Raw genomic sequence first — 70,627 nt, 5'->3', positions numbered from 1 at the left:
TATCTGAGGGAACCTCTATTTTGGTTTTTTCGCTGTGTGTATTGAACTTGCCCTCTCCCTCTTTCAGCAAGCGGAGGCAGGGCTCAGCTGGTCTGGCCCCCACGAAGGCCCTTAAGACGAGGCCAGCCTCTGCAGCCGGTGCTGCGGCGCGCCACGCCGGTTGGCTGGCCTCCGCACAAGGCGCCCTCCGGCGGGGGGCCCAGGCGACACGGGCTGTCATGGGGCAAGCCTCCCAGGTTGACCCCCCTATTGGAGCGGCCATCACGCCGGGGGAGGCCGTTGACGCGGCCGAGGCCCCGAGCCTGCCCGTCTTGTTGCCAGCGCCGGCATCGATTCCTGTCGGGGCCGTCGCTGATCCGCCCGCGGAACCGCCCGTCGCCGCCGATGTCGGGATGGCTGAGGCGCCGCTGCCCTTGGTCATCCTCGACCTCCCCATTCTCGACCATGAGGAGAGGGCGGTCGTCGTTGTCGAGGTCGGTGAGCGGAGGCCTGTCACCCTGGCCGAGGAGAGGCCCGGTACGTCGACTATGGTGGTACCCGATGCATCGACTGCAGGGGGACCCGACACCTCGGTCGAGGGGTGCGCAGAACCGTGGCCCGTCTTGGGGAGCAACGGCCTCATCCCCACACAGCTCAATCCCAATGAGTGGTGTGGGCAGCCGCTCCTGTTTTGGAGCCGCGACACCTCGGAGCCCCTCCTCTCCCTCAACGATGAGTTGGAGGAGCAGTTTCGGAATAATTTCTGTGACTATACCGAGGCGGCGATGAGGTCGCTTCGGTCGACCATGGAAACTCTTTCTAGGGACGTTCCCAGGGTCTTCCAGGTAAGGATTTTGACGTACACCTCACGTGATCAGGTCATTCTTTGTGATATCCTACTTTCCTTCCTCAGGAGCTTGCGGACGTGAGCACCGCCAAGTCGTTGTTCATCCGCCGCGAGAGTGACGTTTGGGAGTCGCTGTGGTCCTAGTGGGTCGTGCTTATCGAGGCCAATGAGCGCCTCGCCCAACGGAGCGCCGAGGTGGCGGACCTTCGGCTGCTCTGTGAAGAGCTGAAGTCGGAGGCAGCAGCGGCGCGGACAGAGGCGGCGTCGGCACGAACGGAGGCTTCGTCGGCCTGGGAGGAGGTGGCTTCCCAGGCCGAGGAGATGCAGCAGCGGCAGCTGGAGCTTGGCCAGGTCACCAGCGAGCGGGACCAATCCCGGAGCCAAGCTACCGAGGCCATGAACCGGGCTGAGGCCCTTAGGGGACAGTTGACTGAGGCTACGGAGCGGCTAGCCGAGGTGACCGCTCGGGTCGGGACCCTTGCGGAGGGACTGGTCGTGGCCGTCGGGTCTGCCCAGTCCGCCCAAGCCATGGCCTCACAGCGGCGTGCCTGGGCCGAGGGTATATTTTGTCCGCTTTGTAACTTTGTTTTTGTCTTCATTCTTCTCTCCGTGTCTGAAGAATATTGTCCGGCTTTCTTCAGGGCTCGAGACGGCTCTTAACGAGTCCGTCGATAACTGCAAGGCGCTTGCCCAGGCGGCTGAGCAGAAGGAAGTTGACCGCACGGCCATGTCCGAGGCTATCTCAGCTTTTTGCCGGACCTTTGGTCTCGACGACGTCCCCTCAGGTAGCTCCCCCCAGAGTCACCTGCGGGCCTTGGGCGGCCACGTGCGCAGCAGACTCCGCGGGGTGTTGCACCATGGCGTTAGGCGGGCCTTCGCCGTCCTCGCTTCCCACTACGACGTGGATCTGGAGCGGGTCAGCGAGGGGTACTGCTTACCCGACGAAGAGGAGGCCGCCCTAGCCGAGGTCCAAAGGCTTGACACGGCTGTCGAAGGTCCAAGCGCGGCGTTGGCTTCCTCTTTTGAGGTGGAGATCCTTCCGCCCGTGTCACCGTCCGAGGCCAGGCCAGATTCCGCCGAGGGTGGGAACGACGCCGAGGGTGCTGCTCCTCCCCCTGCCAACACCTGAGCCTGTGGGGAACAGTTTATTTTGAGTATGCGTATGTTTCTTGCGGCCGCTGAGGCCTAAACATTTTTAGTGTCAGAGTATAAAGCTGTGTTTTCTTTCCTCTTGTTTCGTGCGTTAGGACTTGTTCGTCGGTAGCAGAATTACTTGTCCGAGCGTGAGTTATTTTTCGCGGAAGGTGATGAGTGAGGTATCCGTATCCCAGAGGCGTAGGAGTCCCTCGGCTCGGTCGGCCTTGCCGTTCAAAAGTCTCTCTTACTCGTTTGTAGGATTCCGTTATTGATATAGTCGAAAGCACGAAAGTCGTTTTGGTAGAAAACTTTTCCGAGGAAAATTTTGGCGCAGAGGGGTTCCCCCCTTCTAGCCCCCGAGGGAGGGTCTAGCTTTGCCGAGGCAAGGCTGATCCTTCTTTGATGGTTAGACTTTATTTATACATGTAAAGAAAGCGAGATACATGAACGACTTGAAACATTTTAAGTATAGAAGCGACGTAGATGTTCGATGTTCCAAGCGTTGCTGTAGACCTCACCTTGATCATTGGCCAGCTTGTATGTCCCGGGCTTCAAAATTTTGGCGATGATGATCGGCCCTTCCCAGGTAGGAGTGAGCTTGTGGTGCCCTCGGGTGTCTTGTCGTAGCCGAAGCACCAAATCTCCCACTTGGAAGCCTTGGGGCCGAATCCTTCGGGCGTGGTAGCGTCACAGAGACTGCTGATACCGCGCCGAGTGTAGTAAGGCTACGTCCCGAGCCTCTTCCAGCTGGTCCAATGAATCTTCTCGGCTAATTTGGTTGTTTTGGTAGTCGTATGCCTTTGTCCTCGGGGAACCGTATTCTAAGTCCGTGGGTAAGATGGCCTCGGCCCCATAGACTAGGAAAAACGGCGAGAAGCTCGTGGCCTGGTTCGGCGTCGTCCTCAGACTCCAAACCACCGAGGGTAGTTCTTTTATCCACCGCTTGCCAAACTTGTTGAGGTTGTTGTAGATCCTTGGTTTTAGTCCCTGCAAAATCATGCCATTGGCGCGCTCCACCTGCCCATTTGTCATCGGGTGAGCTACGACGGCCCAGTCCACACGGATGTGGTGGTCTTAGCAGAAGTCTAGGAACTTTTTCCTAGTGAACTGCGTGCCATTGTCGGTGATGATGGAGTTTGGGACCCTAAAGCGATGGATGATATTTGTAAAGAACGCCACCGCCTGCTCGGACCCGATGCTGGTTAAGGGTCGGACTTCGATCCACTTGGAGAATTTGTCGATGGCGACCAGCAGGTGCGTGAAGCCCCTGGGTGCCTTCTGCAAGGGACCGACGAGGTCCAGACCCCATACGACAAACGACCAAGTGATAGGTATTGTCTGCAGGGCCTGAGCGGGCAGGTGCGTCTATCTCGCGTAGAATTGACACCCTTGGCAGGAGCGCACAATCCTAGTGGCGTTGGCCACCGCGGTCGGCCAGTAGAACCCTTGTCGGAAAGCGTTACCTACGAGGGCTCGAGGTGCTGCATGGTGACCGCAAACCCCCGAGTGTATTTCCTGTAACAGCTCTTGTCCTTGGGCGACAGATATGCATCGTTGGAGAATGCCTGGGGGGCTGCGGTGGTACAACTCTTTTTCATCACCCAGTAAAACGAACGACTTGGCGCGCCGAGCTAGTCGCCGAGCTTCGGCCTTGTCGAGGGGCAGCTCTCCTCGGAGGAGATATTCCAGGTACGGGGTCTGCCAGTTTAGGTTTGGCGTAACCCCATTCTGGTCTCCCTCGATGTGCAGGGCCTCACCCTCGGCGGTCGAGGGTACCTCAAGCCAGGCCAAGGTCACCTCGGGTTCAGGCGTGTCGTCGAGTTTGACGGATGGTTGATATATGTCCCTAGAGAAGACGTCCGAGGGAACCGTCGTCCGTCCCGAGGGTATTTTAGCCAGCTCATCCGTAGCTGCGAGTCGCCATGAGCGTCGAGGCGCCGAACCCCTAGCTCGACGGCGATGCGCAACCCATTAACCAAAGCCTCGTACTCGGCCATGTTGTTTGACGCTGGAAAATGGAGGCGTATCACGTAGCGCACATGTTTCCTGAGGGGTGAAATGAAGAGCAAGCCAGCACTTGCTCCGGTTTTCATAAGCGACCCATCGAAGTACATGGTCCAAAGTTCGGCCTAGATTGGAGCTGTCGGCAATTGGGTGTCGACCCATTCAGCCAGGAAGTCTACCAAGACTTGGTACTTTATGGCCTTCCGAGGAGCGAATGAAAGTGTTTCCCCCATGAGTTCCACTTCCCATTTTGCTATCCTACCCGAGGCCTCTCGGCACTGGATGATCTCTCCCAGGGGGAAGGATGACACCACAGTCACCGGATGAGACTCGAAGTAGTGTCGCAGCTTTCGCCATGTCAGAATCACCGCGTACAGTAGCTTCTGGATTTGCGGGTAGCGGATTTTGGTCTCAGATAGCACCTCGCTGATGAAGTAGACCGACCTCTGGATGAGCAGTGCATGCCCCTCTTCTCGTCTGTCGACTACGACCGCGGCGCTGACCACCTGAGTGGTTGCGGCTATGTAAATCAAGAGGGCTTCTCCTGCAGCGGGGGGCACCAAGATGGGCGCATTAGTAAGAAGTGCCTTTAAGTTTCCGAGGGCTTCTTCGGCCTCGGGAGTCCAAGTAAAGCGCTCGGCCTTCCTTAAGAGGCGGTATAGGGGCAATCCTTTCTCGCCAAGGCGCGAGATGAAGCGGCTCAGAGCCGCGAGGCATCCCATGACCCTTTGTGCCCCTTTTAAATCTTTGATGGGTCCCATGTTGGTGATGGCCACGATTTTCTCCGGGTTGGCCTCGATGCCTCGTTCGGAGATGATGAACCCTAGGAGCATGCCTCAGGGGACTCCGAAGACACACTTCTCAGGATTGAGTTTTACGCCCTTCGCTCTTAGACACCTGAATGTTATCTCAAGGTGAGAGAGGAGGTCGGAGGCTTTCCTTGTTTTGACAACGATGTCATCGACGTAAGCCTCGACCGTTCTGCCGATGTGTTCTCCGAACACATGGTTCATGCACCTTTGGTACGTTGCACCTGCATTCCTCAAGCCAAATGGCATAGTAGTATAACAATACATGTCAAAAGGTGTGATAAAAGAAGTCGCGAGCTGGTCGAATTCTTTCATCTTAATTTGGTGATAGCCTGAATAGGCATCGAGGAAAGACAGGGTTTCACACCCAGCAGTGGAGTCCACAATTTGATCGATGCGAGGCAGAGGGTAGGGAACCTTTGGACATGCTTTATTTAACCTAGTGTAGTCTACGCACATCCTCCATTTCCCACCTTTTTTCTTTACAAGCACAGGGTTAGCTAACCATTCTGAATGGAATACCGCTTTGATGAACCCTGCAGCCATTAGCTTGTGGACCTCCTCGCCTATGGCCCTGCGCTTTTCTTCATCAAAACGTCGCAGGTACTATTTCACGGGTCGGGCACCGGCTCGGATGTCCAGTGAGTGCTCGGCGACATCCCTCGGTATGTCGGGCATGTCCGAGGGACTCCACGCAAAAAATTCGGCGTTTGCGTGGAGAAAGTCGACGAGCACTGCTTCCTATTTGGGGTCGAGCTCGGAGCTGATTCTGACTTTCTTGCCGGTGTCGTTGCTGGGGTCGAGAGAGATGGACTTAACCGCCTCAGCTAGTTCGCAGTTGCCGGCGTGCCGCTTCACGTCGGGCGCCTCTTTGGAGAGGCAATCCAGGTCGGCGATGAGGGCTTCGAACTCGGCGATGGCCTCGGCGTACTCCATGCATTCCACGTCGCACTCATAAGCGTGGCAGTATGTGGATCCGACGGTGATGGTTCCCTTGGGGCCTAGCATCTTGAGCTTGAGGTACGTGTAGTTGGGGACGGCCATGAACTTGGCGTAGCACAGTCTTCCCAACATCGCGTGATAGGTCCCTCGGAACCCAACTACCTCGAAAGTGAGGGTTTCCTTTCGGAAGTTTGAGGGAGTTCCGAAGCAGACGGGCAAATCAAGTTGCCCAAGGGGCAGGACGCGCTTACCGGGGACAATCCCGTGAAAAGGTGCTGCACCGGCTCGGATCGTGGACAGATCGACCCCCAAGAGCCCTAGGGTCTCGGCGTAGATGATGTTGAGGCTGCTGCCTCCGTCCATGAGGACCTTGGTGAGCCTAGCGTTGCCGATGACGGGGTCGACAACAAGCGGGTACCTTCCTGGGCTCGGTACGCAGTCGGGGTGGTCGCCTTGGTCGAAGGTAATGGGTTTGTCGGACCAGTCTAAATAGACTGGCGTTGCTACCTTCACCGAGCAGACCTCCTGGCGTTCTTGCTTGTGGTGCCGAGCCAAGGCATTCGCCACTTGTCCGTCGTAGATCATGAAGTAGTTGTGGACCTCCGGGGAACTCCTCTTCCTTGTCACCCCCTTCTTGTTGTTGCCTTGGTCCTTGCCACCTTCTGTCGAGGGTCCTGCCTTATTGAAGTAACGCCGGAGCATGTCACACTCTTCAAGGGTGTGCTTGATGGGACCCCTGTGATAGGGGCATGACTCCTTGAGCATCTTGTCGAACATGTTGGCCCCTCCGGGAGGCTTCCGAGGATTCCTGTGCTCGGCAGCAGCGACGAGATCCGCGTCAATAGCGTCGTGTTTTGCTTGCACCTTCTTCTTGGTCTTCTTCTTCGTGCCACGCTGGACGGACGCCTCAGGGGCGTCTTCCTTCTGTCTTCCCTGAGGCTGCTTGTCCTTTCGAAAGATGGCTTCGACCGCCTCCTGACCAGAGGCGAACTTGGTAGCTATGTCCATCAATTCGCTCGCCTTGGTGGGTGTCTTGCGTCCTAATTTGCTCACCAGGTCCCGGCAAGTGGTGTCGGCGAGGAATGCCCCGATGATGTCCAAGTCGGTGATGTTGGGAAACTCGATGCACTGCTTTGAAAATCGCCGGATGTACTCTCGCAGGGATTCCCCTGGCTGCTGGCGACAGCTCCAGAGATCCCATGAGTTCCCAGGGCGCACATACGTACCTTGGAAATTTCCAGCGAAGGCCTTGACTAGGTCGTCCCAGCCAAAGATCTGCGCAGGAGGCAGATGCTCCAGCCAGGCCCGGGCAGCGTCGGAGAGGAAAAGGGGGAGGTTGCGGATGATGAGGTTGTCGTCGTCCGTTCCTCCCAACTGGCACGCCAGCCGATAATCCGCGAGCCACAACTCCGGCCTTGTCTCCCCTGAGTACTTGGTAATGGTAGTCGGGGCTCGGAACCGGGCCGAGAACGGTGCCCGTCGTATGGCCCGGCTGAAGACTCGCGGACCTGGTGGTTCGGGCGAGGGGCTCCAATCCTCTTCACTGTCGTAGTGTCCCCCGTGCCTGGGGTGGTAGCCTCGGTGCACCTTCTCCTCGAGGCGGGCTCGACGGTCGCGGTGGTATTGCTCGTCGCCGAGGCGATCCCGGGCTGCAGACGTCCTGTCTCCTGTGTGCTCGGTGTGGACCGAGGCCTCGCACATGCGTCGAGAGGACGCTGCATGATGCTCTGAGGGGCCTCCTCGCCCTCGGGAGGCAGAGCTCTCGGCTCGTCGGACAGCGGCGTTTTCCAGGAGGTCCTTGAGTTCGCCATGGATACGTCGCCCCTCGGTGGTGGATAGCTCCGACATTGTTCGAAGTAGCATTGCCGCTGCAGCTAGGTTCTGGCCGGTCCCGCTGAAGGCCAGGGGCAGCCCTACCCTGGCATCGTCAATGATACGGCGCTGGACGTCCCGGGCCCGATGACGCGCTCCTCCGGCGAGTGCTCGGCCTGCCCACTCCTGCTCGATGTTTTGTCGGAGCTGCACAAGTTGCCCCGTTTCTTCATCGAGCTTGGCCTGCATCTCACGGAGTTGCTCGAGCTGTGTGTCCTGACCCCCCCACAGGGACTCGGACCACAGCTAGCTCCCGCGGGATCTCAACGCGAGACGCAGGCACAGGGGCGTCGTCATTTCCTGGCATACCGAGGTGGTTGTATTCGTCGTGATCCCCCTGATCGATGTGGAAACACTCGCGACTTGGGTCGTAACCCTCGTCGTCAAGGCTGTGGCCATCGTCAGAGTAGCCGGAGAGGCAGTAGTCACATGCAGACATGAAGTCTCGCATGGCACTGGGATCACGGAGTCCGGAGAAATCCCAACTGAAGTTGGGGTCGTCCTCTTCCTCGGAACTCGTGGGTCCGGAGGTTGAGATGGTCGTCAGTTGGTCCCAAGTTGACCACATATGGTACCCTGGAAGGTCAGGATATGCCCTTGCGAAAGCGCTCACCGAAGCGGGGTCGCTTGGTGGATCGAAGCTGAATCTAAAGGGAACAGGGTGAAAAACTGATGGTACCTCTTGGTTGATGGACGGTGGTGAAGTCGCATCGGGGACGGAGTGTGTCGTTATCTCTGGTGCGAGACTAATGTCCGACAAGTCCCTCGCAAGGGTGCCGGCGTCATCAGTCCGCCTGGGGTTGGCACGTTGCTGGGAAGCGACACCCGTCGTTGTCTCAGATGCGAGGACAACACCCGACATGTCCCCAGCAGGGGTGCCGGCGTCGTCGACTCGCTCTGGTCCGAAAGCCGACGAAGTGCTGCCTCTTGCCTGGCCACGGTTGCTCCGTCTTCTCCTCCTCCGGCGAGGAGGGTGGCGGGGCAAACCCGGATGTTCCTCTTCTGTCGCGGGGAGACGTCGTCGTCGAGTTCGCCGCCACCGGGCGAGCTGACGACCGTCGTTGTTGTCGTGCTGCGGGAGGAGTACCCTATCGTAGCTGCCGTCGTGGGACATGAACTCAAGACTCCCGAAGTAGAGCACCGTCCCGGGCCGAAGAGGCTGCTGAAGATTGTCCATATGGAACTCAACGGGAAAGTATTTGTCAACACGCAGCAGGACCCCTACCTGGCGCGCCAACTGTCGGTGTTTCGGACCCGCGAGGACCCTCAACCGACCAGTGAATTTGACGCTGCGTGTCCCTGCCCAGATGTGTTGATGCAAGATGAAACACAAGAGGGGGGATGAGGCTTATATTATCTTGCACCGGGGTGCTCGTAGTAGGGGTTACAAGTGAGAGCGAGAGAGAGAGGGAGAGTGCGCCCTTGAGGTGAGCCGTCTGAGTTAGCCTTCTCTGCGTTTTCCCTCCTTCTCCGCCCCCCTCCGGGAAGGCCCTAGACATCCCCTTTTATAGATGCAAGGAGATGGTCCAGCTGTACATGGGGGTGTAGCTATGTGCTAACGTGGCCGGCGGAGAAGTACTTGAGTCCTGTACAAGCGCAGCTGGCGTTGCGGCCCGGGGTCCTGCTGACGTTTCTTTGCCTTCGTAGAGAGCTGAGAACAATCGACGTCATGGACGCATGCAGGGAACCATCATTACCTGTTGCCGGAGTAATCTAGATGTGACACCGGTCTTGTTCCTTCGTAGCCTGAGTCGGCTAGCTAGAGGTAGGGTAATGATGTATCCCCTGTAGCGTAGTCGGTCCAAGGCTGAGGTCGGGTGAGGATGTGACTCCTCCTGAGGCCGAGGCTGAGGTCGGGCGAGGTTGGTCGAGGTCTGAGGTCGGGCGAGGCGGAGACCTTCTCCCGAGGCCGAGGCCTGGGGTGGGGCGAGGCGGAGACCTTCTCCCGAGGCCGAGGCTGAGGCCGAGGCCTGAGGTCGGACGAGGCGGAGCTCCCTGTTGCGCCCGAGGCTGAACTCGGGGGAGGTCGTGACTTACTGTCGTTAGTTTTACCCTGGTGGTTGGCACAGTAGTCGGAACGGGGTGAATAGTGTGGTTTTCCTGTCAGAACGAACAGAAAAGGGACGAAGTGACTGCGGTCATTTCGACCTTGCCGACTGAGGCGCGCGTGTCAGGATAAGGTGCCAGGCGATCCCCGCATTAAATGTGCATGCGATACGGTCGGTTGGTAAGGCGATTTGGCCGAGGTTGCTGTACGACAAAGTTTGCCCGAGCTTAGCCTTGGGCGAGCCGGGGGTGCGCCTGTTGCCTGAGGAGGCCTTCGGGCGAGTCGTGAATCCGTCTGGGACTACTTGTTCTTACCCGAGGCTGGGCTCGGGCGAGACGAGATCGCGTCTCTTGGCAGACGAGGCTTCAACTTTGAACCGCGCTTACCGGTCTTTACGGTCTGTTTTGAGGATGTTTTCCAGCCATGTTAAGGAGTATTGGGGGTACCCATAATTACGGTACCCGACACTTTGTCTAAGTACTATGTGAGTCTAACTGACATCTCCAAATAAGTCATTGGCAACAAACTCCACAAGCATCTTTGTCTGAGTCTATTAAATCTTCCTCAGGTGGTAGTCTTTGTTGTCGCTTAGTTCAAGCGGAACCATCTTGGAGAAACTAGCTTCAACCATACCGATGTCATTTGGGAAAATTTAAGGAGCAACATCTTTCATTGTAACATCATTTTGTAAGTCAGAATGGGTTTCATACTTCTACCCTTGATTTTGTTGATCATGGTTAGCGAACTTAAGTCAACCAACTGGCGCAGAGTGTGGCATTTCTTGGTGATGTGGCTGTAACAACCACACTCTTGACTAAGTTTGGATTTATCCAAATTCTTTTTGAAAATGACCATCTCCAAAAAATTCTTAAAACCCTGGTCTCAATCCTTATTTTAGGGGAAAAAGGAAAAAAAATGTCTCCAACAGTTATGTATATGGTGTCACAATATTCTCACATACGATACGAATAGCATCCCTTCTGTGGCGCAAAATTGCGCCACTCCCAAGCTTCCAATCAAACCCCAGTTTTTATTTTATGAATATTTATAAACTCAATGCTAAAAACGAGAATATGATTTTGCATCGTGGATTATGTATCCTATTTTCGAATAATTGCCGTTTTCAGCCCGTTTTCATCCATATTTAATATTAATACAAATCACTAATACTTAACTAATCCATATCATGGATCCTGTGCTTCTTCCACCTTGGCGATCTGGATGATGTGAAATCTGTTGAGAACTACGTTACCACGGATCACTAGATCCGCTCCCTTCCCTCCCGTCAGCAGTAGAGGCACAAGAAGATGTAGAGAACCTGTCTCCCTTCCCATAAGCACGACAGAGGAAACACACGAGACACTGGATATAGGGTTGGGCCTCTGGTCTCTTTCTGATCTCTGTTTCATATGAGGGGTACATGTTCTATATATAGAGACGCGATAGCCCTCAGGGCTATATTCGGTATTTGCCCACATAACCCTTCATTAGGGTTTCTCAACACTCCCCCTTGGGCGAATACCGCGACCAACACATGCCTCGTTAAAACTCCAAAAAACCCAATGGGAAAAATATGGAGAAAGAGTGCATGGTGATACAAATTGCATTTGCAGTTTGTTGCCTCGTTAAAAACCTCATGTGAGAAACTTCAAGAAAACTCACCAAGGGAGAAAGAGTACAACGGCTGTCATCGGGACAGATTTCGATCCTCTGGGATCTAGATTCTATTGAATCTTCTACAAAGACTAACTTTAGAAATGTGCTCCCCCTGATTCTTGCAAAACTGTATCAATATGGCAAAATATTTTCTTCTGGAAGTATATGCACATATAGATTTAGCAAACAGATTGCATATCCTTGCAAAGATTATTTCAGGAACTTCACCTCAACTCACTTCTAGGATACACGAGGTAAGTGCACGTATCAACATAAATAAGCCACTTCGACTAGTGGTGTTCGATCGACTAGATCTACATATTTGATAGAAACTTCCATAAAGGTTCACATATTGATCATCAAGCTGACGCCTTCAGACATAGAATATGACATTTATTGTCTCACGATTGTGATCAATATAAGCATTCGCTCCCCCTAACGATGACATCCGTCAAAGTCGTTATCCCTCATAACTCAAGCATATTCTTCAAGATATATGTCTCATTGTTCATCTGGAATAACGAGAATGGATGAGGTTGGGTGCTATCATTTTCTATCTTACACCACAATTTATACATAGTTGTGCAAAGCAAATAACATGTCCTTCAATAGGACTTAGGGGATAATATAGTTGCAATAGTACATATTCTAAATATGACACATCGCTCCAGGCGTTCATCCATCGCAACTTCTATGATGGTGTAACAAAAGTCCATCAAAGATCGTAATTCATCAGGGATTTTTCATCGATCAGATACATCGTTATAGTCTGTCATTCTGGCACAATGGGGATATTTTTGCCAGTAACACCTAAACCTTATAGGTTTCTGCCATCGGGGCTTTAGAGGATACCATAATTCCACATCAAGTGGAAAATACCATGAGTAAAACTCGTGGAATGCACATGTGCTTATTTGGTGAACTTCAAGTCCTTTGGTACCTCATCTTATTCCTTTTCGGGTCTGTATGGGTCTTTATCCCTTTATAGGGATTATCAAACTTTGGTGTTCAACACAGACTTTATTTCTTCTGGAAAGGTTCCATCAAGGAACTATAATCTCATCTAGGAGATATTCTCTCTACATAGAAGAGTGTTCATTCGTCAGGAATGTATTATTCGGTATGAGATTTATATGTTGCATATTTATAATTCAAAGATATGGATCCTCCTAGGATCTCATGACGGATCTTCAGAATCCTATTAGCTCCATAATTTAATTCATGCCATTTGCCAGATATATTATATAGCGGAACAGTGTTTATTCAAAACATATGTGGGATAGGTCTCTCACAAGACCACTTGAACCATCGCATTCACCACACATTATTTCAGCAGTGCCCATAAATGTCCGAACTTCAAGCTCGCGACTTTCATTTTGCGATTATTGGTTCAGCCTCGATTGCATTTATCAATGACCCGATAAGAGAGCTTCATGCACTCATGCCTAGGACTTTGTTTTGGATCCCTTTGCAATCTATAGAGGCAAGATAAGTGTCGACATATTTGTCTCCCACATTTAATAATGATCTCCGTCATTTCCCAAAACGAAAGATTCATTGTTCCGTATTCCCAGCACAATGATATTGCGCGCATTGCTAGGAATTTCATCGTCAAGATGAACCTCTTCGTGAGGCAGATCACGATCAAGGTGAATTAATCGGAGGAGAGTTATTACAGACCACGTGAATCTGTAATCAGAGCATATGCTTTGACTAAGGCTGATGGATCATATTCGCAGGCGTCCCCGAGAATAGATCAAATTCCAATAAGTCAAATGTGGATATGATATTAATCCCGGGTATATCCACATCTACATCAGGTAGAAGCATTCAGACCAATATGGTTACTCCTCAACGATTTCTGGCAAACTCCATATACACAGGAGTACACACCGAACGACAGGTTCAGTTTGGCTTTTGTGCGTTTAATAGAATATTGAGGCATTACATTATATGGGCATTCCTCCCCCTAATGCCGAGATGTTCTAAAAGCATACAGATAATATCCCCAACCACAATCATCCAGTTGTGGCCAATGTATGCTATTGTGGTGATTTATTTGGGAAATCTTACACACATTACAGATAGGGGTTTTATGCAGTGAGCATTGGACTTAGATTAATGTAGTGGCATGAATACTGAAAGGGAATTAGGGTTACACCTAGTCCCTAATTAATTTTGGTGGTTGAATTGCCCAACACAAATAATTGGACTAACTAGTTTGCTCAAGTGTATAGATTATACAGGTGTAAAAGGTTCACACTCAGCCAATAAAAAGATCAAGTTTTGGATTCAACAAAGGATCAAAGAGGCAACCGAAGGCACCTCTGGTCTAGGGGCACCGGACTGTCCGATGTACACCGGACAGTGTCCGGTGCACCAGAGGACTCCAACTCGAACTCGCTACCTTCGGGAATTTCTCAGGCCGGCGCGCTATAATTTACCGGACTGTCCGGTGTACACCGGACAGTGTCCGGTGCTCCAAGGAAGAGCGGCCTCCGGAACTCGCCAGCCTCAGGAACGCGCAGCAGCCGCTCCGCTATAATTCACCGGACATGTCCGGTGTGCACCGGACTGTCCGGTGCATCCTCGGAGCAACGGCTATTTCGGCGCCAACGGCTACCTGCGATGCATTTAATGCGCGCGCAGCGCGCGTAGAAGGCAGGCGCGCCCATACTGGCGCAGCGGACATGGAACAGTACATGTCCGGTGTGCACCGGACATCCAGGCGGGCCCACAAGTCAGGAGCTCCAACGGTCAGAATCCAACGGCATTGATGACGTGGCTGGGGCACCGGACATGTCCGGTGCGCCATCGAACAGACAGCCTCCACCAACGGTCAAGTTTGGTGGTTGGGGCTATAAATACCCCAACCACCCCCACATTCATAGCATCCAAGTTTTCCACTTCTCAACCACTTACAAGAGCTAGGCATTCAATTCTAGACACACCAAAGAGATCAAATCCTCTCCAATTCCACAAAAGGTTTTAGTGATTAGCGAGAGAGATTTGTCGTGTTCTTTTGAGCTCTTGCGCTTGGATTGCTTCTTTTCTTTCTCACTTGCTCTTGTGATCAACACTCAATTGTAATCAAGGCAAGAGGCACCAATTGTGTGGTGGCCCTTGCGGGGAAGTTTTATTCCCGGCTTTGATTTGAGAAGAGAAGCTCACTCGGTCCGAGGGACCGTTTGAGAGAGGGAAGGGTTGAAAGAGACCCGGCCTTTGTGGCCTCCTCAACGGGGAGTAGGTTTGCGAGAACCGAACCTCGGTAAAACAAATCCGTGTGTCACACTCTTCATTTGCTTGCGATTTGTTTTGTGCCCTCTCTCGCGGACTCGTTTACATTTCTAACGCTAACCCGGCTTGTAGTTGTGTTTATATTTGTAAATTTCAGTTTCGCCCTATTCACCCCCCCTCTAGGCGACTATCAATTGGTATCAGAGCCCGGTGCTTCATTAGAGCCTAACCACTCGAAGTGATGTCGGGAGATAACGCCAAAAAGGAGATGGAGACCGGCGAAAAGCCCACTACAAGCCACGGGAGCACTTCATCGGAAGAGTCCCGCACCAAAAGGAAGGAGAAGAAGAAGAGCTCCTCCAACAAAGGGAAGGAGAAGAAGGAGAGATCTTCCTCTCACAAGCCGCATCGGAGTGGGGACAAGCACAAGAGGATGAGGAAAGTGGTCTACTACGAGACCGACACCTCATCAACATCGACCTCCGGCTCCAATGCGCCCTCCATAACTTCTAAACGCCAAGAGCGTAAGAAGTTTAGTAAGATCCCCTTACACTATCCTCGTACATCTAGACATACTCCATTACTTTCCGTTCCATTAGGCAAACCGCCAACCTTTGACGGTGAAGATTATGCTAGGTGGAGTGATTTAATGAAATTTCATCTAACCTCACTCCACAAAAGTATATGGAATATTGTTGAGTTTGGAGCACAGGTACCATCCATAGGGGATGAGGATTATGATGAGGACGAGGTGGCCCAAATCGAGCACTTCAACTCCCAAGCCACAACCATACTCTTGGCCTCTCTAAATAGAGAGGAATACAACAAGGTGCAAGGGTTGAAGAATGCAAAGGAAATTTGGGACCTCCTCAAGACCGCGCACGAGGGTGATGAACTAACAAAGATCACCAAGCGGGAAACGATCGAGGGGGAGCTCGGTCACTTTCGACTTCGCCAAGGGGAAGAGCCACAAGACATGTACAACCGGCTCAAGACTTTGGTGAACCAAGTGCGCAACCTCGGGAGCAAGAAGAGGGATGACCACGAGGTGGTTAAGGTTATTCTTAGATCACTCATTTTCCTTAATCCCACTCAAGTTCAATTAATTCGTGGTAATCCTAGATATACTCAAATGACCCCCGAGGAAGTTATCGGGAATTTTGTGAGCTTTGAATGTATGATCAAGGGCTCCAAGAAGATCAACGAGCTTGATGAACCCTCCACGTCCAAAGCACAACCGGTGGCATTTAAGGCGACGGAGGAGAAGAAGGAGGAGTCTACACCGAGTAGACAACCAATTGATGCCTCCAAGCTCGACAATGAGGAAATGGCTTTAATCATCAAAAGCTTTCGCCAAATCCTCAAGCAACGGAAGGGGAAGGATTACAAATCCCGTTCCAAGAAGGTTTGCTACAAGTGTGGTAAGCCCGGTCACTTTATCGCTAAATGTCCATTATCAAGTGACAGTGACAGGGATAACGACAAGAAGGGAAAGAGGAAAGAAAAGAAGAGGTACCACAAGACTAGGGGCGGCGATGCCCACGTGTGCCGCGAGTGGGACTCCAACGAGAGCTCCACCGACTCCTCCTCCGACGAGGACGCCGCCAACATCGCCGTCACCAAGGGACTCCTCTTCCCAAACGTCGGCCACAAGTGCCTCATGGCAAAGGACGGCAAAAGGAAGAAGGTAAAATCAAGATCCTCCACTAAATATGAAACCTCTAGTGATGAGGATGATGCTAGCAATGAGGAGGATAACTTGCGCGTTCTTTTTGCCAACCTTAACATGGAACAAAAGGAAAAACTAAATGAGCTAATTAGTGCCATCAATGAAAAGGATGACCTCTTGGACTCCCAAGAGGACTTCCTAATCAAGGAAAATAAAAAGCATGTTAAGGTTAAAAATGCTTATGCTCTAGAGGTAGAAAAATGTGAGAAATTATCTAGTGAGCTAAGTACTTGCCATGATACTATTACCAACCTTAGAAATGAAAATGCTAGTTTAAATGCTAAGGTTGACTCACATGTTTGTAATGTTTCAATTCCCAATCTTAGAAATGATAATGATGATTTGCTTGCTAAGATTGAAGAATTAAACATTTCTCTTGCTAGCCTTAGAGTAGAAAATGAAAATTTAATTGCTAAGGCTAAAGAACTAGATGTTTGCAATGTTACAATTTCCGATCTTAGAGATAATAATGATATATTGCGTGCTAAGATCGTTGAACTTAATTCATGCAAACACTCTACATCTAATGTTGAGCATGTTTCTATTTGTACTAGATGTAGAGATGTTAACATTGATGCTATTCATGATCACATGGCTTTAATTAAACAACAAAATGATCATATAGCAAAATTAGATGCTAAAATTGTCGAGCATAACTTAGAGAATGAAAAATTTAAATTTGCTAGAAGTATGCTCTATAGTGGGAGACGCCCTGGCATCAAGGATGGCATTGGCTTCCAAAGGGGGGACAATGTCAAACTTAATGCCCCTCCTAAAAGATTGTCCAATTTTGTTAAGGGCAAGGCTCCTATGCCTCAGGATAACGAGGGTTACATTTTATACCCTGCCGGCTATCCCGAGGACAAAATTAGGAAAATTCATTCTAGGAAGTCTCACTCTGGTTCTAACCATGCTTTTATGTATAAGAGTGAGACATCTAGCTCTAGGCAACCAACCCGTGCTAAGTTGCCTAAGAAGAAAATTCCTAATGCATCAAATGAACATAGTCTTTCATTTAAAACTTTTGATGCATCTTATGTATTGACTAACAAATCAGGCAAAGTAGTTGCCAAATATGTTGGGGGCAAACACAAGGGCTCCAAGACTTGTGTTTGGGTACCCAAAGTTCTTGTGTCTAATGCCAAAGGACCCAAAACCATTTGGGTACCTAAAGTCAAGAACTAAACTTGTTTTGTAGGTTTATGCATCCGGGGGCTCAAGTTGGATTCTCGACAACGGATGCACAAACCACATGACAGGGGAGAAGAAGATGTTCTCCTCATATGAGAAAAACCAAGATCCCCAACGAGCTATCACATTCGGGGATGGAAATCAAGGTTTGGTCAAAGGTTTGGGTAAAATTGCTATATCACCTGACCATACTATTTCCAATGTTTTTCTTGTAGACTCTTTAGATTACAATTTGCTTTCTGTATCCCAATTATGTCAAATGGGCTACAACTGTCTATTCACTGATGTAGGTGTCACTGTCTTTAGAAGAAGTGATGATTCAATAGCATTTAAGGGTGTGTTAGAGGGTCAGCTATACTTGGTAGATTTTGATAGAGCTGAACTCGACACATGCTTAATTGCTAAGACTAACATGGGTTGGCTCTGGCATCGCCGACTGGCCCACGTTGGGATGAAGAATCTTCATAAGCTTCTAAAGGGAGAGCACATTTTGGGACTAACAAATGTTCATTTTGAGAAAGACAGGATTTGTAGCGCATGCCAAGCAGGAAAGCAAGTTGGGTCTCATCATCCACACAAGAATATTATGACAAGCGATAGGCCACTGGAGCTCCTACACATGGACCTATTCGGCCCGATCGCTTACATAAGCATCGGCGGGAGTAAGTACTGTCTAGTTATTGTGGATGATTATTCTCGCTTCACTTGGGTGTTCTTTTTGCAGGACAAATCTCATACCCAAGAGACCTTAAAGGGATTCTTGAGACGGGCTCAAAATGAGTTCGGCTTAAGGATCAAGAAAATTAGAAGCGACAATGGGACGGAGTTCAAGAACTCTCAAATTGAAGGCTTCCTTGAGGAAGAGGGCATCAAGCATGAGTTCTCTTCTCCCTACACTCCACAACAAAATGGTGTAGTGGAGAGGAAGAATCGAACTCTATTGGACATGGCAAGAACCATGCTTGATGAGTACAAGACACCGGATCGGTTTTGGGCCGAGGCAGTCAACACCGCCTGCTACGCCATCAACCGGTTATATCTTCACCGAATCCTCAAGAAGACATCCTATGAACTCCTAACCGGTAAAAAGCCAAATATTTCATATTTTAGAGTTTTTGGTAGCAAATGTTTTATTCTTGTTAAAAGAGGTAGAAAATCTAAATTTGCTCCTAAAACTGTAGAAGGCTTTTTACTAGGATATGACTCAAACACAAGGGCGTATAGAGTCTTTAACAAGTCCTCAGGACTTGTTGAAGTTTCTTGTGACGTTGTGTTTGATGAGACTAATGGCTCTCAAGTAGAGCAAGTTGATTTTGATGAGATAGGTAATGAAGAGGCTCCATGCATCGCGCTAAGGAACATGTCCATTGGGGATGTGTGTCCTAAGGAATCCGAAGAGCCTCCAAATGCACAAGATCAACCGTCCTCCTCCACGCAAGCATCTCCACCAACTCAAAATGAGGATGAGGCTCAAGTTGATGAAGGACAAGATCAAGAAGATGAGCCACCTCATGATGATGGCAATGATCAAGGGGGAGATGCAAATGATCAAGAAAAGGAGGATGAGCAAGAACCAAGGCCGCCACACCCAAGAGTCCACCAAGCAATCCAACGAGATCACCCCATCGACACCATCCTCGGCGACATTCATAAGGGGGTAACCACTAGATCTCGTGTTGCACATTTTTGTGAACATTACTCTTTTGTTTCCTCTTTTGAGCCACACAGGGTAGAGGAAGCACTTCAAGATTCGGATTGGGTGGTGGCGATGCAAGAGGAGCTCAACAACTTCACTAGAAATGAGGTATGGCATTTAGTTCCACGTCCTAACCAAAATGTTGTAGGAACCAAATGGGTCTTCCGCAACAAGCAAGATGAGCATGGTGTGGTGACAAGAAACAAAGCCCGACTTGTGGCCAAGGGATACTCCCAAGTCGAAGGTTTGGATTTCGGTGAAACCTATGCACCCGTAGCTAGGCTTGAGTCAATTCGTATATTATTGGCCTATGCTACTTACCATGGCTTTAAGCTTTATCAAATGGACGTGAAAAGTGCCTTCCTAAATGGACCAATCAAGGAAGAGGTCTATGTTGAGCAACCTCCCGGCTTTGAAGATAGTGAGTACCCTAACCATGTCTATAAGCTCTCTAAGGCGCTTTATGGGCTCAAGCAAGCCCCAAGAGCATGGTATGAATGCCTTAGAGATTTCCTTATTGCTAATGGTTTCAAAGTCGGAAAGGCCGATCCTACACTCTTTACTAAAACTCTTGAAAATGACTTGTTTGTATGCCAAATTTATGTTGATGATATTATATTTGGGTCTACTAACGAGTCTACATGTGAAGAGTTTAGTAGGATTATGACACAGAAATTCGAGATGTCTATGATGGGGGAGTTGAAGTATTTCCTAGGATTTCAAGTCAAGCAACTCCAAGAGGGCACCTTCATTAGCCAAACGAAGTACACTCAAGACATTCTAACCAAGTTTGGAATGAAGGATGCCAAGCCCATCAAGACACCCATGGGAACTAATGGGCATCTCGACCTCGACACGGGAGGTAAGACCGTGGATCAAAAGGTATACCGGTCGATGATAGGCTCTTTACTCTATTTATGTGCATCTCGACCGGATATTATGCTTTCCGTATGCATGTGTGCAAGATTCCAAGCCGACCCTAAGGAATCACACCTTACGGCCGTAAAACGAATCTTGAGATATTTGGCTTATACACCTAAGTTTGGGCTTTGGTACCCTCGGGGATCAACTTTTGATTTAATTGGTTATTCGGATGCCGATTGGGCGGGATGCAAAATCAATAGGAAGAGCACATCGGGGACTTGCCAGTTCTTGGGAAGATCCTTGGTGTCTTGGGCTTCAAAGAAGCAAAATTCGGTCGCTCTTTCCACCGCCGAAGCCGAGTATATTGCCGCAGGCCATTGTTGCGCGCAATTGCTTTGGATGAGGCAAACCCTGCGGGACTACGGTTACAAATTAACCAAAGTCCCTTTGCTATGTGATAATGAGAGTGCAATCAAGATGGCGGATAATCCCGTCGAGCATAGTCGCACTAAACACATAGCCATTCGGTATCATTTTCTTAGGGATCACCAACAAAAGGGAGATATCGAGATTTCATACATTAATACTAAAGATCAATTAGCCGATATCTTTACCAAGCCTCTTGATGAACAATCTTTTAACAAACTTAGGCATGAGCTCAATATTCTTGATTCTAGGAACTTCTTTTGTTAAATTGCACACATTGCTCTTCTATATACCTTTGATCATGTCTCTTTCATATGCTATGACTAATGTGTTTTTCAAGTCTATTTCAAACCAAGTCATAGGTGTATTGAAAGGGAATTGGAGTCTTCGGCGAAGACAAAGGCTTCCACTCCGTAACTCATCCTTCGCCGTCGTTCCAAGAGACTCTTCATCTTTGGGGGAGAGAGCAAAAGGACTTCGTCTTTGGTATAATCTTAACTCATGTATTTATGACCAAAGGGGAAGATAGCACTTCGTGGGCTCTAATGATTCCGCTTTTGGCGATTCATGCCAAAGGGGGAGAAAGTAAGGGCCCAAAGCAAAAGGACCGCACCACCACCAATTTCAAAAACTTCGTGTTTTCCAAAAATATTATCAATTGGTTTCCTATTGTGTTCAAAAGGAGGAGAAAGTAGTATTTCAAAAATGATATACCAAAACCCTCTTGAACACTAAAAGGAGGATCTCATTTAGGGGGAGTTTTGTTTAGTCAAAGGAAAAGCATTTGAAACAGGGGGAGAAAATTTCAAATCTTGAAAATGCTTCTCAAAATCTTATTCATTTGCCTTTGACTATTTGCAAAAGAACTTTGAAAAGGATTTACAAAAGAGTTTGCAAAAACAAAACATGTGGTGCAAGCGTGGTCCAAAATGTTAAATAAGAAAGAAACGATCCACGCATATCTTGTAAGTATTTAGATTGGCTCAATTCCAAGCAACATTTACACTTACATTATGCAAACTAGTTCAGTTATGCACTTCTATATTTGCTTTGGTTTGTGTTGGCATCAATCACCAAAAAGGGGGAGATTGAAAGGGAATTAGGGTTACACCTAGTCCCTAATTAATTTTGGTGGTTGAATTGCCCAACACAAATAATTGGACTAACTAGTTTGCTCAAGTGTATAGATTATACAGGTGTAAAAGGTTCACACTCAGCCAATAAAAAGATCAAGTTTTGGATTCAACAAAGGAGCAAAGAGGCAACCGAAGGCACCTCTGGTCTGGGGGCACCGGACTGTCCGGTGTACACCGGACAGTGTCCGGTGCACCACCGGACAGTGTCCGGTGCACCAGAGGACTCCAACTCGAACTCGCTACCTTTGGGAATTTCTCAGGCCAGCGCGCTATAATTCACCGGACTGTTCGGTGTACACCGGACAGTGTCCGGTGCTCCAAGGAAGAGCGGCCTCCGGAACTCGCCAGCCTCGGGAACGCGCAGCAGCCGCTCCGCTATAATTCACCGGACATGTCCGGTGCATCCTCGGAGCAACGGCTATTTCGGCGCCAACGGCTACCTGCGATGCATTTAATGCGCGCGCAGCGCGCGCAGAAGGCAGGCGCGCCCATACTGGCACACCGGACATGGAACAGTACATGTCCAGTGTGCACCGGACATCCAGGCGGGCCCACAAGTCAGGAGCTCCAACGGTCAGAATCCAACGGCATTGATGACGTGGCTGGGGCACCGGACTGTCCGGTGCGCCATCGAACAGACAGCCTCCACCAACGGTCAAGTTTGGTGGTTGGGGCTATAAATACCCCAACCACCCCCACATTCATAGCATCCAAGTTTTCCACTTCTCAACCACTTACAAGAGCTAGGCATTCAATTCTAGACACACCAAAGAGATCAAATCCTCTCCAATTCCACAAAAGGCTTTAGTGATTAGCGAGAGAGATTTGTCGTGTTCTTTTGAGCTCTTGCGCTTGGATTGCTTCTTTTCTTTCTCACTTGCTCTTGTGATCAACACTCAATTGTAATCAAGGCAAGAGGCACCAATTGTGTGGTGGCCCTTGCGGGGAAGTTTTATTCCCGGCTTTGATTTGAGAAGAGAAGCTCACTCGGTCCGAGGGACCGTTTGAGAGAGGGAAGGGTTGAAAGAGACCCGGCCTTTGTGGCCTCCTCAACGGGGAGTAGGTTTGCGAGAACCGAACCTCGGTAAAACAAATCCGTGTGTCACACTCTTCATTTGCTTGCGATTTATTTTGCGCCCTCTCTCGCGGACTCGTTTACATTTCTAACGCTAACCCGGCTTGTAGTTGTGTTTATATTTGTAAATTTCAGTTTCGCCCTATTCACCCCCCCCCTCTAGGCGACTATCAAATACTACATCTTTTTCCTTCAACATGAAGGGTTAGTCTCAACATCCAGTGAGACACGCAACAACAAGTTGCTTCGTGGTTACAATTCTGCAAACTTGTTGTTATTATCACCAAATATACAGTCAATCATCAGGATTTAGACTGATACGCGCAACAATATGTTAGCCATAAAAACAAAATACTTTAGGGCTCATGCACACCATTTGTCATTTGGAGCAAGTAGTTGACTTCAGATCAACAAGGATAATGACCATCAGGTCTAGCGCTCACAAGAACATTCATTGGTTGCATTGTGCTTTCAAGCACATAGGAGAATTTGCGCATATACAATGGCGATAAAGTGCACGGCATCAAGCCAATGCTGCCAAGCAGAGATTTTTATATGCAGAGATGTATAGTCCAGCTCGTTTTTATCATTGCCCATGGGTTACCCATTTACTCATACCATTTTGAAATTGGGTATCGATTTATGCAACATTTTTAGGTATAATAATTTTGAGAGAAAACTTATAACAATAGTTAATTATGTGGTGTTGCCAGCAGGACAAACATTTCTCCTCATATTATATACCAAATTGTTCTATATAGCATTATTTCGATCTCTTCATATTGTTCAGCAAAAAGAGAAGCTTTAGAACAGACAAGGCCAAGAATTCATTTTATCCGGGAAAAATCACCATATAACCAGCTTTTGATGAAGCAAATGATGATAACTGCTTGGCAAGAACGAAACAATACTGGTATCCGCCTAAGATCCATCTTCAACAACAGATATTACTGCTTTCATACGAAGAAATTATCAGGAGTAGAGAGGATACAACAAGACTCTACAAGATCTTCATATTTCTATCACAAATTATCATCACTAGTAGTCTAGTGGTCAAGACATATGACTCTTCTGGCTTCGAGGACCAATGACATGTTAATGTCTAATTTAGCTTCAAGCTCTGTGGTGATGTGGGATTTTATAGTTATTTGTCTACTCTTCTCACTTCTGGTAGATCGGATATAGATTATGGTAAACATGCCAAGGGGTGGAATACAATGTAGTTCTGCTACATAAACCCCAGATATATGTATATTCGGAGTCGACCTTTACCATTTGGTTTATAGTATATACCATACCAGTCAAAGGACTATCCCAAGTCAATTCAGCGGCTATAAGTATTTAAATTCTGAGAGATGTATGCAACACAAGCATAGAGGTCCTAGATAGGCCGAGTAAAGTGGTTCGACGAGAACACACAATGTTTTTTCACACCAACGTTGTGAAAAAATTCTCAGAATTATTTTTCGATGTACTCGCAACTTCGTGTTGCTAAGGTACTAGCCATTTATCTCAAAGTTCGCTTCATGCCGTTCAGCGACAAAGAGCAATGTGCCAACATCTGGTTGAGCAATGTATGACTGAGATTCTAGCATTTATTCATCTAACAAGGTCTTATTGCTTACTAATAAAATCCCAACTTGTGATGTTTTCTGTGCCAAAAAGGCTTTCATGCATTAATATTGAATTTCTTCAGGTTACTTCGGGTAAAACTTTATGCACGAGGAGAGAGCAGAGATTTAACTTATCTGTGTTTCATTGTATTTCAATTTAATTTCCCAGATTTCCAAACATTATAGAGTTTGATATAGTTGTTATGGCCACTTGCCGATATATAAATATATAATGCCACACAACACAGTCAAATAAAATATAGTGCCAAACTAAATTGTTTATGGAGATTGCGCATAATGTGACTTTAGGGGCCTGAACAACCCACCACAATCCACGCGAGTACAAGCTCTAGCGTCTGGTGTCAACGCGTGTGCGGCCATCAGGGCTACAACAACACAACAAGCCTTCGTAATAAGCGCAACAGGCGCAGTTATGGCTCGGTAATTGGGGTACACGATAAATCCACGCAACGTGCGCAACAGGCGCAATTGTGGCTCGCGTCAGACAGACAGTGCCTACAGGGTATGAAAAAATTACACGACTCAGCGATGGCGGTCTGACTCAACGAGAGCTATCCGATTAATGGAGAGTGCGACATAGCAATCACATGACGCAGCCAATGCATAGTTGATGCCATAACTCAGCCGATTAATAACGCAGTCTGATCGACATGTCCGAGTACCCACTATATCATTTAATCGCTCGACGTGAGCCCAAAAGCTCAATGCAACACAAATATTTAGAGCGATTTGAGTATACACAATATAACCTTCACGTGCATTTTAATAATTTTCTGCTAATTATTTACTACGAGAAATAATTATTAATGCAGAAAAAATGGACACCATAATGAATACATGAACTTAATACATCAGGTGTAAAAAACATTTTCTCATATGCAAGCATGCATTTTTCTACTAATTATTTGTGTCAAAGAATAATTAATTAAGATAAAGAAACATGTTTTAATTTTTTTCAGCCACCACTTGTACTCTCAGCCACACCGTTTTAATGACGTTGTGGATGGATACGTGCCATGAATACGCATGCAAGAGTGTTGACCCGATATGCACTACCCTTGCATGTAAAACAGATAAACCTACGCGTGCGGCATGGCATTCGGCGACGGTGGGTTCACTATCAGCAGCGACGACCGTCTCGCTCACGAACGAGACGACAAGCATGCAAGCCGGTGGGCCCCATCCGGTAAGCAAGCCGCACTCCATGGTGCCACTGCCATCATATCCATCCCATTGAGGGCTTGTTCGGTTCTACCCCAATCCATATGGATTGAGGGGGATTGAGAGGGTTTTAATCCCTAGCAAGTCAAAATCCCTCCCAATCCGTATCAATCCCCTTCAATTCATATGGATTGAAAATAACCGAACAAGCCCTGACTGGGCTCGCGGATGCAAGACTAGGCTCCTGGCCCGTAGCTGCCGCTAGAGCAATTAGCGCAACTCACTTAGGGCCTCGTGGCCAACGATCGCTTGTGCGCTGGCAGCACGACCGGGTCGCCAGCATGCACGAGGACGCCGACAGTCAGCCGCCGACGTGCGGGCATGCCAGTGCGCATGGGCATGGAACACCAAGGAGCGGTGTGCCTGCCACTGCAGGCCGCCGGTTCTAGACAACAGATCAAGTTCTGTGCACTCGCTCGAGACCGTCGTTGGCTCAAGAAGCAAGTCCTCTCGTCCCGCAGTAGACTGCCGGTGGTGAGGTCGACAGGGCCATCCCTGCTGTGGTCTAGACAAAGTCGATGTCCTTATCATGGAGCATGGTGGTCACACGCACCATGTTGAGCTTCGGTAGTCCGTTTCCCAACCGGCTCGGACAGGCAGCGGGCAACGCAACGGTTTTTCAATTCGGAGGAAGATCGGTGAACGACGCGCAGGTGCGTCATGGCTAGTCCTCGATGGCGATAAACAGTAGATCGAATCTACATAGTAAGACATACCGTTTGCGTAGAGATAAATCGAAGCATGTCGCGTAGGACAGTTCGGCTAGGCCAGAGACCTGCCGGCTTGATGGAGAGTTGATGCAGATCTGATCTCGCAGTAACGTCGAGGTAGAGCGTGCTGATAACGTGTTGCGAACTACGTTACCACGGATCACCAGATCCGCTCCCTTCCCTCCCGTCAGCAGTAGAGGCACAAGAAGATGTAGAGAACATGTCTCCCTTCCCATAAGCACGACAGAGGAAACACACGAGACACTGAATATAGGGTTGGGCCTCTGGTCTCTTTCTGATCTCTTTTTCATATAAAGGGTACATGTTCTATGTATAGAGACGCGATAGCCCTCGGTGCTATATTCGGTATTTGCCTACATAACCCTTCATTAGGGTTTCTCAACAAAATCTATCTTGGCAAGATGAGGCGGCCCAGCAGGCCCATGGCCCGCGAATGCTCTCGCTTTTGCCAGGGCACAGCTTAAGCGGGCCTTGAGATTTCAAGATACGTAGGATCCGGCCGAAATAATGGAAATTTGCAACATAAAAAGCAAGGGTGTTTCAGGTTCTCAGAAAGGGCTCAAGTCAAATGCTTGTTTCTCCTAGACGAACTAGTATCACAGTTCAACAAAATTATTACAGGTAACATCTAGACGAACTACTAGCATGGTTCAATCACACAAAGCTTTGTGGTAACTTGCTCTGGGAGGCTATCAGCATCAAACAGCTGTATCACATTGCCAATCAGCCAGCACCTGCACCAGCAGCTAGAACTAACAGCGCCCAGTTCAGGGCAACTCAACTGACCTAGCTTCTTGGAGTCTTCGCTTGCCTTCTGAAGAGCCCTCCTTTCTACCGCAAACCTTCGCAGATCATGTAGATCTCCCTCGAGCTAGGTCGAGTCGCCTTGGGTCTCAACAACGATACTTTCTTGAACTTCACCTTGCAGAATTTGCCAAACCCTGCGAAAACACAATGGTAAACAGTCGGAATCAGTTTTAGCTGGGCCAAACTGTCACTATGTCGGATGAAACAGTACAATTAATTTTAAGCTTTAGCGGAAGAGTGCAAGAGCGTTTCTCATAATGATCAGAACTTATAATGACCTGATATGTCCTCATTCTCAAGAAACTTCACTACCAGGTTGCCTCCACGTCGAAGAACGCCATCCTCGTCAGACTCAGGCTCAGTGGAGCTCAGATACTTCTCTAGGGTATCACTGTAATTAGAATCTTTTAACTTTATCTTCCCTACTGCCAACGAGAGAGCGCGCATGCCCAACTCACAAGATATAGCTCCATCTTTAGTCGTGATCCCTGAAACTGGGGGGCACATGTCTGACAGTATCACAGAGAATCCTCGTTCCTGTATACGAGGATAAAATATTAGAATCCATCAATCAAACTACAACTAGGACTGATTACAAGATCACAGGACACAGATACTATAACTGAACTCCAGGCTTTGTCCTCTACATACTTCATAAGCTAGAAACCAAGGGAAATATTGGTTTTTGAATTGATGAATCCTCCTAAATATTGGAGATAAGCAAGGAGGGAGGGTTGACTTACTGTAAATCACAAACAGAGGGCAGAGTGTTGAACAAAATAAGTGAGCTCAGCTTCTCATGAGTAATTACTCTCTCAACTTAACAACTGACAATTGCGATTTTCATTTCACCAATAAAGGCTGAATAGATACATGATTTCATACAGAATCACAGTCAGCTCTGTGTTCAATAGTCAGCGATTTAGTATTCACACTATCAATTATTATTACATCTCTAGTTCCTACTCGCTATAGAAATTGCCTCCGAGTTTTCTTGAAAATATAGGAATCCATACCTTTCCATCTATCTAATTCTAACCTAAGAACTACCTTCCCGAGTTATACACACAAAACAAGTAGTCAGACCAAATATGAGATTCAGTAAAATCCAAACTAGAGCTAGTTTGGGAACTCCATTTTCCCAAGTGATTCCTATTTTCCCAAGGGAAAATGAACTAATTTTCCTTGGGAAAATGAGGTTTCTAAACTAGCCCTAACTGTCCAATATGCCGCACTATTTGTTGTTCTAGCAATCATCACCCAAGCAAAAGTATTCAACCACACCAAACACGATCAATGATTCGAACCTGTGGCGACATTGCCCGAGCCTGCCGCTTCATCAGCGTCATGACATCTGCACAGACCGTCCTGACCCGTGAGTCACAGTGCGCAGAGGGCACTTTCACCTTCTGCTCTGCAACAACCGAGTTACTGGATCAGACAAACCACCCATCCAGCGACAATCATCGCACACTAATGACAATTCGACCGCCAACTGACCTTAACATCGACGCCGACGACAATGCCACCCTTCTCGAGGGGACCCAGGTTCTGACAAGCCACCTGCAAGCGGCAGCCACATCGAGCAAGTTAATCACAGGCATATGGGAATGGAATGAGGACTGATCGCGTACTCAGGAGCTCGAAGAGACGAGGAGGAGTAACGGACGCTCACCTGAAGCCACGCGCCGGGGGCGCAGCCGAGGTCGAGTACAGCGGCGCCCGGCGCGATGAGCTTGTGCTGCTTCTGCATCTGGATCAGCTGCAGCAGCAAAGCAACGGCTCAGCGTAATTAAAGGGGAAGAGATAACAACAGGGACTCAGGGTGGACGCGGGAGCTCAGCTGACCTTAAACGCAGAGCGGGCGACGTAGCCCAGACGCTGCGACTCGCGGTAGAAGAAGTCGGCGGTGCCCCCCGCGGCCATGGTTACCTCGTCCGACAGCTACGGCGAGGAGGGGATTGCTAGGTTTTTAGCCCTCTTTTCTTTTCCCGTTTCCCGTCTCTGAGTTTAGCGCAGCGCGGGCCTTGCATGGGCTGGGCCTGGGCTGGTTCGTGTGGGCTTACTACTGCGACAAGGGTGACGTGGACGTTCTCCGAGCCGCGCGCCCTCGCGCCTCTTCTTGGCTTTTTTGCGGCCTGTCGGATCGGCACGACCTTCTAGATGATTCTCAAACCCACTTCCGGGCTGCCGCCGAGGTTATCTACAACACCGAGCAGCGAGAAGGGGTTGGTGTCCAGCACGAATTGAATCGTCGCCAGAAGTCATGGCGGATTCGGCCACTTCCCGTCCAACCGTTCTCGTCACCGGCGCCGGCGGCCGCACAGGTAGCTCCTTCCCCATCAGCTCGCAGCCGCCGTGGGTGCTTCAGTGAAGGGAAGAACCAGAGAGATACTTAGTCGATTCACCTGTTGTTCAATGCTGCTGAGATGGGGAATTTGGCTGGCTAGAGCCTAGAGTGGGTAGGGAATTGTGGTCCAAATGGGAACAGCCTTGGATTTTTTTTTTTGGGAGCTCAATTCCTCTACTATGGTAGTGAGGTTGTAATGGGTCTGTAGCAATTTCTGCAATAGTGTTTCTCTTTGCATTCACTGCTCACGCTGGAGTTAACTTGATCTTAGGCCAAATTGTCTACAACAAACTGAAAGAGAGGTCTGAGCAGTTCGTGGCAAGAGGGCTAGTCAGGACAGAGGAGAGCAAGCAGAAGATTGGGGCAGCCGGTGATGTTTACGTTGCTGACATAAGAGACGCGGATCGTCTAGCACCTGCTGTACAAGGTGTGGATGCGCTCATAATCCTCACCAGTGCTGCCCCGAAAATGAAACCGGGTTTCGACCCTAGCAAAGGTGGACGGCCCGAGTTCTACTACGAAGACGGAATGTACCCTGAACAGGTGGGTTGATGAGTCTTGTCCAAGCTTGTATGCCAATTAGTCGAATTTGTTATTGGACAGTTTAGTTTGTGATAACATTGGTTGTGGTTGTTTAGGTGGATTGGGTTGGCCAAAAGAATCAGATCGATGCTGGTATGTGTTAATTCTGCTCAGTGTTTCACTTTCTGGTTTTTTGGTAGCTCATATTTTTCAGAACGTAAATGAAATAATGATTGTTAATTTGGACCTATATTGGCAGCTAAAGCTGCTGGAGTGAAGCATATTGTGCTGGTGGGATCTATGGGAGGAACAAATCCTAACCATCCGCTGAACAGCATGGGTAATGGCAATATACTGGTAAGCTAAAATTTGGCTCTTCCATAGGCAACTACTATTCACAAATTGTAGAAGTGGGATCTTGATTATTGCATATATCTGCTATAGGTATGGAAGCGCAAAGCAGAACAGTATTTGGCAGACAGTGGAATCCCTTATACAATCATAAGGTACATAATACACAACATTTAGAACCAAATAAAATTCTGCTTCTTTTTGTTATGGTAGCCTCCCTTCAGTAGATTACTCTCTTTGTTTTGCACGTCTAAAGAAGCAAAGAGGCATTTACCTGGAGGACTCCAAGGGACAACGTGCTGATCCTTGTTTTTGGACAACTGAAAAAAAAAAACTTCCTGTACAATAATATAGTACATTTCTAGTGTAAAGCCTGGAAATCGCATGAGGCTAATACAAAAGAAAATCTCCAATTTTGTTTCCTTCTCTGTTGCATAATCTGATGCTGTTTTCTTCTGTGCCTTAAATTTTAGGCCAGGAGGTCTACAAGACAAGGACGGAGGAGTGAGAGAGCTACTTGTGGGGAAAGACGATGAACTTCTCCAGACTGACACAAAGTCGATTCCTAGAGCCGATGTGGCTGAGGTTTGTGTCCAGGTATATATGCTCTAAACCACCATCTATATAGATCTGTCTGAAAGCATCTGGTTATCATGTACGGAGTATACTCATGGTCCAAGGTCCATTGGACAGCATGGTGAGCCAGCCATTCTGATTTTAATCCCTTTTCTTCTCTGATAATAGGCTCTGCAGTACGAAGAGGCCAAGTTCAAGGCATTTGATTTGGCCTCAAAGCCTGAAGGTGTGGGCACGCCAACAAAGGACTTTAGGGCACTGTTCTCCCAGATCACTGCTCGGTTTTGAGCGAGCTGCTGAGAAGCCTACTCGAGTTCTAGATTTTATGGTGTCACAATCCATTTTATCGTGGGCTTGTCCTGGAGATACAACCAGGTAGCTTGTTGGAGCTGCGGTTTGGTGCAATTGCAACCAGGTAGCTTGTATCAATCCATTTTATGGTGCATTGTTTGCTTGTACACTGCTGAATGTCGTCTGGTTGCCAATTGTGTGAACTGTTGACAGCCATTAAAACAAGTTATTTGGAACCCTGTTTGCATAAATTGTTGGGAACAATTTATCCAGGCACAGTTACTCACCTCTGCAACGTCCTCCAAAGTTCCGATGCATATTATGCTAGTAATTCCTCTACAAATTAGTGCTGAAAGCTGCAGCCATCCTGATGGTTCTATGAACAAAACAGGTATGGGCATTTCCTTAGTCAATTGCGCTGGGTTGATCTCATCCGGACTTTCAGATGATCGAGCCAGATTTCTCGTGTCTTGATCAGAGAAGCAACAACTGCATTAGTTATGGTTTTCCTTCACACCGTGCTATAAAAATAAAAATGACCGGCAAATGAACCAAAATTCATCCTACCTCCTCATCCTAACAACTATACATATTTGATATGCACTAGCACGGTTAGTAAGAGAGGTTGTTGCCACCACTACAATGACTTGACGCCAGCCTCGTTGGAGCCCTCCTCAAAGCCCAACACTCTACACATATATCGTCGATCTTCTCTAACCCTGAAGGTGATTCCTCTATCTCTCGGTTCTAAGTTTTTCGGTAAAAGAAGATCACACACTTCTATAATGGTATCAGAGTCAGGTTTAAAGCCCAAACGTTAACCCTAGATGACCGAAAGCCTTTGATTTTGGAAGAACCCGAGTACAAACACATCAAGACTTAGGTTTTAGGCTTTAGATGCCGTTTGGTTTATATATCGGTAACGTAATAGGTAACCGATAACGTTAAATTATGTTTGTTTAAGTCCAACCGTAATTGATCCACATTAAAAATGGATACCCGCTTATTCAAACTTGTTACCGCCGGTATTCGAGTGTGAATCATTACCATTACCATTTACGTTATATTCCGTGAACCAAACGGCACCTAAATCTTTTGGGGCTCTCTTGTCTTCATTTGGCTACACTCTTGAGTGTTTCTATCACTTAGATAAATATATGTTTAGTCTATCCAACCACTCTAAGTCATAGGTCTTCATGGTTTTGATCATCTCAACTCAATTGCTCAACTTCTTTCAAACTTAGCTCCTGAAACACTTTTTTGCATACTGAACATTTTAATCATTTTAATGTGTTTAAAAATGTTCCTATGTCCTTTTAGAACTTAACCAAACACTCAAACCACTCAAAACTCCATTCTTCCAAAATATGCTCTTTTTCACAGAGTTTTCAGTTGTTTCTCACACTGAATCCTTTATATTCATTCTTATGAACCTGCACCCAACTACTTGGCAAACCAGTTACTTCATTAAGTTGTGATGGTCATCAAACACTAAACCAATATTGAAAGTCGCCTATATGGGGGTGAATAGGCAAATCTGAAATTTATAAAGTTTAAGCACAACTACAAGCCGAGGTTAGCGTTAGAATTAAGTTTGAGTCCGAAAGAGAGGGAAAAACAAATCAACAAAGAAATAAAGCGGATGAACACGATGATTTGTTTTACCGAGGTTCGGTTCTTGCAAACCTACTCCCTGTTGAGGTGGTCACAAAGACCGGGTCTCTTTCAACCCTTTCCCTCTCTCAAACGGTCACTTAGACCGAGTGAGCTTCTCTTCTCAATCAAACGGGACACTAAGTCCCCACAAGGACCACCACACAATTGATGCCTCTTGTTTTGATTACAAGTGAGTTGGAAACAAGAATAGAGGAAGAAGAAAAAGCGATCCAAGCGCAAGAGCTCAAAAGAACACAAAAGTCTCTCTCTAGTCACTAATTTGTCTGGAGTGATTCCGAACTTGGGAAAGGATTTGATCTCTTTTTTATGTCTTGGAATGAAGTCTAGAGCTCTTGTATTAGGTTTGATGGCTGAAAACTTGGATGCATTGAAGTGTGGTGGTTGGGGGGTATTTATAGCCCTAACCACCAATATTGTCGTTGGTGAAGGATGTTGTCGTATGGCGCACCGAACAGTCCGGTGCACCACCGGACACTGTCTGGTGCGCCAGCCACGTCACCAGGCCGTTGGGTTCCGACCGTTGGAGTTTCTGACAACGGGGCCACCGGACAGTCCGGTGGTGCACCGGACAGTCACCGTTCACTGTCCGGTGCGCCTTCTGGTGCCTGCTCTGACTTCTGCGTGCGCAGGCGCGCACTGTAGCGTTTCACTATTCCTTTGCAGACGACCGTTGGCGCGGACGACCGTTGCTCCGCTTGGCACACCGGACAGTCCGGTGCTACACCGGACAGTCCGGTGCTACACCGGACAGTCTGGTGAACTATAGCGGAGCGGCCTCCCCGAATTCCCGAAGGTGGAAAGTTTGGAGTGGAACTCCCTGGTGCACCGGACAGTCCGGTGCGCCAGACCAGGGCTGCCTTTGGGTTGTCTTTTGCTCTTTTTATTTGAACCCTTTATTGGACTTTTATTGGTTTGTGTTGAACCTTTGGCACCTGTAAAACTTATAATCTAGAGCAAACTAGTTAGTTCAATTATTTATGTTGGGCAATTCAACCACCAAAATCATTTTAAGAAAAGGTGTAAGCCTATTTCCCTTTCAAATATAGAATGGCTTAAATTCCATTTTCTTTTCAATTATAAAGTATATACAACTACATCATTTACCAACTACGTCATATTCAAGGATGTTGACTCCAACATCTATCACTGCAACAGAACGTATCTGCCATTGCAACAAGACATGTTTGACAGTACGGGGCAGCCAAGACGTGCACTGTGTGTGTACGATTCCATGTCTGCGATAAGATAAGAGTAGTTAAACATTTGCTAGACAGAGTCCATTGTCTAGTAGATATATAACTCTCTTCCTACTTGTATTATAAAAGGAAGGATTAGAGTAACGTAGAAACAGATTCAAACCCATATGAACACTTACGCCTAGGGAAACTCGTTTCAATTTTACAGGTTAAGCTAAACCAAGTGTTTATAGACGAAGGTGAACTAGAGACCCGTTAGCCTAGAAATCTCACTAGAACGAAAGTAAAGAAAAGGTTAGTCGACCATCTAACTCATGTGAATTCTGAGTATGTAATCTTCTTCACCTCTGTCTTTATAAATTCATCAACTATATATAGAACATAAGATATTACGCTTCTACAGCTCGAACCTTTATAAATCACTCATGACTCATGTGGTACTCTAGATCCAGCAAGTCGGGCCTACGCTCCTCGCTCTATTTCTAACTCTATAAATCTCTTAGACTAGATACTTTTGATACCTAGTATCCAGGGGGCGCAGCCAGGGCGAGCGTACCCCTACGCGCCCCTGGTCCTAGGTACCACATGTAACAATTCATCCTTTTTCTTTTTTAGCTGAATGGCTAGAAAAAATAAACTAAATATCTCTGCTAACAATAAGCGCAGGCCATGAAATAAATCGAACGTTCTCAAGCCATGAGTAAACACATAATAATATTGTCTACTACTCGTATCACTGTCTATGGCTAACAAGTAGCAACTCAGTGGTATATTACATAATGTTTCTTGCTACTCATGTGCTACATATATGCTATATTTTTGTTACACTAGCACGATAGCACCTCCTTAATTTCAGTCTTGTATCTGCCACTGCTGGTATTGTTACACTGCGACACATACTATATTATATATGATAGAAGAGAGTATATTTTGTTACCATGTTACACAAATATGTCGGGCAGATACGCCGAAGTTATATTTAATGCAGTCAAATTGAACATCAACATCTTTGCTCACGAAAGAGGGTCAGAATTCATCGACGTAACATCATAAAATATTAAATAAAAACTCAACCGAGGGAATGGCCGTCCTCCTGATATTAATGTCTAGGGTTGGCACTCAAGGATGCATACAATTCACTGATGGCTAAAAAGAGAACAAAACATTGGTCCTGACCGAGAAAATCCTCGAACTCTGACCTCTCATCACTAATGGACCGACGTTAACCATCCACTCTGCAACGGTCCAACCAAATTGTGGCGTACAGGACATCGTAACCCGAGAGCGGATGAAGCACAAGAGGATTTTTTTTAACCAAACCGAAAAATTCGCCCCTAAAAGGAATCAAACCCGAACTTGGAGGTGATACTCAGAAACCTTACCCACCAAGCTAGAGACCCTTTCACCACAAAAGATTAAATGGCAAAGCAGTTTATGAGTTTGTAAGAGTTTTCAGCTGAGCCTCAACTTCTTTTACTCAAGATATGGTGCTACTGATTCAACGAACAAAACAGTGTCTTCTTTCCAAAGACAGGAACAAAGATAGAGAAACACCTCTTACACTATTAACACAAATATGTCAGGCAGACACGGACAAGATTCTATTATTGCAGCCAATTCAAACATACAAAACTTTGGTTTCTAAAAGAGGGCTAGATTCAACAACGTAAACATAATACAGCAAAATGAAATGGTGATTAATCAAGAAATTAATGGAAGAGGTCAGCTAAGCAGCTCAGTAGCTCACTAATATTTACAAGTCTAGCTAGTCCATGCTGAAAGTGCATATATGATACGACCCTTCCAACCTTGTAGCATCCACTTGTTATCTTCGTCCACGAGGAAATCCCCCTGATAGCTCTTGCTTACCTTGTACCTTGCTCTCTTCATTATCTCCCTGTCCAGAGCTAACTGCCGGAAGCCTGCCCTGAGGTTTCTCATCTGCCATTGTTTGTAGGTCTCTGGCCTTTCAATCCTCTCTGTGCCCTCACAGGCAATCACATTGACAGCTTCCCGGCCAAAGAACTCTCTCTCTATCAGCAGCCTATGCTCATCCATCCGTAAGGCATTCGCTTCGAGCATATCAAAGATCGAAGAGAAGAAGAACATAGCCTCCTTAAACCGCGTCACGAAGAAGGGTGCATTGTAAGTACCATTGACGATCCCATGAACGAACAGATGGGGATTCAGCTTTCTGATTGTGTTCAAAACCCGCGTTCTCGGGCTGTCATCCGTCACCGTCTCGTCCATCATGTTCCTCATCCGGTAGAGGCAGTTAACGACGACGAACTCATCGCTCTTCATGTTGAGATCTTTAACTTGGATAGTATCCCACTTGGCAGCAATGGCTTGGTATTCAAATGGGACATTGAACATACGGGCATACTCATGCAACCGCCGCCCTGTCGCCTCAACACGCTCTGCAGGGCGGAATCCTGACAGGGGAAAGTCTATACCAGTGATCCGAAGGTACGGGGGGCCACCAGGTCTCTTTGAGAGCCGCTGCATGAGGACTGGCCACTGGAAACCATACATTATCCCGTAGTCTATGATGTGCAGCCTTGTGGCGCTCTTCGTAGCGTTTAAGATGGTCGTGTTTGCGACATAGTGTGATAGTATCCTAAACGGACATGCTTTGACATACAAACTGAACGCCTTCAGTATATCACCAGTGGAAGTTCTCTTTGCAGCAAGCGAACGGTAGATGCTGCTGCCAGAGCCAGCTAGGCGAGCCTCCAGCCCATCGGCGAAGTAGTGTGCCAATCTCTGGCCAGCATCTCCAGTAGCAGAGGAATGCTTCCTGATCTGTTTCAGCAGCTCGCTTGAGTTCCTGTGGTCGTCGATAGCCGCGGCCTGAGCACAATGTATGAGTAGGGTTGTGAGATCAACTGGCTCCTCCTCTGCACCAGAACCTGATCTCCCCTTCCTTCGCCCTCGCTTATTTCTAGATCCTTTCACATATCCCCCGCTGATCTGTGCATCGGCTGGCATTGGTGAGTGGAACTCACAGTTCTTGTCGGTACACAACAGCACCTTGTCAAACATCTCCCGGACAGTCTCTTCGTCACACAGTGCCGACTGTTTGCTCTTCCTCCCCTCCATCTCCATGTCCTCGTCACGCGGGTTCTTCTGACCCTTATGAGCAGCACCAACTAAACCCTCCCGCACCATTTCACGAGGCAGACTACTTGTGACCACATCGCGAAACCTTCCGCTTCCTGTAGAATCACAGTCATCAGTGATCCAAGACTTTACTTCATAGCCCTGTGCTGCGATAGGCTTGGCAGACTCGAGGATGTCGACGAATGGTTTCTCGACGGCGGCGAGGAGTGCTGAATCCTCCACAGGCGCGCTGGTAATAGGATAGGATTCCTCGTCCTCGTCTTCAAGAAGGAACTGGTTGATGTATGCTAGGACCGCGTCGTCAGCAACAGTCTCGGAAAAATCCTCGACGCTGTCTGGCTCGGTTGTGGTTGTCGATGCCGGGCTTGGCGTGGTGCAGCCAGGCATGGCCGAGGGTGGAGATGGATGCGAGCTGACAGGAGAGCTGTGGCTGTGGCCGTGGAATCCATACGAAGGGAAGAACTGAAGCTGTGGCTGCTGGAGGGAGAAGCTAATCATGTGAGGTGCGGGTGGATTTGGGGTGGGCAATCGAGCACCGAGGTTGGGATCGTCACGAGGACGAGGGTCCATTATCATTCCTTGGAGGTGGAGCTTGTATCCACAAGATTTCTCTGACTTTCGATCTTCAGCGCCACAAGTCACTTATTACAGGTTACAAATCTCACCTCTGCGCTACCTTTCTGAGTCTCTCTCTCTCTCTCTCTCTCTCTCTCTCTCTCTCTCTCTCTCTCTCAAGAACACAAGGATTCCGCTTAGAGAGAACTACAAATTGGAAGAAAAGTTGATGATCGGAACGCCGAAGGACTTCGCCGACAAGCATATATATCTGAAGAAAAAGGAGGCGATATTTACCCTGCACGCCGAAGGACTTGTCTGCATCAAGATCTCTGATCTCCGGCTCTACCCTGCCTGCGCAAAGACCGCGAAGACGGCAGCAAGTAACTTTCCTTCCCACCCTAGTCGCGGCTCCAAGAAGACGCCGTGCCTTCCATCCCAAGTCTCGGATGCTGATGTGTGGAACCTTGCGGAAACCAGGAAGCAAAGCGGCGCCGATTGGGGGGCAGCGGCAGCAAGAGGCCAAGACCAAAAGACTTCTCTCGAGCTGGGCCAGGACCGCGGCAGCAGCTCCCTCTTCGTCAACTGGGTGATTTGTTTAGCCTAAACTGCAGCAGCACCAGCGAATCAGCGACCGGATCAGTGTTTTGGTAGTCGAGGTGGAGGGGAGCGGGAGAGGAAGGGGGCGGCGCACCACGGTGACGCGTGGGGAACGGCGCGGGATTTTCTGCGCACGAGAGCTGGTTGGTTTGCCGCCTGGCGCAGCTGCATGGACAGGGATATGGGGCACTGACGTGCGGGGTCAGTCTGAGTCTACCCCGCACGTCAGTGGCCAGACGTCATGGTAGGGAAGGGGCTTCCCTCCTACTCCTAGTTGATTTTTTTTTCCCTCTACGAATACGATGCGTGGTACCGACTCGGCGCGAGTCGCGTCGCGTCGATCGTGACAGTTTCCGGTTGGGGCCACAGATCAGGGTGAGTGGTGTGAGGTGTGACCGTGTGAGCTGAACTCCAGGGGACGCGGTCACTCGGATGCCTACCCGAGAAGTTGACCACAGAACCAGGTGAACGTGATCCACGGCCGAAGTACGAAACGGAACGAAACTGGCCGCCTGGCCGGTACCGCGACACTTCTGTCGGCCCGTGGTCCGGTCTTCTGGCCCACGAAACAAAGCCGAGAGGAGCCGAGCACAAGCGGCCCAGTGATTCATGACCCGCTTTGGCTCAGCCGCTTGCTGCAACCTACCACACAGGCGCTTGCTGATTCCTTAAAAAAACGTGAGGCGCTTGATTCACCTTTGTGGCCTTGTCATGATGAAATAATACACTGCTACTATTTCTATATATTATATAAATAGATTTTATTTAATAAAACATAAAAGTATGTGTGTTCTACTGATTAGATTAGTATGAACCTTAGAGTCAACGACTAAGATTCAAACTCAGCCTTCAATTAAATAAGGTGCAATGAAACAATAACACCATAACGCCTGCAGCAACATAATTTCATGTACTGTTCGTACAGAGATTATCTTTAGAGAGAATAGTAAGTACTACCTTCGTTCTTGAATATTTATCATCTGCTAGTTTAATTTTAAACTAAAACGTGATAAATAAAAAAAACGAAGAGGGTATCTTCTATCTTGTAATACCAACCACGTGAAGACCTTCACTCCACGGTTGTTTTGCCTTTTTAGATTATATTAAAACTTTGCCCATACAAAACAGTTTCTTAGGGAAATTTCCAGATTTATCTCACTCGCAATTACCAACTGGCCATCGTTATTTTTTAGAACGATATCTTGCAATCTTCTAAGCTGACTCTGTAAATCTTCACGTAGCCATCTCCTAAAAATGAGGCTCTAGTTTTTATATTTCATGGCTTCAACTGAACAATCACGGTCCTCGTTTTTTTTAAAAAAAATGAGAAAAGTGTGTCTTTAAAGTAACCTATAGCCACACCATCTAGTATGCCAAAAAAATGGTGGATTTTTCATTGGCCGACACCGTAGACCTGCTGCTTAAGTAAATATATCTGGTTTGGGGTTAATTAGAAGTATGCCACTCCAAATTTAAAGAGTTATAAAGTAGTTTATTTTCATGTCGCTCAATGACATCAAAATGAATTACCTATCTAATTTTATAAAAACAGGGTGACAAGTATGTAATTAATCTTTTTTTTCTTAGCTAGGTTTAGTGATCTTAGTCCATCTAATCAAATGATATTTCCCTCTTCCAAAAAAAACGCTTTCTAGCACTATCCATCTTTCCAATAGATGTCGAAGGTAAAAGGCATATCGCCATATCAAAAAGGATTAATTGTATAAATGTCATTTAACTTTTGCAAAACCAGACAACTAGTTCATTTGGATGTCATGGCATCTAAATGAACTAGTTATCTAATTCTGCAAAAGTTGAATGGTACATTTTTTATTGAATACTCCCTCCGTCCCAGTATATAAGGCGTAACCACATCTGGTTCAAAGACCAAAAAAATGCATTTAATTGTCTCTATACCACTGCATCGATATACGTATGCATAGAGAGAGCACGTCTTATATTGTGGGACAAGAATAAAAAGTGATTACGTCTTATATCCTGAGACGGAGGGAGTATATCATAAACCATTAGATTACTCAATCTAGAGTTGATAAGCACCAATCTACCTCCAAGGCTCAAATAACTCTCATGTCTAGCCATTAAAACATCTTTCCTTCAATAGACAACCGACCAAGCGCATGTAATCTAGAGCAAGACACAGGGAATTGTCCTCAAGCATAGTTAGAGGTTTCTTAAACTCATTTACATATAATGTTTCTTGTATAAAAACAGCCATATATCTGTGTAACAGATTTAAATTGTTTGAAGGGGATTATGAATCTATGGAAAGAAAATGTGTGTGCTTATTCCTCAATCTTAAATGAAACTAAAGCGCTAGGATATTTTTTAGAAATCTTTACTGAATTTGTTTGTAATTGGATCCCTCGGAGATATGTGTGGCTTCTCGGGAATCTAGAAAGCAGAAACTCATATATAGTTCAAAACATTTGTAAACATATAAGAGCACACCTTCTAAAATAAGCTCGAGCTTTTAATCACACGATACTCTATTCCTTGCGTGATTTTTTTTTTATTTTAACAGTCATCGGGTGAAACAGTTTGTAACACCACCTAAGGTAGTGTTTGGTTACTAGGGACTCATTTTTAGTCCCTCCATTTTATTTCACTTTAGTCTATAAATTGTAAAATATAGAAACTATAACACTATTTTAGTTTCCATATTTGATAATTTAGTGACTAGAGTGGAATAAATTGGAGGGGCTAACAATTAGTCTCTAAAACCAAACACCCCCCTAAATCTCAACTCGAACCATTTGAGAACCTGGTGCGTGATAGATGAATGCGGTGCCCAACTGCCCACACCAGTAGCTTTTGCTGCAGGCGACGAACGGCGCGGCGCCAGCGCACCACGCGTCCTCGTCCACCGATCTGACGCGGCGAGCGGGGCCGACTCGCTGCCTGACAGAGACGCACAGCTAGCTAGCTAGATGCTCCGCGACGTGTGCGGCAGGCAGGCAGGCAGGCGGCGGCGGCGCTTACGCTTGTCCCGGCCGTACCGCGCCGCCGCCCGCCCACACTGACACACACGTACCGCCACCGGCTAACGGCTGACTTGAGCCGCGTGCTGTGCCGCTGTGGGCTGTGGCTTTGTGTCCGCTCCATCTGTGATTATCTTCTTCTCGTCGGGTCAATGCACATGCGACTGTGCCAGCTCTGACTCCGTACGCGCGGTATCTGGCGTGAGGTCGGTCACGGCGGGCATCATTGGATTGGATTGGTCTCACCGCGGGTCAATTCCCATGACGCAGCAAAAAGATGACGAGGCAGGCAGGCCTTCGAGCACCCGGCTCGTCCAATTAACCAAGCCAACAACTACAAGGAGGTGGCGCCAAACGCCTAGTCCGCCGGTGGGTGGGTGGATGGCGTCTTGCAAGCAGGCAGACGACCGAATACTCCCATGCACGGATCACCTGGGTACTGAGCACCGACACCGAGTCGTCTACCGAGAGAGCGTCCCGAATCTCTCTGACTCGAGCGTCAAGCGCTGAGTTCTGAACTTGAGCACTGCGCTGCGCACACACCTTTTCCGTCTCGTCCCACTGCACATGGGTTGTATTGCAACTGACACCGACGACAGTACTAAGCGACGAGTCGATCACGACGGCGTGTGAACAACAACAACCGCATGGAAACTTGGCGGGCGCCATCCATGTGCCGCTGTTCCGTCCAGAGCGGCGACCCCTGGGGGTGGGGGGGGGGGCAGAACAAACGAGCCCAGCCGCAGTTCCGGACCGTTTCTTCTTCCTCGCACTCGCTGTCTCAACATCACCGCTGGACCCGGACCCGGACCCGGACGGCCGGACCGGAGCATGCTTCCGTCTGTAACGTACGTGTTCGCGGCGCGGGTTCCAAGACGCCGAACCGCCTTGGTCTGTCTGTCTGTCCACATCCACCCACAGGCCACTGTCAGATCGACTCTTGTTTGGCGTCGGCAGGTCCTCTCGCGCACTGTTAAGTGCCGCGAGCTGTGCGTGTGACTCTCGTTTGGCGGCTGCCTGCTGGGTGCTGCTTTGCTTCGCGCCACGACGACAAAGCTCACATGGCTACGGGACTGGCTAGTTGGAGGATGTACTGTACGTACGCACACCACTCCACTAGAGACTAGAGTATGGTGTGGAGGATAGATATGGCCTACTCCTCCTTTTATGAGGCCGCAACAACCCTGGTAAACCTACTTACTACTCCAGGGTCCAGGGTACAGCTGACCAATAACCTTGCAAAAAAATGATTGAGCCGAACAAGCAGTGGCGGCACTGGCACAGTGAGAGATTGCAAACGGTCGGAGCTCAGAGTTGACCTGACGACCCCGAGCCGCCGGTGCAGCCGGCGATCCACGCCGGACCAGCGGGGGGGAGGGGGAGACGTCGAACCCAAAGACACGCACGCGCCCCGCTGGCGCGGCCAAGGAAGCCGTTGGCCAATGGCCATGGCACGGGTATAGTACGTACGGGTGGCAGTGGCACGGGACGACGCGTCCTCGCCGCGCCCACTCACCAGGTACCCCGATACCGTCGCCATCGCATTCACGGCCCCGGGGGGCACGGGCGCGGGCAGCGAAACCCCTCAACCGAAGCAAGCCAAAGCCAAACAGACAGACCGGACCGCCGTGCGATTTCCTCCGCAAATGCCGGGGGTGTCTGCGTGCCGCAGTCGCGTTCACGGTCTCTGCCAGTTGAGCTAGGTAACCGTCGCCCTGCCGCTGCCGGTAAAACGCTGTACGGCCGCCGTGCCGTGCCGCAGTCGAGAGGTGATCTGCTCCAGGCCGCCGGCATCATCGCCTCGGACGTGGGCGCGTCGGGAAACGATACTAAACGGCCTTTTGTGCGTGGTCGACGGCCAAAACTGCCTTTTGTGCGTGGCGTCGGGCTAAACCTAAACGGCCCGTGACGCTAAAAAACACGCGCCGCGACACTTCACATTCTGGTACCGGCGGCGCAACCACCGTGAGAGCTCAGCCAGTGTCATGTCATCTGGTAGCGCTAGGCGATTGATCCGCGCGCGTGCGTCGTACAGCCAGTCAGCACGTGACGTGTGTCACGGCGCTACTAGCACGTACGTACGGCCTCTGGCCCCTGCGCTGCGCGTCGCATGCAGAGCAGAGACGAAGTTCGAGCCCGGGGCCGGGGCCCGGCCAACCACCACTGTGCGCTCCGCCCGCATCATCTACCACGTACGAGCCGAGCCGTCCATGATTTCGAACAGACGAGCTGCTGCCTGCTCACGGCTGCGCTGCATTTGCAGCATGCATGGTCAGATTTAAGTTGACACACCAACCCTGTGTCTGCGTGGTGACCTGGTCCAGTCTAGCTACGTGGCACGCGTTGAGTCTGCGACTCGCAGGCAACACTGGTTTCCATTTTCCAATCGTCTGCCGATGGGGTGACCGACCGGAGGCATGCGCGGCATACACACACGCACTTGTAGCGATGCATGCCGGTGCCGGTGACAATACGATGCCGTGCGCTCCGTGACTTCAACGCCATCGTCCATCGTAGCCGTGCGAAGGCGAAGCACACAGACACAGGCACAGAGAACGGCCTGGCGGAGCAAAAGGCACCGGCCGCCGCGAAAAGGGACACCTCCGGCCGTCGGCAGGCGGCAGACATGCAGGCAGGGGACCCTCCAGGAACATTGCGGGAAAAAGGAACACGCGAAAAGCCGGCTCACTCGCGCCGTCAGAGGCGGTACCGGAGAGAAAGAGAAGGACGGCCACCACCGGCCAGGAGAGCAGAGCCTGGGACAGACAGACAGACAGAGCGCGAGCGGCGCACAACTTGCGATGGACGCAAAGCGCGGCCGGCGGCCAGGGCCACCCAACCGACGGTCCACGCCCACGGATAACGTGCGTACAGTGCGGGCGCCGATGGGCCACCGCCTTTTGGTCTCCCCGCCGCGCGGTTGAGCCGTGAGCCGTGAGCCGTGAGCGAGACCATGCCTCCGCCGCGGCCGTGCTACCCCTCGCCACTGGCCACTTACCAGGCCGTCTGCCTGCAGCGTGCCTCATGGTCCGGCGCCCCGAATCATGGTGCTCCCCCCGTTCGGATGGATGTGGGTCATGGGGCCGGGCCGCCGGCACGGCAAAGAGGAGGGGAAAAGGGGCACGACCAAATGATCGGCCAAATCACGGGAATGGTCAACACTCTGCAGCTTTGTTACGGGAATGGTCTAGAAACTGGCTCCCGGACGTCGGCGCAGGGAATTGTCTCACGACCCGTTTAGAAACACAGCACACCCTGACAGGGACAAAGAAAGAGAGAGAGAGAGAGACAAGTCGTTGTATTGTAAACGAACGAGGTTAACTATCCGTGGGTCCCGGCGTCCCTTCCCGTCCAACCGGCGGCATGATCACAGGCCACTGTGCGCGTGACGGTTTTCACTCGACAGCGCCGCGGCAAACGCCATCGAGTTGTAGTGTGTACCGCTGCTACTTCAGACGGTCGGAATGAGACGCATGGTCACGATCCCATCCCACGGCATCCAATTCCAATCCATTATGCATACTCCTAGTAAAAAAAGAGTACACTTAATAATTATAGTAATAAATAGAAAAAGCAGTGAAATGAAAGGTCCCAACTGCCCTCCGTTTGCGTGACGAGGCAGGCAAGGGCAGAACTAGCAGCCTGGCACTGTAGCAGCAGCAGCTGCACACGTACCACCACGCCACCGGCACTCCCGGCCCGGCATCAGCTGCTGAATCCGGCAATCAATCGCGCATTCTCGTCCGCTTTTCCTCCCCGGCCCGCGCGCCAGTATCGGCTGCTCTGCCTCGTGCCTCCATAAATACGACCCCGCCCTCCGCCGTTCCCACTCGCCCCTCCCCACACCTCCGCTCCCGGCCTGTGCCGCCGTCGCCACCGCTCGCTCGCCCGCCTGCCTGCCTGCCTGGGCCCGCAGCACCGACTCTGACAGCGCCCGTCCTGCTTCCTGTACCGGCAGGCGAGGGAGAGGACTCAGGGAGTGTGATGGCGGCAATGCCGGCGCCGCTTCTGCCTCTGCTTCTGCTGGTGGTGGCCGCGGCGATGACGCTCTCCCCCGCCGCCGCCCGCATTCCCGGCGTGTACGTCGGCGGCGGCGGCGGCTGGCAGAGCGCGCACGCCACGTTCTACGGCGGCAGCGACGCTTCGGGCACCATGGGTACGTACGTCCATCCATGGATACATACACATACATATACATACATACAAAAGAAACGTCGTCTGGCTGATGAAACGAAAGGAAACCTGGCACTGCAGGCGGCGCCTGCGGGTACGGCAACCTGTACAGCCAGGGGTACGGCGTGAACAACGCGGCGCTGAGCACGGCGCTGTTCGACGAGGGGCTCCGCTGCGGCGCGTGCTTCGAGATCAGGTGCGAGGAGCAGCCCGGGTGGCGGTGGTGCCGGCCAGGGAGGCCCTCCATCCTGGTCACGGCCACCAACTTCTGCCCGCCAAACTACGCGCTCCCCTCCGACGACGGCGGCTGGTGCAACCCGCCCCGCCCGCACTTCGACCTCGCCATGCCCATGTTCCTCCACATCGCCGAGTACCGCGCCGGCATCGTCCCCGTCTCCTACCGCCGGTAAGACAGACAGCACAGATTCCTCGACGCCCGCTGTGGTAGTGGCCTTACCTGCACGGGCATGCCCATTCATTCCGCGTCGCTTCGGTTCTCGATCACGGCGCGGGCGGGCGGGCAGTTACTACACCAAGGCCTCCTTTGGAATGGAGGATTAGTAAAACATAGGGATGGAAAAAATGTAGGAATAGAGTTGCATGTCACCTTCAATTCCACAGGAAAATTTTCAAGAGGTTGGACCTCATGTTAAAAAACCTCCAAAATCTCACTACAATGCTCAATTCCATAGGAATTTTATAGGATTTGTTGCAACTCAATCCTTTGTTCCAAAGGACCACATAGGAAAACTTTCTATAGGGTTTTAATCCTTTAAAATTCCTTCACTTTTCCCTTGTTCCAAAGGAGGCCCAAAATGGCGTAAAAGCGGCAAGCCTGCAACTGCAACCCGAAATCCTGTGGTATTACTAGTATAGTACGTGATAAAAGGCAGCCAGGCTGGTGTGTGTGGTGCAGTTTCTTCCATACACGCGCAAGCATGGTGCCAGTGCCACGTTCCGGCAGGTCACATGGGATGGAAGCCGGGGACGGGCGGGTAGGGCGTCCGGTGCTAGTAGTAGAAGCAGCAGAGCAGTACCAGTAGCCCTTCTCTGACGAAAGAGACGGAAGGCTGCTTTCTATTTGTAATTTGGGGCGTCTAATCCGCCGTCTCTCTGCAGTTTTCTCGTTGCGTGTAGCGGTAGTGCAGCAGCAGTACTACGTTAAAAAAAAAAAAAGAAACCGCGTGGTGCATAGTGGAGCACGGGGTTTCGAGAAAAGAAAGACGACCGGGCCACAGGGAAAAACGCCCAGAGAAGCCTCAAAAAAGGCACCCTACTACCTTGGTGGTGGTGGCAGTGGTAGGAACAGTAGACGACAGCACGCTGGTACTGGTAGGGCAGCGCAGGCTCTTGACCTTTTTTCACACTTTGGCCGTCGGGGGGCACACCGGCAGGCAGACACCCGCACGCACAGGAACGTGGCATCTCCCGTTCTGCCCCAGCCGTATAGTAGTACGCAATATCAACGACCTGCTTGTGTTGTAGTAGTAGTGGCAGTACCAACCATAGTGTTTTACTGGGAGCAAAAGTATCACTAACAACTCGTCTCGCCGCTGCCGCTGGCGCTGCAGGGTGCCGTGCCGCAAGTCCGGCGGGGTGCGGTTCACCATCAACGGCTTCCGGTACTTCAACCTGGTGCTGATCACGAACGTGGCCGGCGCGGGGGACGTGGTGCGCGCGAGCGTCAAGGCGGCCAGCACCGGGTGGCTGCCCATGTCCAGGAACTGGGGCCAGAACTGGCAGTCCAACGCCATCCTCGTCGGCCAGGCGCTCTCCTTCCGCGTCACCGCCAGCGACCGCCGCACCTCCACCTCCTGGAACGCCGCCCCGAGCACCTGGCAGTTCGGCCAGACCTTCGAGGGCAAGAACTTCAGGGTCTGATGCATGGGATGGGATGCGATGGGATGGGACTTGGGAGAAGAAGCCAAAACTCTTTTCTTTCTTTCTTTCTTTCTTCTTATACGTAATTATTACTACTCACTCCTGCTACCGTACTACTGCTACTGGAGTACTAAGCGCGTGTTACTGTGTTAGAGGGTGGTGGGTGTTGTCAATGCCTGTTTTAAGGTCACGCCTTCCGCCCGCCTTAATCCCAGGTCCAGGTCCTCTCTGAAAAAATGGAGTCTTTTCTTCTGAACAAGATGTGTGGATGGGATTCTCTAGAGTTTGTCAGGGTATATTGCCGTCTCTTCGGTCCCTAGCACTTCTCTATGCATCAAGTTTGTGCCTTTGGCTTGGGGGTGACTGGTGGGTTTCTGTGTGAGCTGCTCAAGTGGCTGCCGAGCTGCGGCTCCAATTTGGTGGCAGCGCGGTGAGCGTAGCCCGCAGCTGCTCGTCATCTTCTTTCGTCCCGTCCCGTGTCTCTCTGTCTGTCTCCATGACAGGAACACACATTTGTTATCTATCTCGTTCTACATCATGGTTCATTGCCAGTAAGAAAGTTAGTTGATGTGCTCGCGTTTCTGCCCCGTTCCCTTTTTGCGTGAATGCTGCTGGCAAGAAAGGGCTCCTTCCTCCGTTTGTGTGCCGAGATCGAAGTCCGTGAAAGGGATAAAGCACAAAGCGAAAGCGCGCCGCGGGAACCGGGGGGCCAAGGGCCTTCCGCTTTGCTCGGTTCGGTCTTGTCTATTTGCTTGAGTTCGGACGCCAGGGGTCGCGCTCCTGACGGCGACGGCGCCACCGACCACGCCGTGTTCGGGACATGGCATGCCTCGTCGGTGCTGGTTACGCGTCGACGTCTCTCCGTAGAGGGAGCCAAACGCGACTCCCACTCTTCCATGACACCGAGGCGAGGTGTGGACGTGGTTGCTGTCATCAGGCGATGCGGTGGGGCCAAGATCAGCGGCGTGAAGACAGGCAGGAATCGAAGATTGCTGTGGCCGGCAAGCTGAGCAGCTGGGACTGCCAACGGCCCTCACGCCGGAGATCTCGATCGGCAAAGCGCCCGTCGACATCATATCACGTCCCCCGGCTGCACAACAGTCAACAGCATGGGTGCGACCGTGCGACACAGGCCTAGGTGCGACACATTGATGTGCCTACTGAACATCCTATATGACCTGGAACAAATGCAGCCTGTGTAGCGAAGACATAAGTTAAAGACTCGGAACATGAGCTCTCTCCCCCTCTCTCTGATGCCATGGGTTTCGGCATACAGGTTCCAGTCAGGCTGAACCGAGCAGCTCATGATAAAGACGAAAAGACTGTTGCCAAAAGCCCGATTACCCTCTGAACATACATACACAGACCATAGCATATTCACAAGCGAGCTACAGTCTAGCTAACGACTTGACCAGGCAATGCTTTTCCTTGCTAACGAGAATGGGCCAATGGTTTGGGATCTGGAACACCAACAGTCTCCTTTGTGTCTCCCAGACTTTTCCGGCGAGGCTTGCGGCTGCTGCTCATGCTAGCACTCACAGCAGCAGGTGCCTGTTTGGTTCCGGCCTTGGGTTCTTGAAGCTTCTTCTCGGCTTCACCAGAGCCCTGGAGCTCTTCTAGAATAGCAACCACAGCGTCCATAGTCGGCCTCATCTTAGCTTCGTAGGATAGGCATTCGAGAGCAAGGGCAGCAATTGTTTGTGCACCGTTCAGATTGTATTGACCTTCCAGCCTCGTATCCAGGATCCGGAATATCTTGCGCTTATGTGTGAGGTAAGGCCGAGCCCACTCCACGAGATTGTGCTCACCCTGGGGGCGGTTCTTGTCGATGGCGCGGCGGCCTGACAGCATCTCCAGAAGCACTACCCCAAAGCTATAGATGTCGCTCTTTGCAGTTAGGTGACCTGAAAAGTGTGGCATTGTTCAAAGAAAGGGATCCATATCACATACTGAATGAGCTGTTCATACAAGGCTAGCAAAATAAAATGGCGCCCTTTTCCTAACAAGACACAACCACTGCATATTCGCACCAAAGCCAGAAGCGCGGTAAATTGAATTCATAAAATGACATCTTTATGTGGTGCTAATGGGTGCCTGCGGTTGTGTACCAGATGTGGTGCTAATGTTGATTATAGGCAAACACCTTTATGTAATAAATAGCTAATGCATTTTTATGGTATTTAGTTATATATAAAAGCTGTGCATCTAGACGCCAACAGGGAGAGCCACATCAACTTTTTAATTTCAGCCGTTCGATCCCTGTTTGACGGTGGCAATCTTCTCTTCTTTTATTCTATTCTTTTAATTTTAAAAATAAAAAACACTCCTGTTGAGCCTTGCAGTGAATAAGGCTAGCGTTTTTCCTAATTTTACAAAAAATAAAAAACCTCCTTGTATTTTTCCTTACCTTTTACATATACATTTGTTCATTTAGGAACAAAATAATGGGTGCATGTGATTGTGTACCAGATGTGGTGCTAATGTTGATTATACGCGAACACCTTTATGTAATAAATAGCTAATGCATCTTTATGGTATTCATTATGCCCTTAGGACATCTTTAGCCAGAAAGGATCCCTTTTGCATGTATATACAGATCGAAAACTCAGGCTACCAAAACGAACAAACTTACTGGAATCGTACTTATGCTAATGAGTACAATACTGCTTGGAACATGTTAAACTAATATCCAGTTAATATATTCTTGTATGGTCTTAGGAGTGCCCGCTTATACAACCCTACCATTTTTAAGGAGTTTAGGATTTTTATATCGAATGTGTCATTTAATGTATATGTACGCCATTAGCTAGGTTTTTGTCAAGCAAAATTACAGAAATTTGGAGGGGAAACACAGAGCTGCACGTCAAAAATGTCACCTGTTGAAAGATACTCAGGAGCTGCATAACCATATGTTCCCATAACTCTTGTGGACACATGGCTCTTCTCACCGACAGGACCATCCTTAGCCAATCCAAAATCAGAAAGCTTCGCAGAATAATCCTGCATATTGATACAGTGTACATATTTCAGTACAGCAAACAAATCTTGGCATGAAGTACCCTATTTACAGATTCTCTTTCACTTACTGTGTCAAGGAGGATGTTCGAAGTCTTAAAATCTCGGTAAATAACTTTTGCCTCTGCACTATGAAGGTAAGCTAGTCCTTTTGCTGCTCCCAGTGCAACCTTCATTCTAAGGTTCCATGACAGAGGTTGGAAGTATGAGCCTCCTACACAAAGGATTCATAGAGCAATTAATAAATCAGAAGATATACTATCACAGTAATAATATCATAATATGAACACAAAAATAAAAGTTCGGTACCGAGGTCCTGGGTAACTTACTCCTAAACAGATGGTTTTCCATGTTCCCACGGGGCATGAACTCGTATACTAGCAGTCGGTGCTCATCCTCTAAGCAGTATCCAATCAGCTTGACAAGGTTGGGATGACAGAACTGACCTAGGTAATTAACTTCCGCCTATGAACGGAATACTTATCTATGTTAGTAATCAAAGGCAGCACAGAAAAGTGGGACACGAGAGGAAAATTTTAAAAAAAAACATGAACAATCATGTATTCACAGGGCAATAGCATAGAATAGCAATATACTCACCAACCACTCTCGGTGCCCTTGCAAACCCTCATGGTTGAGTCTTTTCACAGCAACAGCAATCCCAGTGCCAGGCCTGCAAGGTGATAATGTGTTCTCATCGATCCATCCTTTATAGACAGATCCAAACCCTCCTTCACCTAGAACACTATCAGGACGGAAATTCCTTGTGGCTGCCTTGAGATTATTGAAGGTGAAGATCTTAACATTGGCGGATCGCAGGATTTCACATTCAGTCTTCGCACTTGGTGGCATAGAAGCTGAAGAGGCTCGACTACTACAGCCGCTAAGCCTACTCCCATCCTTACCACTACTCTTTGAGAACATTCCTGCAGATCATGCATTTGGTAAAGATTAAACAGGAAGAGTAAAAAGAAAACACCGAACAAAAGTCTCATATTGTTCCAATGGTGAATAAGATTGCACCGATATATCTGAGGCCCATATAAATAACAACAATCACTACCCAGAAGAGACATCCACTTAAGCGTCTATTGAAAATCATTGCCCGGTCATCTCTAAAGATTGACAAGAGAACCTACAGACAGCTATAGGCAGTAACAATTGCCATCTTTGGCAAAAAATCTAGCACTGCTGGATTGTTGATGTCGAAGAATCAGCTCCAGAAATCAATTTTCCTAGAGGATCCTAAAACATTTTAGTGAAGAGCAACCGATGTGGGCATATGATAACACAGTAAACATGCATGCCTTTTATGAGAAAAAAACAATATAAGTTGGCATTAATATAACTGTGACTAACTACTCAAAACATTTAATCAATAGGTCATAGAAACCGACTATCTGATGTGAATTGGTTGACATTACTAGCCTTGTCATGACACTATAAAAATAAATCAAGGTAGAATTTCAGTACTTTTCCTAATTTCGTATCTACACGGTACATTAAGCAAATGAATAAAAATATAATAACAACATGAAACAATTAATCAACTCCTGAAATATTTTTCCCTTTGTTTGTGTGATATATTTAGCAAGAGGGAAAATGTGAATAGTGAAGACCAATGCTCAACAGTATAAGCATGCCAAACAGTGGCCATCCGGGGTACACTGTACACACAATGCTACAAGAGAAGTCATACTAATTATTACTCTGCCACAGTACTGGTCCTGCTTGGATCCTACACCTAGGTCAAGAAACAGAATACAGGGTGGTTGGAACTACACATGCAGGTGGATGGTCAACACAAAGCATTGCTATCTAATAAGGTAGTAATAAAATTTCTTTAAGTGAAGTCAACCTCATGTCACTTATTAATGTCATTTCAGGAGGGCAAGTGCTACCGAGCGGTCGAGCGGATAACGAAAGAACCACTGCACATGTCCCGTCCATTACCTTAAGAAATAAGGTAATGACTATCATCTTATAAAGGATAAGCTCTTTTTGCACAAGTGCAGACTGCAGAACGACCTACAAAGTACAACGCCTCAGGTTCCAAGCGCGCTTTAGCAAAACCACTCTAAAGCGATTGCGATGGCTCACTTCTAGCTCCTTGGACATTTTGAAGTTGGCAAGACAGCTGAAAGGTTGGAATCATGTAACAGAACAAGACCCACTGGAATAGCCCAATCAGCAGCATGCCATTGCATACCTGATTCGATCAAAGTTCCCCTCTGTTGTCAAATCCCCACCCCGGGGAAAACGCATCACACAGACGAGTGCACATCATTTCGCAAAAAGATACATGTGTCGCGAGCATGTAGCAACGAGCCGGAATTTTCACATCTCAAACCCCCTCCGCCTGATCGTAGAGCGCAACTAGCAAGCACGGATCGCCGAAGACCCTCATCGCATCGCCCCATGAACCAACGGTACCAAGCAACGGCTAGGATAAGATGGACGAACCTGAGGCGCCAGGGTGAGGGCTCCCATCCTTGATCCGCGCACCCCAGCAGTTCCCCATTCGCGAGTGTGCTCGGTGCTCACGCCGCTGCACCTGCACAGCCGGAGCGAAGCGCGGCAGCGAGGGCGGGGCTCGACCAACAATCGGATCAAACGAGCCGCGTCGCTGGCACCGCGGAGGCGCCCCGCGATCCGCCCGGGGCTAGGGTTTTGAGGCGCGGGCTGCGAACCGGTGGGCGGATGGACGGAAAACAGCAGGAGTGAGTATATAGTGAGGGGTGGAGGGAGGTGGCGTGGTGGAGCGCGTGACTGCGTGAGGCTGCCGCTTTGGAGAGGGAGTGAGCCGAGCGAGCGAGAGGAGCGAGGGAGAGGCAGTTAATGGCGGGCAAGGGAGGCGTGTGCGCAAGGCGCCGCGGGTTTCGCTGGCCTCATCCAAAGCCCAGAGAAAAAAAAACTGGGAAGTTGGTGCGGGCGGCCGTAGAGGCACGGTACCGGGCGGGACGCTGCTGCGTGGGCCCCGCGTTGGGGACCGCTGATGTTACCGTTTCCCGCTTCGGAGTTAAGGCTATCCGCAACCGTTACCCCTAAATTTTTTCCCCTATATCACTTTTCTCCCCTATTTTTTCATCTCCCGCAGCGGTTTCCCCTAAATACTCCCCTATACCCCACTACAACTATAAAATATAATTTTCTATATCAACTATCAATTTTTTATCTACTAACAATTACTCGTGGACCCACGGTACAGTGTTTAGGGTGATGAACAGTGACACGCTAAATCTGGGGGAGAGAGAAGGGGGCCAGCACGTAGGGGGCGCTGTAGGGGGCACCGCTGCGGCCGTGGAGTGCCCCCTACAGCCCCCATGCAAGGGGAGGGGGAAGGGAAGGGGGATGCATTGCGCACAGCCTTAGGCTATCCGCAACCGTTACCCCTAAATTTTTCCCCTTATATTACTTTTCCCCCTATTTTTCCCTCTATTCTTTCATCTCCCGCAACGGTTCCCCCTAAATACCCCCCTATATCCCACTACCACTATAAAATATCATTTTCTATATCAACTATCAATTTTTTATCTACTAACAATTACTCGTGGACCCACAGTACAGTGTCGTAGGGGGTGAACAGTGAAACGCTAGATTGAGGGAGAGAGAGAAGAGGGCCGGCTCAAAGAGTGGCTTGTAGGGGGCAGCGTTGCGCGGTCAAGGGAGAGAGTTGCAGCCTCTACGAAGGGGAGGGGGATGCTCAGCGCTCTGCGCTGTAGACAGCCTTAAGACTATCCGTAACGGTTTTCTCTAAATTTTTTCCCTATACCACTTTTTATGCCACATTATCAACATTTCATCTCATATTTTTTTATCTCCGGCAGGGTTTCTCCTATATTCTCCTCCTATATCCCACTACAACCATAAAATATCATTTTCTATACCTACTTTTCATCTACTATCAATTTTTCTCTATCTAATAAATATTCACGTGTATACAAAACCACGCAAGAGGAGCGGCTGACGTTACCTGCATCTGGCGGGTCACTGTGCATCACTCTTGCACTGTAGCGGTTGTAGCGGTGAGTGCTGCAGCATATAGCATTGCTCTACACACGCTAAACCAAAGGGAGGGGGCGCCTGGCGGGATGCACTGCGCATAGCCTTAGGCCCTCCACCATTGTATGGGGTCTGCTTATGCCATTTTGCTTATTACTATCTTCAACGGTCTTCTCTAAATTTCTCAACCTATACCACACTATATCGCCACGTCAGCTATCTCTCTTTCCTTATATCTTCACCCCCTACAGCGTTTCCCTCTAAATTATCTTCCAATACCCAATATAATAATAAAATATTATTTTTTATACCTATACACCATCTATTATCAATTTTTTTCCAACTAAAAACACAAACTCGCACACAACCCGAAGGCAAGAGAACTGCTGACGTTGCGCTACATCTAGCGTGTTCCATCGTCGTGTTGCAGGCTGGTAGAGGAGGGTGTAGAGCTTACGTTGTGGAGCAAGAGGCCCCCTAAATAGCTATAGGGCAAGGGGAGGGGATGCCAACGGGAGCCGTTGAAAGCAGTCGTAGCTATCCACAGCGGTTTCCTCTAAAGCCACATCATCTAGATTCCACCTCTATTTTTCCCTTCCTGCAGCGGTTTCCTCTTAATTCTCCCCCTATACCCTACTATAACAATAAAATATTATTTTCTATATATATTCACCATCTATTCTCACTTTCTTTTCCAACTGTCTAACCATGTCGTACACATAAAACAAAGAAAGGGGTCGGTACAATGTTCCCCTTAATCTGGCGTGTTCCTATACTCTCCCCTTGACAGGTAGCGTGTAGAGGAGGGTTTAGGGGAGAGCGTTGCAGCGATTCCTTCACACTAAGCAGCAACATCTGAGGGGAGGGGGAGGGCACGCGATGACCGCTGCAGACAACCTTAGTGTGAAGGAATCGCTGCAACGCTCCCCCTCTTGCAGGTAACGTCAGCCGCTCCTCTTGCGTGGTTTTGTATACACGTGAATATTTATTAGATAGAGAAAAATTGATAGTAGATGAAAAGTAGGTATAGAAAATGATATTTTATGGTTGTAGTGGGATATAAGAGGAGAATATAGGAGGAACCCTGCCGGAGATAAAAAAAAGTATGAGATGAAATGTTGATAATGTGGCATAAAAAGTGATATATGGAAAAAATTTTAGAGAAAACCGTTACGGATAGTCTAAGGCTGTCTGCAGCGCAGAACGCTGAGCAGCCCCCTCCCCTTCGTAGAGGCTGCAACTCTCTCCCTTAACCGCGCAGCGCTGCCCCCTACAAGCCACTCTTTGAGCCGGCCCTCTTCTCTCTCTCCCTCAATCTAGCGTTTCACTGTTCACCCCCTACGACACTGTACTGTGGGTCCACGAGTAATTGTTAGTAGATAAAAAATTGATAGTGGATATAGAAAATGATATTTTATAGTGGTAGTGGGATATAGGGGGTATTTAGGGGGAACCGTTGCGGGAGATGAAAGAATAGAGGGAAAAATATGGGGGAAAAGTAATATAAGGGGAAAAATTTAGGGGTAACGGTTGCGGATAGTCTAACGGCTCAGGGGTCCTTTGTAACCAAAAAAAATTTAATTAGTGAATCCCTATATCATTTTGTGAAATTTATGCGTTCCAAAGTAGCCATGAGTGTTTTCACGAGAAAATTATAAAATTCCTATATCATTTTGTGAAATTTATGCGTTCCAACGGAGCCATGAGTGTTTTCACGAAAAAAATGGATTTTGGTACTATGTACTCGTCACTTTTGCCATCCGTAATGTTGGCTTCGTAAAATTAGGACTCAAAATAATTTACATATAGTTTTAATGTCGTTTTTGATATTTTTACTCTTGTGTGCGCACATACACATATAAAAGAGTAAACGGCATAGAGACGAAAACGGACGGAAACGGTTGAGAAAACCCTCCAACCACTTTCAAATCTATATTGTAATCTCAAATCGAGAACGGTAGCAGAATCACCGGTCAAGAAAAGGAAACAAAATCAGGAGTAACGAGATGACGATAAATGACACAATCGACCAGGAATACATCGTTAACGGTTAGGAGTCAGTAATTAAAATAAAGAATATCGATGCATCTAACCACTTCAAACGTTTAACTCAACGTAACAAATACATCTGACCTTACAATAATATAATATATTATATATAAGCCTTTAAAGTTTCAATATGCATAATAATTCACCATTTCACGGCGCCACGATTATATGCAACAGCACGAGTGCATCGCTTATCGCTCCATCAAACACCCAAACCAACAACAGTAGCATAACCCAACAAATAAGTTCATAAGTTAAAACATTACAACCATAAATAAGTTCCTAACTAAGAACCTATAGCAGGAGAGAGGATAGTAGCTCATAAGTTCAAACATAGTAACCATTAATATGTCTTGACTCTAGTCAGAGACACTCAAATAGATTACATGAAATAAATAAGTTTCTCCAAAAATCTACAAGTGCAACAACCTATAGTTCATACAAGTCTATTATTATTTGTATGAGGCCTTGGGTTGAGTGTGGTTGGTAGGTTTGGGGTGCTTAGATGAGCTTAATTCTTATACAAATAGAAAAGAAAATACCAACATGGTTTTCCTATATAAATACAAGATCCATAAATACGGTCGAGAAAATACCTCGATCATTTCCATTCATGTTCCCACCACTTTTCTCAGGAATATTCTCGTTGTTGTTTTTTGTGGATACGATATACTGTTGGTTATTACGGTACACGATGTTGATCGTTATAGGATTTTCCTATTCCGTTTTCATCCTTAAAAAGACATAAGGGCATAGAAGAGCAAAAATGTCTAAAATGGTATGGAAACCAAGTGTGACATGTTTTGAGTCTTATTTTTGTAAAGCCAATGTTAGAAATGGCAAACGTGTGAAACACATTGTTTCGATCCAAAAATATAATGTTCTCGTATTTTTACGGTGGAGATAGGCTCAAATAGATCGGATTGGTAGGATCGGCCCACGGTCCGAAAACATGGGTCATGGGGGTTGTCGGGCTTTATTCCACCGGTTAAACCCGGGTCCTCAAGAACGATAAATTGCTCGTTAGTAACACCACAAAGTCTCAACTTTCAAACTACTAGCATATAACACGTGTTAACGCTACGATCCCGATGAGGGGAGGTAAACGGTGGCGGCGACACGAGTGGGGGGAGGGGATAGGGTCGTAGCGGGAGGGGGAAGGGGGAGGCTAGGGGGTCGCAGGGGAGGAGGAATGAGGGATGATTCAAATAATATTGTCCATTGAAATAGAGTAAGGGGGAGAGGGTTATCCATTGATCTAAATCGTTGATTTGATGATATGTTAAGTCTGGGTGCAATTTGTTTGATGGATTTAGTAGAGGTTATGAGTGTGGGGTGATTTGGTTAGATGGGGTTTTCAAAGTTTAAACTGATGGATTATATAATAGTCCATATATGTAGGGATTACATATTTCTAATGTTGGGGAGAGATCTTGTAAGAAAAGATAACTGCTTAGGGTTACCTTCTTGAGGAGCTTTTTTTTCTTATACAATTACTAAAATGTAGATATTTGTAGTTCAGTTCTAGTTAGAAGTAACGAAGTTTATAAAAATACCTACATATGTAGTTATCAACTTTTGTTTCATTGAACGCTCGAAGGAAGTATATTTTGATAGTTTATTTATTTGATATATGTTGTGAATAATGACATATTTTTAAAAAGGGAAAGCATCACGTACGATCCATCCGTACGACTGGAGTATGACTAACTTTAATCTACGAATGTTGTTGTCTTTTATTCCGAACTAATGAATTATGACTCATTAGGTAACTATAGTTGTAATCGAGTCTACCAATGGAATCGTACGTGCCGCAACGCTCTTAGAACACGCTAAGGTTAGAATTATGGGGGTGCATAAGAATACTTACTTTCTAACAATAGTATGTTTGCTAAAACACAAATAGAAAAACAATTCACCTCCTTTTCTTTGCGTGCAATATCCTATCATGTAATCCAGTTGTCCATTAGTGTAATGTGTATTTTGGATTGAAAAAGTCATACTTTACTACTTTTTATCATAAATTAGTTATATCTATATCTATGTCTATATATCCATATCTACATCTCTTATAAACATAAATCCTACTAGCTTTTTATCTTAACATGTAAGTCATTCACGCCATCTTCCACCCACTATCCACATCAATTTTTACTAAAAACCATATTGTCCCACTAAACATTAGAATCTTTCTATCTCAACATCTAAGTCATCAATGCCATCTCCCACCAACCATCCACATCATTTTTACTAAATGTCACGCCATCCCACTAATTTTAAACATTTTAATGCACCATATCCACGTCACCTTGACTAAGTGTAATTACTATTTTCAATATATAGGAAATTTACCAGATAACAAGACATCCATATTTGCTAGTTGTTCCATCACCTTATAATTCTATCTAATTATATTAGTTTTTTATTAGACTCTTTTATCGTCTTACCTAATTTTGGTAGGAACTGATCCAAGAACATGGGGGTTTAACTTATACATGCAATAACTTTATTTCTAAAAGAGTTTTGCAATAATAAGCGGGGCATTTGTCTAGTTATATGTATGTTCCATGTACAATAGATTGTATACTTATAAGAGGATGTTGTTTTTGTAAAATGACAATATGATGGAAGAGAATTCATGTTGCAAAAAAATATTTTAGTGAGCACATTCTAAATACGCCTTACATTGCTCAATGGAGGAAAATGATACTAAGAACTAATAATCGATAATTTTTCTAACTGGAAACCAAGGATCTATTACTTTTGAATCCAGAGTTCAAGATCTTGCATTCCATTAGGCTACATCATAAATAAAATATCTGCCGCCCGGTAAGGTAGTCAACACATCGTGTGGCTAACATGCCTTTGTCATGAAGGGCTTTCCATCACTTGTAGCGAGTTCTAGACAAGACATAATCATGCTATGTCTCATACCTACATTGTCCTTGATGTCATTTGATGTCTCAAGCCCTTTCATCTTCTAGCCAACCATACAGAAGAACATGCAATAGCAATAGGTGATGCCATTTGATGTCTCAAGCCCTTGCATCTTCTAGCCAACCATGCAAAAGAACATGCAATAACAAGCCATGGAAGAAAGTATTGTGAGTATTGGAAACTTATCGCAACTCTGAAAGAATAACATAATGGCAACACATTTAATTTGTTAGATTTGACCTCTCCCTCCATGTTTTGGAGGGAGACAAACTAATATAATGGTTTTCATTCTACTTATTTTCTAATTAGCATGATATTGCATTTTTCGAATACATACTCATGGTTATCGTTATTTCATACTCATGTGAATGGAGAAGTGATTCTTGTGTGCTCCCCACCTGAATTTGTGTGAGATCTAGTTGTTTAGCTTGGGAGGAGGAGAATCACTCCTAGAGAGACCTGCTAAATAGCCCCCAAGGCTTGTTGAATTAAGGCATATAAGCATAATTCCCTACATCCTATTTGTAGCGTTTGAACTGATGGAAGCAGAGCTGAAGATTACACACTCAGTTGTTTTTGAGTAGGAGGACCAACTAGCTCTCCCTTGACGTTGGTTATAGTGGGAGTTTCGCTTTAATACTAAATGTCTCACTTTGTGGAACCTTGTCATGAGCTTGCGTGACTGTCTTTCAAAATCCATTTCTATATTTCTCCACTCCTCCCTTGTATAGCACAAGAAAATGGAGAGTTACACGTATGTTGGATAGTGAGCCCTGCATAGCCGAGGTTCAACTACTCCTACCTTGTTGTAGATGTAGATCTATACATAGTGCAAGTCTCGGTAATGCCATAAAGTCGAGCATGTATTACTGCGGTGGCAGATATGTCGTATCATAGTCTACACCATTGGGTACAACATTGTTGATAAACAATATAGTTGCATGTACTTTATAATGTTTATGGGGATGATTACATCTTTAGGTGATAGTGACAATGACGTGTGTCGCACGATGGCCACATATACTTATACGATCGTAGGTGTGGCAATATTACACTTTCTTGATCGCAATATCATCCATCACATTGAATATGATGGACAAAAGCCTTATCGTTTCTACCCCGCACCACAAGGTTGTCTTGATCACAAGTGCATGTGGCACTATGGCGTAGTACTCAAGGTTGTCCTGCCTTGGGGGCATCTTTGGTTGTGGGCCCTAGCCTATAGGATCTCCATACTTGACCAAGCTAGAGGCTTAGTTCTTAGACTAGAGGACCCGAGTGGCCTAGAGGGCCCTAATAATTTTGGCCCTAGGCCTTGAGACCATTGGAGGCCTAAAGATCCTTGGGATGCAGCCCCTCAACCAAGAGGGTCCCAAACTTAGATGGAATAGAACATCCCCCTAGGTCATGGGGCCCAAAGAATCTGAGGCTAGAACTAGCTATGGCCACAACATTTTTTTCTTATGGATGGCATCTCAAAAGGCGTATTGCTAGTATTTGGGGATATGTCCATCCCTAGACAATGTCACCATGTAATAAATTGTAAGAAAGCTGTCGGAGAGCAAATCTCCGGCCAGGTGGCGGAGTGCACCCGCCCTAAATCCTAAGATGAGGAGGGGCCTAAGCGTTTTGCTTGTTAGTTGGAAAAGTGGGAAGTACACAAGAACACACAAGGTTTTAGAGTGCTTCGGGCCGCCGGAGCGTAACACCCTACTCCACTGTGTGATGTATTGCTTGAGAGCTTGTCTGAACTTTTGAGACTAAGGTTGGGTCTAGAAGATTGAGCTTGTGTATAACGTCGCATGCCTCCCCTTTTATAGTTGAAGGGGGCATGCACAAAGGTACTGGGCCCCGACATGTGGACCCAGGGACATAAAGAATATAGCGCTTGGAGCCACAAATGTTTGCTGCTAGGGCAATCTTCTTGTGCCCTGACGCCCGAGATCTTTGTATCCTCGGCGTGCAGGGGAGGCTTCTTGTAGAAGGGATGATGGGTACTGTGCGCCGCTCGGCACGGGCACACTGTTCACCGACAGACTGGTCAGGCGTGCCGTCTCCTGGGTAACCCTGACGCCGTCTGTGACGCCGTCTGCTGGTGGATTGGACAGGACGCATTAAATGCTGAGAAGGCGCGTCGCCCGTCAGCTTGGTGGCAGGCGGCGCGTCCTCTTCGCAATAAATGCAAGGATTGCACAGCCGTTATGGGCCTTACGTCAGGCTTCGCTCGTTGGCTTATGTCACAGGCCACAAGCCACGCGATCGCGGCGGGTTTCCGCCTGAGCGGGGAGCGTAGGGCAAGGCCTGGACACGTGTCGGCACCGGACCCTTGCTTGTGTCGGGATCCTCTCCGTCCCGGGACCCTACTAAGGCCTGGACCTCACTCGGGGGGGGGGGGGGGGGGGGGGACCCGGCATGTCTCCTCGAAAGCTCCGGGCTCGTACTCACAGGGGTCCGGTGTCCCTCTCGGGGGTACGGACCCAACGGTGCTTCCTGGGACGTATTATCCTTCCTCGTCACGTGGTGCCCTTAGGCCTGCCCATGTGGTGGGGTCGGGTGTCGCTCTCTGTGTGACCTAGAGGTGTCGTACGGGTGCAGCGCCTTCATACTGTAGAAGAGGGTACCCCTGATTTAGGGTACCGACAGTGGCCCCCGGGCCCGCCTCAGAGGAGGATGTGAGTCTGCAGGTGGGGCCAGAGTCTGATTGGTGGTTGGCCTGCTGCTCCTGCCCGCCTGTTGATGTAATTACTGCCGGCCCGCCTATGGTCATGTCGTCTGCCACGCCTATTCCCACGACTGACTAGCCCGTGACCTTCGTACTTAATGTCACTGTTGGGCCATACGCAGGGTGCCTCGAGTCGCTGCACTAGTTCTGAAAAACTTATCTTTTCAGACTTCCGCGACGGCCCCGAGAAGGCGTGGCATTGGCGCAAGCGGTGGTGCGATTTTTTCGCACCCGGTAACCGGCGCGCCGGTTGCATGACATGTGGGCCTGGGCCCCCGTGTTGGAGCACCGGTTGCAGCAAAGCTGAGGGGGTGCACAACCGCGGGGCGGTTGTACGCTTCTTGCGTGGCGATTCGCCTTTTTGACCGCTGGTTACGACGAAGATGAAGGGGCGCTTAACCGTGGGGCGGTTGCATGCCCCTTGTGCGGCGGTTCGCCTTCCTGACCGCGGTTTGCCCCAAAAATGGGGGCACATAACCACGAGGTAGTTGCACGCTCCTTCTTTGGGTCAGTCTGTATGACATGTGGGGTCTGGCCCCCGTGTCATAAGGTGGGAGCCTTGGTGCACGCCGGGGGAGACTTCGCCCGTGACGCTCCAGGGGCGCGAGTGGGGAGATCTGCCTTTAAAAGGTGTCGATCTCCCGGGCAGTAGACATGCCTCGTTCCTCTAGCGACCATTGCGCCCTTCCGCCTTCCGGGCCTCCAGATGGGGTGCGCCGGTGTTCTCTGGAGGGATCCGTGTCAGGGTCGTCTCCTCCGACGATCTCATCGCCGAAGAGCTCGCGCTCGTGGTGGTGTCGCCGATCTTATCTTCTTCTTCTTGTTGTTAGAGGAGTGCAACCCTATGGGGGTTGGCATCCTTCCGCCATCGCTCGACTTCAAGGATTTTCATCACGCAGCCCGGTCGCAACCTTTGGCCGGTGGTCATCCATAAGGATGACTACCAGCCTTGTGGTGGAGAGAAGCGAGCCGGGATGCGGTCTCCCCCGTGCCCTCAGCTTCAAGGATGTTCATCATCCGCGCTGGGGAGGAGGGCGAGCCGAGTCGGGGCTCCGCCTTACGCGTGGGCTGGCGGCCCGCTTCTTCCTCCAGCATTTGGGAGAGAAGCGCGTTCGCCAGCCTTGCGAAGGAGGCGAACTTCGGCTACGCGGGGTCGGCGGCCTGAGGCACCGTCAGATGCCGCGTGTCTGGCTCCATGGCCTGGATGGCTTTGGTGCCGCTTCTGGCGCTGCCTCCTGCCGCTTGGATGGGGCGCGGCTGTCCGTCCACTGCACGGGCGATGGTCGCGCCGTGCGCGGGTCGGCCACACCCATGGGTTCTCCCGTGCCGCCGGCCGCACCGGGGGATCGTACAAGACGTCGTACGCCGTGGAGGCGGTGGCGGCGTTCTTGGATGGTCTTGTCCTCACTCCCGTAGTGAGGACGGGAGCGACGACCTCTTTGCGCGCGCTGGGGCAGCCGCCATTCGCCGATACGACACTGGTGCGCAGGTGGCCGCTATCGTCGGTGCCGCTGGTGAGGCTCCCCACTGCAGAGGTGGTTGCCTCCGCTGGCGAGACCGTCAGTGCCACCTGCCGCCGGACCTCCGACTCTTTGGCTTTAATGGCCTCGTTGTCGCCCCCCGTAGGAAGACGGGGGCGAGGACCTTTTCACAGTGGCGCACGTGCCAAGGTGGTCGCCACTGCTGGCGAGTCGTTGATGCAGAGGCGACCGTCGCCGTCGGTGCTGATGTGGTCGCCTCCACTGGCGAGCCGCTCGGAGCTAGCTATCCCATGGCCCTACCGGTGTGGGGGTAGTTCATACCTGCAGAGTAGAGATGGAACTAGGGCTCCACTTGAAAACAGATGTAATACTTTCGCTTTTTTAAGGTACTCAAAAGTACTATTTATTAAGCAGTATTAGCACTTATCTATTTTCAATGTTGAAAGGGAATTAGGCTTACACCTATTTCCTAATTGATTTTGGTGGTTGAATTGCCCAACACAAATAATTGGACTAACTAGTTTGCTCTAGTCTATAAGTTATACAGGTGCCAAAGGTTCACACTTAGCCAATAAAAAGACCAAGAAATGGGTTCAACAAAGGGAGCAAAGGGATTACCGAAGGCCTCCCTAGTCTGGCGCACTGGACTGTCCGGTGCACCAGGGGACTCCAAGCCAAACTTCGCACCTTCGGGAATTTTCAGAGGCGCTTCGCTATAATTCACCGGACTGTCCGGTGTAGCACCGGACTGTCCGGTGTACCACCGGACAGTGTCCGGTGCTCCAGAGGAGAGCGGCTCTGAACTCGCCTGCTTCGGATTTCCGCTCCCCTATAATTCACCGGACATGTCCGGTGCACACCGGACTGTCCGGTGAGCCAGCGGAGCAACAACTACTTCGCGCCAACGGTCGACTGCAACGCATTAAATGCGCGCCAGCGCGCGCAGAGGAGCAGAGCACGCGCGGGTGGCACACCGGATAGTCTACAGGACCTGTCCGGTGCACCACCGGACAGCCAGGCGGGCCCACACGTCAGAGCTCCAACGGTCGGAACCCAACGGCCAGGTGACGTGGCTGGCGCACCGGACTGTCCGGTGCGCCATGCGACAGCAGCCTCCACCAAACGACTAGTTTGGTGGTTGGGGTTATAAATACCCCCAACCACCCCACATTCAAGTCATCCAAGTTTTCCCACTTCAACTACTTACAAGAGCTCTAGCATTCAATTCTAGACACACCCAAGTGATCAAATCCTCTCCCAATTCCACAAAAGCTTTAGTGTTAAGTGAGAGTGATTTGTTGTATTCTTTTGAGCTCTTGCGCTTGGATTGCTTTCTTTCTCATTCTTTCTTGAGATCAAACTCACTTGTAATTGAGGCAAGAGACACCAATCGTGTGGTGATCCTTATGGGAACTTTGTGTTCCAAGTGATTGAGAAGAAAAGCTCACTCGGTCCGAGGGACCGTTTGAGAGAGGGAAAGGGTTGAAAGAGACCCGGTCTTTGTGACCACCTCAACGGGGAGTAGGTTTGCGAGAACCGAACCTCGGTAAAACAAATCCTCGTGTCACACTCTTTATTCGCTTGCGATTTGTTTTTGCACCCTCTCTCGCGGACTTGATTATATTTCTAACGCTAACCCGGCTTGTAGTTGTGATTAACTTTGTAAATTTCAGTTTCGCCCTATTCACCCCCCTCTAGGCGACTTTCAATTGGTATCAGAGCACAGTGCTTCATTAGAGCCTAACCGCTCGAAGTGATGTCGGGAGAACACGCCAAGAAGGAGATGGAGACCGGCGACAAGCCCACTACAAGCCATGGGAAGGCTTCATCGGGAGAGTCCCGCAACAAGGGGAAGGGGAAGGAGAAGAAAGCCTCTTCCCACAAGTCGCATCGGAGTGGCGACAAGAAAAAGAAGATGAGGAAGGTGGTCTACTACGAGACCGATACATCATCGCCTTCCACCTCCGGCTCCGACGCGCCCTCCGTAACTTCTAAGCGCCATGAGCGCAAGAAGTTTAGTAAGATCCCCCTACGCTACCCTCGAATTCCTAAACATACTCCATTACTTTCTGCTCCATTAGGCAAACCACCAACCTTTGACGGTGAAGATTATGCTAGGTGGAGTGATTTGATGAAATTTCACCTAACCTCACTCCACAAAAGTATATGGAATGTTGTTGAGTTTGGAGCACAGGTACCATCCATAGGGGATGAGAATTATAATGAGGACGAGGTGGCCCAATTCGAGCACTTCAACTCCCAAGCCACAACTATACTCCTCGCCTCTCTAAGTCGAGAGGAGTATAACAAGGTGCAAGGATTAAAGAGCGCCAAGGAAGTTTGGGACGTGCTCAAGACCGCGCACGAGGGAGATGAGCTAACCAAAATCACCAAGCGGGAAACGATCGAGGGGGAGCTTGGTCGCTTCCGGCTTCGCAAAGGGGAAAAGCCACAAGACATGTACAACCGGCTCAAAACCTTGGTGAACCAAGTGCGCAACCTCGGGAGCAAAAAGTGGGATGACCACGAGATGGTTAAGGTTATTCTTAGATCACTTATTTTCCTTAACCCTACTCAAGTTCAATTAATTCGTGGTAATCCTAGATATACACTAATGACTCCCGAGGAAGTAATCGGGAATTTTGTGAGCTTTGAGTATATGATCAAGGGCTCAAAGAAAATCAATGAGCTAGATGATCCCTCCACATCCGAAGCACAACCGGTCGCATTCAAGGCAACAAAGGAGAAGAAGGAGGAGTCTACATCAAGTAGAAAACCAATCGATGCCTCAAAGCTCGACAATGAGGAAATGGCGCTCGTCATCAAGAGCTTCCGCCAAATCCTCAAGCAAAGGAGGGGAAAAGATTACAAGCCCCGCTCCAAGAAGGTTGCTACAAGTGTGGTAAGCCCGGTCACTTTATAGCAAAATGTCCTATTTCTAGTGACAGTGACAGGGGCGACGGCAAGAAGGGGAGAAGAAAGGAGAAGAAGAAATACTACAAGAAGAAGGGTGGCGACGCCCATGTATGCCGCGAGTGGGACTCAGACGAGAGCTCCTCCGACTCCTCCTCCGACGAGGACGCCGCCAACATCACCATCAACAAGGGTCTTCTCTTCCCCAACGTCGGCCACAAGTGCCTCATGGCAAAGGACGGCAAAAAGAAGAAGGTTAAATCCAAATCCTCTACTAGATATGAGTCCTCTAGCGATGATAATGCTAGTGATGAGGAAGATAATTTGCGTACTCTTTTTGCCAACTTAAACATTGAAAGGGAATTAGGCTTACACCTAGTTCCTATATAATTTTGGTGGTTGAATTGCCCAACACAAATCTTTGGACTAACTAGTTTGCCCAAGTGTATAGATTATACAGGTGTAAAAGGTTCACACTCAGCCAATAAAAAGACCAAGTTTTGGATTCAATAAAGGAGCAAAGGGGCAACCGAGGGCACCCCTGGTCTGGCGCACCGGACTGTCCGGTGTGCCACCGGACAGTGAACAGTACCTGTCCGGTGCACCAGGGGACTCAGACTCCAACTCTTCACTCTCGGGAATTCTCGGAAGCCGGCGCGCTATAATTCACCGGACTGTCCGGTGTGCACCGGACATGTCCGGTGCTCCAAGAAAGCTCGGCCTCCTGAACTCGCCAGCCTCGGGTTCGCGCGGCAGCCGCTCCGCTATAATTCACCGGACTGTCCGGTGTGCACCGGACTGTCCGGTGTGCCAGCAGAGCAACGGCTCCCTGCGGCGCCAACGGCTCCCTGCGGCGCATTAAATGCGCGCGCAGCGCGCGCAGAAGTCAGAATCGCCCATACCGGTGCACCGGACATCAAACAGTACATGTCCGGTGTGCACCGGACACCCAGGCGGGCCCACAAGTCAGAAGCTCCAACGGCTAGAATCCAACGGCAGTGATGACGTGGCAGGGGCACCGGACTGTCCGGTGCGCCATCGAGCAGACGCCTCCAGCCAACGGTCACTTTTGGTGGTTGGGGCTATAAATACCCCAACCACCCCACATTCATGATCATCCAAGTTTACCAACTTCTCAACCACTTACAAGAGCTAGGCATTCAATTCTAGACACATTCAAAGAGATCAAATCCTCTCCAATTCCACACAAAACCCTAGTGACTAGAGAGAGTGACTTGCCGTGTTCATTTGAGCTCTTGCGCTTGGATCGCATTCTTTCTTTCTCTTTTGCTCTTGTGATCAACACTCAATTGTAACCGAGGCAAGAGGCACCGATTGTGTGGTGACCCTTGCGGGGAAGTTTTGTTCCCGGTTGATTGAGAAGAAGGAAAGCTCACTCGGTCCGAGGGACCGTTTGAGAGAGGGAAGGGTTGAAAGAGACCCGGCCTTTGTGGCCTCCTCAACGGGGAGTAGGTTTGCAAGAACCGAACCTCGGTAAAACAAATCCACGTGTCACTCTCCTTATTTGCTTGCGATTTGTTTTGCGCCCTCTCTTGCGGACTCATTTATTATCACTAACGCTAACCCCGGCTTGTAGTTGTGATTATTTTTGTAAATTTCAGTTTCGCCCTATTCACCCCCCCTCTAGGCGACTATCAATTGGTATCGGAGCCAGGTTCTTCATTAGAGCCTAACCGCTCGAAGTGATGTCGGGAGATCACGCCAAGAAGGAGATGGAGACCGGCGAAAAGCCCACTACAAGCTACGGGAGCACTTCATCGGAAGAGTCCCGCACCAAAAGGAGGGAGAAGAAGAAGAGCTCCTCAAACAAAGGGAAGGAGAAGAAATCTTCTTCTCACCACAAAGAGAAGAAGGAAAAATCTTCTTCCCACAAGCCGCATCGGAAAGGCGACAAGCACAAGAGGATGAGGAAGGTGGTCTACTACGAGACCGACACTTCATCAACTTCTACCTCCGACTCCGATGCGCCCTCCGTCACTTCTAAGCGCCAAGAGCGCAAGAAGTATAGTAAGATCCCCCTACGCTACCCTCGCATTCCTAAACATACATCCTTACTTTCCGTCCCATTAGGCAAACCACCAACTTTTAATGGTGAAGATTATGCTATGTGGAGTAATTTGATGCGATTTCATCTAACCTCTCTCCACAAAAGAATATGGGATGTTGTTGAGTATGGTGTACAGGTACCATCAATAGGGGATGAGGACTATGACACGGACGAAGTGGCCCAAATCGAGCACTTCAACTCCCAAGCCGCAACCATCCTCCTTGCCTCCCTAAGCAAGGAAGAATACAACAAAGTACAAGGATTGAAGAACGCCAAGGAGATTTGGGACCTACTCAAGACGGCGCACGAGGGTGATGAACTCACCAAGATCACCAAGCGGGAAACGATCGAGGGGGAGCTCGGTCGCTTCCGTCTTCGCCAAGGGGAGGAGCCACAAGACATGTACAACCGGCTCAAGACCTTGGTGAACCAAGTGCGCAACCTCGGGAGCACAAAATGGGATGACCACGAAGTGGTTAAGGTTATTCTAAGAGCTCTTATTTTCCTTAACCCCACTCAAGTACAATTAATTCGTGGGAATCCTAGATATCCACTAATGACCCCCGAGGAAGTTATCGGGAATTTTGTGAGTTTTGAATGCATGATTAAGGGCTCCAAGAAGATCAACGAGCTTGACGAGCCTTCCACCTCCGAGGCGCAACCGGTGGCCTTCAAGGCAACGGAGGAGAAGGAGGAGGAGTCTACACCAAGTAGACAACCAATTGACGCCTCCAAGCTCGACAACGAGGAGATGGCCCTAATCATCAAAAGCTTTCGGCAAATTCTCAAGCAACGGAAGGGGAAGGACTACAAACCCCGTTCCAAGAAGGTTTGCTACAAGTGTGGTAAGCCCGGTCACTTTATTGCAAAATGTCCTATGTCTAGTGACAGTGACAGGGGCGACGACAAGAAGGGAAGAAGAAAGGAGAAGAAGAAGTATTACAAGAAGAAGGGCGGCGATGCCCATGTTTGTCGGGAGTGGGACTCCGACGAAAGCTCAAGCGACTCCTCCGACGACGAGGACGCCGCCAACATCGCCGTCACCAAGGGCCTTCTCTTCCCCAACGTCGGCCACAAGTGTCTCATGGCCAAGGACGGCAAAAAGAAGGTAAAATCAAGGTCCTCCACCAAATATGAAACATCTAGTGATGAGGATGATGATAAAAATGAGGAGGATAACTTGCGCATTCTTTTTGCTAACCTTAACATGGAACAAAAGGAAAAATTAAATGAACTAATTAGTGCCATCCATGAAAAGGATGATCTCTTGGACTCCCAAGAGGACTTCCTAATCAAGGAGAATAAGAAACATGTTAAGGTTAAAAATGCTTACGCTCTACAAGTTGAAAAATGTGAAAAACTGTCTAGTGAGCTAAGCACTTGCCGTGAGATGATTGACAACCTTAGAAATGAAAATGCTACTTTAAATGCTAAGGTTGATTCACATGTTTGTAATGTTTCAATTACCAATCTTAGAGATGATAACGTTGACTTGCTTGCTAAGATTGATGAATTGAATGCATCTCTTGCTAGCCTTAGATTAGAGAATGAAAATTTAATTGCTAAGGCTAAAGATTTTAATGTTTGCAATGCTACTATTTCCGACCTTAGAACTAAGAATGAAATGTTGCATGCTAAGGTTGTAGAACTTAAATCTTGCAAACCCTCTACATCTAATGTTGAGCATGTTTCTATTTGCACTAGATGTAGAGATATTAATGTTGATGCTATCCATGATCACCTAGCCTTAATTAAAAAACAAAATGATCATATAGCTAAACTAGATGCTAAAATTGCCGAGCACAACTTAGAAAATGAGAAATTTAAATTTGCTCGTAGCATGCTTTATAATGGGAGACGCCCTGGCATCAAGGATGGCATTGGCTTCCAAAGGGGAGACAATGTCAAACTTAATGCCCCTCCTAAGAACTTGTCTAACTTTGTTAAGGGCAAAGCTCCCATGCCTCAGGATAACGAGGGCTACATTTTATACCCTGCAGGCTATCCTGAGAGCAAAATTAGGAAGATTCATTCTAGGAAGTCTCACTCTGGCCCTAACCATGCTTTTATGTATAAGGGTGAGACATCTAGCTCTAGGCAACCAAC

At 48.6% G+C, this 70,627-nt stretch overlaps 5 protein-coding genes across 6 annotated transcripts; 2 read left to right on the top strand and 3 right to left on the bottom strand.

The window, feature by feature from the left end:
- Positions 1–26,749: 26,749 nt before the first annotated feature.
- LOC103644257 (rRNA large subunit methyltransferase E) lies at positions 26,750–29,030 on the bottom strand. The gene is made up of 6 exons (NM_001374611.1): positions 28,889–29,030; positions 28,716–28,802; positions 28,541–28,603; positions 28,348–28,449; positions 27,319–27,577; positions 26,750–27,174 (listed from the first exon to the last, which is right to left on the bottom strand). The coding sequence occupies exons 1-6, from the start codon at positions 28,964–28,966 to the stop codon at positions 27,065–27,067; spliced, it is 699 nt and encodes a 232-aa protein (NP_001361540.1). The 5' UTR covers positions 28,967–29,030; the 3' UTR covers positions 26,750–27,064.
- Positions 29,031–29,137: 107 nt separating this feature from the next.
- LOC100282579 (NAD-dependent epimerase/dehydratase) lies at positions 29,138–31,416 on the top strand. 2 transcript variants are annotated; one of them, XM_020551607.2, is made up of 8 exons: positions 29,138–29,367; positions 29,662–29,933; positions 30,029–30,065; positions 30,172–30,269; positions 30,357–30,418; positions 30,520–30,603; positions 30,737–30,860; positions 31,008–31,416. In XM_020551607.2, exons 1-8 carry the CDS (start codon positions 29,307–29,309, stop codon positions 31,125–31,127), a joined length of 858 nt encoding a protein of 285 aa, XP_020407196.1. In that variant the 5' UTR covers positions 29,138–29,306; the 3' UTR covers positions 31,128–31,416.
- Positions 31,417–35,568: 4,152 nt separating this feature from the next.
- On the bottom strand, positions 35,569–38,511 carry LOC103644258 (scarecrow-like protein 30). The gene is made up of 2 exons (XM_008667465.4): positions 37,979–38,511; positions 35,569–37,888 (listed from the first exon to the last, which is right to left on the bottom strand). The coding sequence occupies exon 2, from the start codon at positions 37,700–37,702 to the stop codon at positions 35,765–35,767; it is 1,938 nt and encodes a 645-aa protein (XP_008665687.1). The 5' UTR covers positions 37,703–37,888; positions 37,979–38,511; the 3' UTR covers positions 35,569–35,764.
- A 6,610-nt stretch (positions 38,512–45,121) lies between these two features.
- On the top strand, positions 45,122–47,695 carry LOC107325939 (alpha-expansin4). The gene is made up of 3 exons (NM_001320914.1): positions 45,122–45,436; positions 45,535–45,859; positions 47,025–47,695. The coding sequence occupies exons 1-3, from the start codon at positions 45,265–45,267 to the stop codon at positions 47,332–47,334; spliced, it is 807 nt and encodes a 268-aa protein (NP_001307843.1). The 5' UTR covers positions 45,122–45,264; the 3' UTR covers positions 47,335–47,695.
- An 837-nt stretch (positions 47,696–48,532) lies between these two features.
- Positions 48,533–53,184, bottom strand: LOC100279389 (uncharacterized). Its single transcript, NM_001152402.1, is given in 6 exon segments — positions 48,533–49,238; positions 50,211–50,334; positions 50,421–50,563; positions 50,679–50,814; positions 50,950–51,275; positions 52,813–53,184. Coding segments are annotated over 6 exon segments (1,260 nt in total). The 5' UTR covers positions 52,871–53,184; the 3' UTR covers positions 48,533–48,765.
- Positions 53,185–70,627: the final 17,443 nt, after the last annotated feature.

Source organism: Zea mays, chromosome 1, assembly GCF_902167145.1.
Source record: "Zea mays cultivar B73 chromosome 1, Zm-B73-REFERENCE-NAM-5.0, whole genome shotgun sequence".
NCBI classification, from domain to species: domain Eukaryota; kingdom Viridiplantae; phylum Streptophyta; class Magnoliopsida; order Poales; family Poaceae; genus Zea; species Zea mays.
This window is presented reverse-complemented; position numbering and strand designations above follow the sequence as displayed.

Excerpts from the sequence above, each read along its gene's own strand:
- LOC103644257 (NM_001374611.1), bottom strand. The coding sequence starts at position 28,966 with ATGGCCGCGGGGGGCACCGCCGACTTCTTCTACCGCGAGTCGCAGCGT. Across the intron at positions 28,604-28,715 it reads CCCCCGGCGCGTGGCTTCAG|GTGGCTTGTCAGAACCTGGG; the intron begins GTGAGCGTCCGT and ends TGCCGCTTGCAG. Across the intron at positions 28,450-28,540 it reads TCGTCGGCGTCGATGTTAAG|AAGGTGAAAGTGCCCTCTGC; the intron begins GTCAGTTGGCGG and ends GTTGCAGAGCAG.
- LOC100282579 (XM_020551607.2), top strand. The coding sequence starts at position 29,307 with ATGGCGGATTCGGCCACTTCCCGTCCAACCGTTCTCGTCACCGGCGCC. Across the intron at positions 29,368-29,661 it reads CGGCGCCGGCGGCCGCACAG|GCCAAATTGTCTACAACAAA; the intron begins GTAGCTCCTTCC and ends ACTTGATCTTAG. Across the intron at positions 30,270-30,356 it reads TGGGTAATGGCAATATACTG|GTATGGAAGCGCAAAGCAGA; the intron begins GTAAGCTAAAAT and ends TATCTGCTATAG.
- LOC103644258 (XM_008667465.4), bottom strand. The coding sequence starts at position 37,702 with ATGATAATGGACCCTCGTCCTCGTGACGATCCCAACCTCGGTGCTCGA.
- LOC107325939 (NM_001320914.1), top strand. The coding sequence starts at position 45,265 with ATGGCGGCAATGCCGGCGCCGCTTCTGCCTCTGCTTCTGCTGGTGGTG. Across the intron at positions 45,437-45,534 it reads CGACGCTTCGGGCACCATGG|GCGGCGCCTGCGGGTACGGC; the intron begins GTACGTACGTCC and ends CTGGCACTGCAG. Across the intron at positions 45,860-47,024 it reads GTCCCCGTCTCCTACCGCCG|GGTGCCGTGCCGCAAGTCCG; the intron begins GTAAGACAGACA and ends CTGGCGCTGCAG.